Below are 70,862 nucleotides of genomic sequence, written 5' to 3'. Positions count from 1 at the left end.
GTTCATCATGGCTGCTGTTCTAGGAAGTTGTATGAACCTTTAAGCAATTATGTCCAATCCCAGAATCAGGAAGGGATATCTTTGGATAACTTTCTGAACCCTGGAATGCTTTTATAAATGGGTGGTTTTTGGTCCACTTGCAGCAATTACATTCAGCGTTGCTGGTTCTGACTGCTCGGCAACATTTTTGTAACTTTTACAGTTTGTCCCTAGGTCTAGGTAAGCTATTGAATCAGTCAGCATGCTTTCTGTTTCAGGTAACAGAAGCTCAACTTCTATTGAGCCTAAGCCAAAAAGACAATTCATCACATGACCAAAGCCCAAAGATTTTACCTAGTTTTAGTCAAGGCTCAGATTTTTCTCTCTTCCCCTTCCCTCCTTCCCTCTCCTCCTTCCTGTCCTCCTTCCCTTCCCTCCTCTCCTTTCCTCTCCCCACTGTTTTTCTCCTCCCCTCTCATCATTCCCTCCTCTCCTTCTCCCTTCTGCTCCCTCTCCTCATTCTTCCCATCTCCCTTCCTTTCTTCCTTCCTTCCTCTCCTCCTCTCTTCTCTCCTCTCTCCCCTTTTTCTCCCTCTCTCTCCCTTTGAAAACTGGAATAAGATAAGGATGCCCACTCTCACTACTCTTATTCAACATAGTACTGGAAATACTAGCCAGAGGAATCAGCCAACAGAAAGAAATAAAAGCCATTCAAATAGGAAGAGAGGAAGTCAAATATTATTTCATATATAGAAAACCCCATAGTCTCTGCCCAAAAGCTCTCACAGCTTCAAGACAAACAACTTCAAGAAAGTTTCAGAACAAAAACTCAATGTACAAGAATGCAAGCCCATTTATAACAGGCACACACACACAAAATAAAATACTTACGCATTTCTAAATATCTTTCAACAAAATACTTTTCACCTCCCTAACTAAGGAGAGTTTTGTAATTCTCATCCCCCAGAGAGGTGAAATATATCTACAATGAAAATTTAAAAACATTGCTCAAAGAATTTAGAGATGACAAAAACAAATGAAAAACATTTCATGCTCTTATATAGGAAGAATCAATACTGTTAAAATGGCCATACTGCCTAAACCAATTTACAGATTCAATGCTATTCTTCAAACTACCAATGACCTTTTACAAAGAATTAGAAGAAACTATTCTAAAACTCATATGGATCCAATAAAGATCCCAAATAGCCATAGCAATCCTAAGCAAAAAGAACAAAGCTGGAGGCATCCCATTACCTGACTTCAAACCTTTCTACAGGGCTGCAGTAACAAAAACAGCAGGGTATTGGTAGATAAACAGCAACACAGACCAATAGAACAGAATAGAGAGCCCAGAAATGAAACCATCTGATCTTCTACAGAGTCAACAGAAACAAGCAATGGGAAAGGACATCCTAATCAATAAATGGTGCTGGGATAACTGGCTAGCCATATGCAGAAGATTGAAACTGGACCTGTTCCTTTTACCATATACAAAAATCAACCAAGATGAATCGAAACTTATGTAAAACTAAACCTACAAAATCCTAGAAGAAAACCTAGAAAATACCCTTCTGGACATAGGCCCTGGCAAAGATTTTATGACAAAGATGGCAAAAGCCCTTGCAACTAAAACAAAAATTGACAACAGGACCTAATTAAACTAAAAGCCTCTGCACAGCAAAAGGAACTATCAACTCAGTAAACAGACAACCTACAGAATGGGAGAAAATATTTGCAAACTATGCATACAACAGAAGTCTAATATTAAGAATCTGTAAGGAATCTAAACAAATTAACAAGCAAAAACCAAACAACACCATTTAAAAATGGGCAAAGGACATGAACTGACACTTCACAAAAGAAATAATATACATGGCCAACAAGCTTATGAAACAATGCTCAACATTACTAATCATTAGAAAAATGCAAATCAAACCCACAATGAGATACTATCTCACACCAGAAATTACTTTGGGCAGTATGGCCATTTTCATGACATTGATTCTTCCTAATCATGAGCATAGAATGTTTCTCCATCTGTTTGTGTCCTCTCTGATTTCCTTGAGCAGTGGTTTGTAGTTTTCCTTGAAGAGGTCCTTTACATCCTTTGTTAGTTGTATTCCTAGGTATTTTATTCTCTTTGTAGCAATTGTGAATGGGAGTTTACTCATGCTTTGTCTCTCTGTTAGTCTGTTATTGGTGTATAGAAATGCTTGTGATTTCTGCACATTGATTTTGTATCCTGAGACTTTGCTGAAGTTGCTAATCAGTTTAAGGAGATTTGGGGCTGAGATAATAGGGTCTTCTAAATATACAATCATGTCATCTGCAAAGAGAGACAATTTGACTTCCTCCTTTCCTATTTGAATACCCTTTATTTCTTTTTCTTGCCTGATTGCTCTGTCTAGAACCTCCAGTACTATATTGAATAGGAGTGGTGAGAGAGAGCATCCTTGTCTAGTGCCGGATTTCAAAGGGAATGCTTCCAGTTTTTGCCCATTCAGTATGATACTGGCTGTAGGTTTGTCATAAAGAGCTTTTATTGTTTTGAGATATGTTCCTTTGATACCTAGTTTATTAAGAGTTTTTAGCATAAAGTGCTGTTGAATTTTGTCAAAGGCCTTCTTTCCATCTATTGAGATAATCACATGGTTTTTGTCTTTGGTTCTGTTTATGTGGTGGATTATATTTATAGACTTGTGTATGTTGAGCCAGCCTTGCATTCCTGGAATAAAGCCTACTTGATCGTGATGGATAAACTTTTTGATGTGCTGTTGCCGTCGGTTTGCCAGTATTTCATAGAAGATTTCTGCATCTATATTCATCATGGATGTTGGCCTGAAGTTTTCTTTTTTTGTTGAGTCTCTGTGGGTTTTGGTATCAGGAATGATATTGGTCTCATAAAATGATTTGGGAAGGATTCCCCCTTTTTGTATTGTTTGGAATAGTTTCAGAAGGAATGGTACCAGCTCCTCTTTGTACATCTGGTGGAATTCAGCTGTGAACTCATCGGGACCTGGACTTTTTTTGGTTGGTAGGCTATTAATTGCTGCCTCAACTTCAGTCCTTGTTATTGGGGTGTCAGTTTCTTCCTGGTTTAGGCTTGGGAGGGTGCAAGTGTCCAGGAGTTTATCAATTTCTTCCAGGTTTATTGGTTTATGTGCATAAAGTTGTTTGTAGATTGTAGTTTGTATTTCTGTGGAATCAGTGGTGATATCCCCTTTATGGTTTTTTATTGCATCTATTTGATTCTTCTCCCTTTTCTTTTTTATTAATCTGGCTAGCAGTCTGTCTATTTCGTTGATCTTTTCAAAAAAACCAGCTCCTGGATTTATTGATTTTTTGAAGGGTTTTTTTGTATCTCTATCTCCTTCAGTTCTGCTCTGATCTTAGTTATTTCTTGTCTTCTGCTAGCTTTTGAGTTTTTTTGATCTTGCTCCTCTAGCTCTTTTAATTTTGATGAGAGGACATCAATTTTAGATCTTTCCTTGCTTTTCATGTGGGCATTTATTGCTATAAATTTCCCTGTAGACACTGCTTTAAATGTGTACCAGAGATTCTGGTACGTTGTGTCTTAATTCTCATTGGTTTCAAAGAACATCTTTATTTCTGCCTTCATTTCATTGTTTATCCAGTCAACATTCAGGAGCCAGTTGTTCAGTTTCCATGAAGCTGTGCAGTCTGAGTTCGTTTCTTAATTCTGAGTTCTAATTTGATTGCCCTGTAGTTTGAGAGACTGTTTGTGATGATTTCCATTCTTTTGCATTTGCTGAGGAGTAATTTACATCCAATTACATGGTCAAGTTTAGAGTAGGTGTGATGTGGTGCTGAGAAGAATGTATATTCTGTGGATTTGGGGTGGAGATTTCTGTAGATGTCTAGTAGGTCCGCTTGGTCTAGATCTGAGTTCAAGTCCTGGATACGCTTGTTAATTTTCTGTTTCATTGACCTGTCTATTATTGACAGTGGAGTGTTAAAGTCTCCCACTATTATTGCATGGGAATCTAAGTCTCTTTGTAGGTCGTTAAGAATTTGCTTTTTGTACCTGGGTGCTCCTGTGTGGGTGTGTATATATTTAGGATCCTTAGATCTTCTTGATGCATTCATCCTTTTACCATTATATAATGCCCTTCTTTGTCTCTTTTGATCTATGTTGGTTTAAAGTTCATTTTATCAGAGACTATGATTGCAACTCCTGCTTTTTTTGCTCTCCATTTGCTTGACAAATCTTACTCCATCCCTTTTTTTTTTTTTTTTTTTTTTGAGCCTATGTGTGTCCTTGCACATGAGATGGATTTCCTGAATATAGCACACTGATGGGTATTGACTTTTTATCCAATTTGTCAGTCTGTGTCTTTTGATTGGGGCATTTAGCCCATTTACATATAAAGTTAATATTGTTATGTGTGAATTTGATCCTGCCATTTTGATGCTAGCTGGATGTTTTGCCCATTAGTTGATTCACTTTTTTCATTGTGTTGATGGTCTTTACCATTTGGCATGTTTTTGGAGTGGCTGGTACTGCTTGTTCTTTTCCTTGTTTAGTGTTTCTTTCAGGAGCTCTTGTAAGGCAGGCCTGGTGGTGACGAAATCTCTCAGCAATTGCTTCTCCATAAAGGATTTTCTTTCTACTTCGCTCATAAGCTTAGTTTGGGTGGATATGAAATTCTAGATTGAAAGTTATTTTCTTTAAGGATGCTGAATATTGGCCCCCACTCTCTTCTGGCTTATAGGGTTTCTGCAGAGAGATCTGCTGTGAGTCTGATGGGCATCCCTTTGTGGGTAACCCAACCTTTCTCTCTGGCTGCCCTTAGCATTTTTTCCTTCTTTTCAATCTGGTGAATCTGAATATTATGTGCCATGGGGTTGCTCTTCTTGAGGAATACCTTTGTGGTGTTCTCTGCATTCCCTGGACTTGAATGGTGGCCTGGCTTGCTAGGTTGGGGAAGTTCTGCTGGATAATATCCTGGAGAGTGTTTTCCAGCTTGGATTCATTCTCTCTGTCACATTCAGATACACCTATCAAATGTAGATTAGGTCTTTTCACATAGTCCCATATTTCTTGGAGACTTCGTTCATTTCTTTTCACTCTTTTTTCTCTATTCTTGCCTTCTCGTTTTATTAATCATTGAGTTGATCTTCAATCTCTAATATCCTTTCTTCTGCTTGGTTGATTCAACTATTGAAGCTTGTGTATCCTTTACAAAGTTCTCACTGTGTTTTTCAGCTCCATGAAGTCATTAATATTCTCCTCTAAGCTGCTTATTCTAGTTAGCATCTCATCTAGGTTCTTAGTGTCTTTGCTTTGGGTTAGCACATGTTCTTTTAGCTCTGAAAAGTTTGTTATTACCCACCTTCTGAAGCCTGTTTTTGTCAATTCATCAGATTCATTCTCCATCCATCTTTGATCCCTAGCTATGAGGAGTTATGTTCCTTTGGAGGAGGAGAGGTGATCTGGTTTTTTGGTGTTTTCATCCTTTTTGTGCTGGTTTCTTCCCATCTTAGTGGCTTGATCTACCTGTGGTCTTTGTAGTTGGTGACTTTTGGATGGGGTCTCTGAGTGGATGTCCTTTTTGTTGATGATGAAGTTATTTCTTTCTGTTTCTTAGTTTTCCTTCTAACAGTCAGGCCCCTCTGCTGCAGGACTGCTGGAGGTCCACTCCAGACCCTGCTTACCTGGGGATCACCCACACGGGCTGCAGAACAGTAACGGTTGCTGCTGGTTTCCTCTTCTGTTATCTTTGTACCAGAAGGATACCTGCCAGATGTTGGCCTGAGCTCTCCTTTATGAGGTGTCTCTTTGGGTATACAGGGGTCAGGGAGTTGCTTGAGGAGACAGTATGTCTCTTATAGGAGCTCAAGTGCTATGCTGGGAACTCCACTGTTCTGTGCAGAGCTGCTGGGCAGGTACACTTAAGTCTGCTGCAATGGAACTCATAACCACCTCTTTTCCAAGGTGTTCTGTTCTAGGAAGTTCAGCTTTATAAGTTCCTGTCATGCTGCTGCCTTTTTTTCATAGATGCCCTACCCTGCATGGAGTAGTCTAGTCACAGTCTGCCAGCAGAGGTGTTGCTGAGCTGCTGCAGGCTCTGCCCACCTACTGTGTGAACTGCCTCTGTGGTGGCAGACTGCCTCGGTAGTAGTGGTCACCCTGCCCCCCACTGAGCTGGACTGTCCTGGGTCCAGCTGCACTTGCTGCGAAACTCTCAATCCAGAATGTTTCAGATTGCTTGTTTTGTGGGGGTGGTACCCGCCGAGGCAGGTCACCTGGCTCCCTGTCTCTGCCACTGCCTTTCAGTTGAGTGGGTGGCTCTGTCTCCCAGGCATTCCAGGTGCCAGTTGAAACAGCCACCCAGACTTGTGTGAGTTTCTGTGCACCAACCCGGCACTGGCTGAAAACCACCATGCTGAAAACTCATGGCACTTTTCGGCCCGGGAATCTCCTGGTCTGTGAGCAGTGAAAATTTGTTTGGAAATGCAGTGGGCACTCACCCTCTGTGTTGTTCTTGCTGGGAACCACAGCACTCTGGAGCTGTTCCTATTCAGCCATCTTGGATCCTCCACATATGTATATCTTAAGTGAGATAAGCCAGGCACAAAAAGACAAACATCACATGCCTTTTTTTTTTAGACAGAACCTCACTCTGTCACCCAGGCTGGAGTGCAGTGGCACAATATTAGCTCAGTGCAACCTCTGCCTCCTAGATTCAAGCGATTTTTGTGCCTCAGGCACCCAAGTAGCTGGGATTACAGGTGCACGCCACCATGTCCAGCTATTTTTTGTAGTTTTAGTAGAGTTGAGGTTTCACCATGTTGGCCAGGCTGGTCTCGAACTCCTAGCCTCTAGTGATCCACCTGCCTCGCCTCTCAAAGTGCTGGGATAACATGCATGAGCCACCACACCTGGCCCACATGTTCTCACTTTTATGTGGGAGTTCAGAAAGTTTGATCACATGGAAGTAGAGAGTGGAATGATGCATACCAGAGGCTGAAAGCGATGTGGAGGGCAGGAAGGGGAAGAAGGATTGGTCAATGGGTACGAACATACAGTTAGAAAGAACAAGTTCTAATGTTCACTAGCAGAGCAAGGTGACTATAGTTAACAATAATGTATTGTATGTTTCAAAATAGCTAGAAAATAGCTATTGAAATGTTTTCAACAAATAGAAATGATAAATACTCCAGGTGATGGTTACCTCTAACACCCTGATTTGATCATTACACATTCTATGCATTTAATAAAATAAAATATTTTATATTTTATATTAATATTTAATATTCTATGCATTTAATAAAATATTACATGTACTACATAAATATGTACAAATATTATGTATTGATACAAACTTTTTTAATTTACAAAAAAAAAATCCAAGAACTGAATCTTATGGGACAGCCTTGGATCACAAGCCTGTATCTGAACCCATCACTGTGGCCACAGGGAGAGAGCACACCTAGTCCCTCTAGGAGCAAAGAGGATTAAGTTAGAGTCACTTAAAACCCAAGGAGTGAGGAGGGACGAATAATGTTTCCACAGAAAAATTGGGGCCTGTTCCAGGAAGGAACAGAACAGATGCAAAGCTGTGACAACAACCAATATTTACTAATGTCGTTGCAAAACGATGAATAATTTATCTATTGATAATCTTGGTACATACTAGAGCAATGTAATTTGGGAACTTATTTATGCATAATTTAAGTAAAAGATTCCAATTTCTAAGTTATTTTGGGTTTTCTTTACAATTTTTAAATTTTTAGTTTTTTTGCCCCTTCATGCAATAATATGTAGCGTGAGCAAATTTTAAAATGTAAAATCCAAGTCCAAAGTTATTTTCTCTCAAAATTCTGAAGGTATGGCTCCATTCGTTACCCAGCCTCCGCTAGGTCTGAGGCCAATCTGATTCTTACACCTTGGTAAGTGGCTTAGCTGTTGTTACTATAGTTGCTGCTGTTTCAGTTATCCTTGGTGCTGTGGAACTTCGTAAAGGTGAGTCTGAGAGTATTTTTATCCTACTTACTGTGCTTGTATTAGGCAGCCCTTTACACTCTGCAAACCAAAGTCTTCCTTACTCTGCAAACTCCCTTTTCCTGCCTTGCTATTTCTCCTTTCTTCTGTTCTCGCTCAGAGATGCCTGCCAGCGAATGTCCAGTCTCTTAGATTGCCCTCTTGAATTGTTACCTTTTTCCTCATATTTTATGCCTCTTTCTCTTTTTCATCATTTTCTAAGTAAAGCGCTGGGGCGGTAGTTTGGTTTTTGGTTTTTTTTTAGACAGAATCTCACTCTGTTGCCTAGGCTGGAGTGCAGTGGTGCAGTCACAGCTCACTGCATCCTCAAACTCCCCGGGCCCAGGTGATCCTCCCATCTGTGCCTCCCAAGTAGCTGGGTCTACAGGCACAGGCACACCCGGCTCAGCTAATTTTTGCAATATTTTGTATAGGGGTCTCCCTATGTTGCCCAGGCTGTTCTCAAACTCCTGGGCTCAAGTGATCTGCCTGCCTCAGCCTCCCAAAGTGCTGGGATTACAGGTGTGAGCCACTGCACCTGGCCAATAAAGGGATTTTTTAACTTCAGCAATTACATTTTTAATCTCTAAGTGACTCTTGTCTTCTAATTGTCTCTCTATACAGCATGCTCTTACTATTTACTGATGCGCGACACTGCCATACACTACAGTCGTTATCTCGCTGAAGATGCTGTTCGGACTTCTCTTCTGCTGCGCTCAGGGTCTGTTTTCCCACGGGCTCCTGCAGTCATCTACTGTCTGCGTATATGATGAGCTCTGGCTTTCTATTCGTCCTTGCAAATGGAGTAGGCAGTCAGACACGTGCTGCCTTTGCTCCCATGGAAACCCCCCGGTACTCTTCTCCCCTCTGGGGCAGTCTGGTTAAGGACTCTGTCTGTCAGGAAGGGGTTTCAATCCCCATAACGTCCAAAAAAGGGGACTTTTTGTGCAGTGTCACAGCCCAGTTTGAACTTTCTCTCTCCCCAGATAGATTGCCCAGTTCTTCCAGAATGGGCTCTTTGCCTTGTCCTGGCTGTACCCTGGTTTCTCCTGCCTACCAGGTCATTTGGTGGATCCTAGGATGTCGTAACGCTTGTCTCGTTTTAAAGAAGTAAAATGACCAAAACAGATAGGTTTAGTCATAAAGCCAGAATGGTGCTACTTAAAGATGATAAAAAGGATCTAAAGGAAGTCTTCTGTTTTAAAAAAATTTAATGATTTTATTTAAATTATTTTTTTGATTAGGGACTATTCAAAACATACAGGTGGGCCACACCTCAAAAGTACCCCCACACACACACCTCACCTACATGCTTGGTTTCCCTGCTTAGAGGCAGTCAGTGTTGCTACTCGGGGTGTTTCTTTCCGAAACTATCCTACGCATATACAAACAAACGTATATTTACATATTTGTGTGTATTTGCATACATTGCAAAGAATATATACAACGTTATGTTACAGAAGTTTTTGTAACCCAAATTTACTCATAAGGGAGTGATAATTTAGGGGAATGATGGCACTATAATGTTGAGGTAGCATTAGTGCATATGTGATTTTTTTTTCCCCCAGTACTGAATGTTTTACCATGTTTTATCCCAAAAAGCACGAAGCTGATTATTCCGCTCTTACCGGCAGGTGGCGCGCTCTAGCCGTACGTGATGCCCACTCCCCTCTCCTTTCTCCTGGATCAGTCCTCTGTCTTGGAGGTGCTTTTCCATCGCTCATCTGTGCGCATTTTGCGCTTGTGTCCATGACGCAGCTGACTTCACTCTTGCTTACAGCGCTTTCCTCAAGCTAACTTCACCTCATTTCTAAAAGCAAAAAGGTTTATTTTTTCCTTTTTACTACAGTGTTTCTACATTTATAAGAATTTCACTTCTTTCTCATTGTACTCATATTTGTATTGACTGCTTTTTTGCTTTTGTTAGTGCTCTTCACAGCACTGATTTTCAACAATGTGATTCAACCGTAACTCTCTCATAAGTCTGTTGTTTAGAACATGAAATTTTTAAGGAATGCAAGATTTTTCAGCAATATATATATATATATATATATATATATATGTTACAACAGAAATGTCTGCACTGTTCCCCACCACCACTACCCACACTTTCTTTTTTTTTATTGCATTTTAGGTTTTGGGGTACATGTGCAGAACATGCAAGATAGTTGCATAGGTACACACTGTTGTGTTTGCTTTTATTTTTAATGAGATGAGTATATAAATAGCCTCTTCATTCTTCATTCTTTTTTACAGCTGCAGAGTGCAGGTATTGAGAGGTAAATGGGTCCTAGAATCGTGATTTGATTCTGTTCCTCCAGCACTGACATTAAGATAGACTCTCGGGGCTTCAGCATTTACAGGCACTAAGTTATTCCACCTGGCTTTTGTCTACAGAGTGAATTATCTAAGACACATAAACTATACATTTTATGTATATGTATATATACATGTATGTATATATCAATTTACAAAACTTGAGTTTATATGCAGCTTTTTAAGAAACAGCACACTTGCTTAAAGTGAGTTTCCCTAAAGTATCTGGATGCCTGCCACACTCACCTCTTCTCCACTACATGGTATTTCCTCATAGTTCAGATCGGCAAGTACATTGGGGTCACCCCAGACACATACCTTGCTCAGGAGCTTCTGAGTACAGTACCTAAAGATCTGGGCCCTAGAGACGCCTAGAAAACCCACTTGAATGCTAGTTACTGTACCTAGTCTCTCAGCCTATTATAAATTGAGGCTCTTCGAACTTCCTGTGTCTTAAGCAAAAGATTGCTTAATGATCATATACTAAAATGGTCAGTCTGGCTTCAAGCACTGCCGAATTCAGAATTCAAGCAGTAAAGTCAGGTGTGAGTTGTTTTTTATTTTTCACCTCTCAACTCTGACTTCCAGGTTGTCTTCATTCATAAGCTCCTGGGGTGGTCTTTGGCGGCTCGAAATGGACTTTTTATGGGGCAATGACAGCTGCTACAGCTCCAGCTTACATCCATCTAGGTTCAAGTTCAGTGGGAAAAGCAAGAGCCAGTGCTGGTGGCATAACCCAGAAGCCCTAAGATTTGCTCTGATTTACCTATTGAGGCCATGTGCCCACATTTAAAACAATCTCCATGACCTTGGGAAAATGATCTGCAGTTTGGTTTAAGTTTGGGTCATAGACTTTATCCCCGGAAAAGGGGACAGTGCCCCACCAGGAACACTTAGCCTAATAACAAGAAAAAGGTAGATCCAAAGTGGAAATTGGGGGCTGTTATTAGAAGAGAGAATGGATGCAGGGCCATTTCGTGTGAGATTCTTTGCTAACACTAACTTGATGGTTCTCAGAAAAAATATCCCCACCACAGAAATTTCAACCAAAAATGGTGGTATAACTTGGGAAAGCCCCTCAATGATTTCCCAGTATCTCTGGATGAGAATGTTCTCCCACCCACACCATGAACCACGGCCCTACTTGATTATTACCCAAATATGTCCTGTTGATTATGCCGCCAACTGTTCAATGCGAATGGCTTAAACAAACTCCACCTACAGCTGGAAAAAATAATTCATTCCATTTATTGATTCATCCAACAAATATTTAGAAGCTGTCCTCCCAACTCCCTCTAATATCTCTCTTGTATATACAAGGCAGGAGGATTTGTTTGCCATTGCAATTTATTGCTGACTTCCAAGTTTATATATACCAAATGCTCCTAAACTCCAGACTAACATGTCCAAATGCCTTCTCAACATCTCAACCTTATCTCTAAAACTCCTCTCATATTTAACATGCCCAAGTTGGACTCCTGGTTTCTGTCATTTAAAAATGTTGCCTCCGCAGCCTTCCGTGTCTTGGTAATTAACAATACTTTGAGCCAAAAACTTGGAAGCGGTCCTTTGCTCCTCTTCTTTTTCAACAACCCACATTCATCTTATTAGAGAATTCTGTAAGTTCTGCTGCCCAGATATATTGAGAAGGCAATCACTTCCTGCTACTTCCACGGCCACCATCATGGTCCCAAACACATCAGCGCTTGCCCGGATTATCACAAGAGCCTGCTCACGGACCTTTGCCCTTTACCCCTAGCTCAGTATTCAGGATTCATCCTTGTCACCCACCCACAATTCCACACATTCCCAGTTACAAAAGGATCTAGAAGTAACTGTAACAAGAGGCATCTAGTCCTACCTTTGCTGAAGAAGGGTAAGGCCCATCTCCTGGGACACCTGACTCTTGGAGACTCAGCATGGCCACATGTCCCTGCGTCTGACTCCTAGGACCACAACCACAGACATAGAACTGGTGCAGGGTTAGGATGTGGGAGTCCCCTGGACATCTCAAGTAGCCCCACACCAGTGACCATAAAGACCCTTCTCTGACTCGATCACCTACTGAAGCCACTCATGCACCTTCCCATCTTCATCTCCACAACCACCAGCCTATGTGCATGTCATCTTTTCTGAATGCAGTCTCCTAGATTTTGTTAACTACACAAGGACATTTTGGGCTGTGGAAGAGATCAGCAAATGAGTGAAACGAATCATAAGATGCTGCTCCCCGGGATCATGAACCTGATCCAGAGAAGCTTCTCCTGCTCCTGGGCTGGCTTCAGGAACAGGTATGTGCTGGGGGCACAAAAGCCTAGACAGTAAGGTAAAGTTCCAGAAACGCCAGGCTTGGCAGTTATCTGTCCTCACTGAGAAGACGTTTGGTGAAGAAGAGAACAGCTGGCTACCAGAGCAGTAACTTTCAAGAGAGACTTGGGCTTTCACATCTAAAACATGGAGGTCTGGAGGCCTCAATCATCTGAACATAAGGATGTCATTAAATCAGAAATCATAAGAAGAACTAATGTTATGCAAATATTTATTTTCCAGCAGTGCAGTAGCCCAAAAGCCTTAAAAAAAAAAAAAAACTCACTACAAGAAGCAGAAACTTCTGGAATGCAAATAGTTACTTTAAACTTTTTGTAAATTCATTAAGAGTGGCGGTCAATTTCTGTTAGCTTGTTAAAAACTTGAGTTTTCATGGCTACGTAGAGGACAGAAGAAGAACTGAGTACCAACACAGGTGGAAAATAGATTTAGGTGCTTATATGAAACTGGGATATTCAAATTATTGTATTTTCTGGCCGAGCGCAGTGGCTCACACTTGTAATTCCAGCACTTTGGGAGGCCAAGGCGGGCAGATCACTTGAGGTCAGGAGTTCGAGATCAGCCTGGCCAACATGGTGAAACCCCGTCTCTACTAAAAATACAAAAATTAGCCGGGTGTGGTGGTGCACACTTGTAATCCCAGCTGCTGGAGAGGCTGAGGCAGGAGAATCATTTGAACCTGGGAGGCAAAATTGCAATGAGCCAAAAACATGCCATTTTACTTCAGCCTGGGTGACAGAGCAAAACTCTGTCTCGAAAAAATGAAAGTTATATTTTCAAGAGAAAGATAAACCCCAAAAGAATTTTGCCAGTAAGAAACTGTGGCAAGGTCACTACCTTGGTTCTGGATAGAAAGGAAAGACTCTCCTGAGAAGCTGTGGGCACAATAGCTTGCATGTAGATTTGGGGACTGCCTCAGTTTAGATTTCTCCAAAGCAGACTATGACAAGGATGTGGATACAGATAATTTATTTTGGAGATGATCCTGGAGATCACAAGTGAGGGAGTTAAAAGAGTGAGAAAGAATGAGAGAAAAAAATAGCATGTGCACGATGGGCTCAAATCCATCAGAAATCTTTTGGAAAACATGAAGAATTTATAGCCTAAACTTATGATACCAAAAAATCTCAATCTAGGAATTTTTTAAATCCTAAACTCATAATGACCCCAGGTTTCTGGCAGAAACAAACTAAAATCTTCTCTGAAAAAAATACATTCATCAACCAAGGTTCCAAATATATCCCACAGATAAAGTTGCAACAAACATGAGCTCACATTTTTAAAAAATCACAAAACATATAATTAAATTAAATATTTTTATATAAACATCCCACAACTAACATCAATGGTGAAAGACTGAAAGCTTTTTAGCTCATATCTGAAATGAGATAAGGAGGCTCATTCTTACCACTTCAATTCTAGATAGTACTGGAAGTTCTAGCCAGAGCAAGTAGGCAAGAAAAATAAATAAAAGGCATCCAAGCTCGAAAAGAAGCAGCAAAAGTGTCTGTGTTCTCAGACAACATGATTTTATATGTAGAAAACCCTAAAGATTTCAAACTATAAGGACACATGTACACGAATGTTCATTGCAGCACTGTTTACAATAGCAAAGACCTGGAATCAACCCAAATGCCCATTGATAATAGACTGGATTGGAAAAATGTGGCACATATACACCATGGAATATTATGCAGCAATCAGAAATGATGAGTTTGTGTCGTTTGTAGGGACATGGATGAATCTGGAGAACATCATCCTCAGCAAACTGACACAAGAACAGAAAATGAAACACCACATAGTCTCACTCATAGGCGGGTGATGAAAAATGAGAACACATGGACACAGGGAGGGGAGTACTAAACACTGGGGTCTATTGGGGGGAAAAGGGGAGGGCCAGTGGGAGGGGGAGGTGGGGAGGGATAGCCTGGGGAGAAATGCCAAATGTGGGTGAAGAGGAGAAGGAAAGCAAAGCACACTGCCATGTGTGTACCTACGCAACTGTCTTGCATGTTCAGCTCATGTACCCCAAAACCTAAAATCCAATAAAAAATTAAAAAAAAAAAAAAGATTTCAAACTCATACACATATACAAACTGTTTGAACTAATAAGCAAATTCAGCAAAGTTGAAGGATACAAAATCGATATTCAAAAATCAGTTGCAGGGACAGGTATGATAGCTTAGGCCTATAATCCCAGCACTTTGGGAGGTTAAGGTGGAAGGACCACCTCAACCCAGGAATCCAAGGCTCTGATGAGCTATTATTGTACCACTGCACTCCAGCCTGGGCAACAGAGTGAGACTCTGTCTCCTTAAAAAAAAAAAAATCAGTTGCATTTCTATTCTATACACTAACAATGAACAAGCCCAAAAGGAAGTAGAGAAAAATTCCATTTGCAATAGCATTATCAAGAATAAAATACTTAGGAAAAAAATTAACAAAACAGTAAAGACTTGTACACTCAAAACCACAAAACATTGCTGAAAGAAATTTTAAAGACATAAAGTGAAAAAACATCCCACGTTCATGGATTGGGAGGCCTAATATTGTTCAGATGTTCACTACTCAAAGTGATCCTTAGATTCAATGCAATCCCCATCAAAACATCAATGATTTTTGCAGAAATAGAAAAATCTATCCTAAAACTCATATGAAATATCAAAGGATCTCAAATAGCCAAAACAGTCTTGAAAAAAATAAATTTAGAGGGTGTATACTTCCTGCTATGGTTTGAATGTTTGTCCCCTTCAGAATTCATGTGTGAACTTAATCCCCATTGTAATAGTATTAAGAAATGGGGTCTTTAAAAGGTGATTGGGTCATGAAGGCTCTGCCTTTGTGACTAGATGAATACATTTAGGGATTAATGAATGAATGGGTTAATAAATGAATGAGCTATCACCAGAGTGGGTTATTTATCAAGAGAGTGGGTCTGTTATAAAAGCCACACCAGTCTGGCTCTCCGTGCGTCTCTCTCATCATATGATACTATACACTGCCCCAGGACTGTGGAGAAAGTCTCCACTCCTTGACTTGGGACTTCCCAACCATCAAAAATGTAAGAATTTCTTTTTTAAAAGATAATTTACCCAATCTTAGATATTTAGTTATAGCAACAGAAAATGGACTAAAACACTTCTTGATTTCAAAACTTACTACAAAGCTATAGTAATCAAAACATTGTGGTACTGACATAAAGGCAGACATATAGACCCAAGGAAATAAAATAAAAAGCCCAGAATAAACCATCCCAGAATAAACAAATTTCCAATAAGCACATGAAAAATGCGGCCAAATGAGATTTTTGACAAAAGTGCTAAGACCATTCCATAGAGAAAGAACAGTCTTTTTTTTTGTTTTGTTTTGTTTTTGTGAGACAGAGTCTCGCTCTGTCCCCCAGGCTGGAGTGCAGTGGCACATTCTCGGCTCACTGCAACCTCTGCCTCCTGGGTAGAGCGATTTTCTGCCTCAGCCTCCCAACTAGCTGGGACCACAGGCGCATGCCACCACACCCAGCTAATTTTTTTTTGTATTTTTAGTAGAGATGGGGTTTCATCATATTAGCCAGGTTGGTCTCCAACTCCTGACCTTGTGATCCACCTGCCTTGGCCTCCCAAAGTGCTGGAATTACAGGTGTGAGCCACCATGACCGGCCTAGAAAAAACAGTCTTTTCAACAAATGGTGCTCGGAAAAATGAGTACCTAAATCCAAAAGAATGAAGTTAGATGTCTATCTAACATTTTTTTTTTTTTTTTTTTTTTTGAGACGGAGTTTCGCTCTCCTTACCCAGGCTGGAGTGCAATGGCGCCATCTCGGCTCACCGCAACCTCTGCTCCTGGGTTTAGGCAATTCTCCTGCCTCAGCCTCCTGAGTAGCTGGGATTACAGGCACGCGCCACCATGCCCAGCTAATTTTTTGTATTTTTTAGTAGAGACGGGGTTTCACCATGTTGACCAGGATGGTCTCGATCTCTTGACCTCGTGATCCACCCGCCTCAGCCTCCCAAAGTGCTGGGATTACAGGCATGAGCCACTGCGACCAGCCTTCTATCTAACATTATATGCCATATTTAACTCAAAGTGGATCAAAGGCTTAAAGATAGCTAAACAGCTAAAACTATAAACCTCTTTGAAGAAGATACATCAAAAGCTTCACTACACTGGATTTCACTATGATTTGGGGGGGGCTATGATATCAAAAGCACTGGCAACAAAACAACAGTTCAATTGAACTTCATCAAAATTTTTAAGTTTTGTGCATCAAAGGATGGTGTTAACAGTGAAAATCAACCCACAGAATCAGAGAAACTGTTTGCAAATCATGTATCTGATAAGGAGTTGACATCCAAAATACATGAGAACTCCTACAAGTCACCAACAAAAAAACAAGCTAATTAAAACATGGTGAAAAAGCTTGGACAAACATCCAAAGAAGATATACAGATTTCCAATAAGCACATGAAAAATGATCGACATTATTCATCATCAGGGAAATGTAAATTAAAACTATAAGATACCATTTCACACACATTTGATTGATTATTATCAAGAAAACATCAACACAAACAACAACAAAAAGCAATGGCAAGGGTGTGGTGACACTGGAACCCTTGTGCATTTTACGCAGCGGAAATGTAAAACGGTACAGCTGCTATGGAAAGCAGTATGATGGTTCGTCAAAAAATTAAACACAGAATTATTGCTATGTGATCTAACAATGTCATTTTTGAGAATATACCCAAGAGAATAGAAAGCAGGGACTCAAACAGATATTGTTACACCAATATTTATAACAACATTATTCACAATAGACAAAAAGTAGAAACAACCTAAATGTCCATTGGCAGAAGATAAAATTTTATGTGAACATACAATGGAATATTATCTAGACCTCAAAGGAGTGAAATTCTGATATACGCTACTACATGAATAAACATCGAACACATTATACTAACTGAAATAAGCCAATTCCAAAACAATAAACATTCTTTGATCCCACATATATCACGTACCTAGAGTAGTCAAATTCATAGAGACATAAAATAGAATAATAGTTACGCAAGAGCTGGAAGAAGAGAAAAAGAAGGAGTTATTGTTTAATGTTTACAGAGTTTCAATTTGGGATAATGAGGAAGTTCCGAAGATGGATAGTGGTGATGGTGGCACAACAATGCAAATGAACTTAATGCCACTGAACTATACACTTTAAAATGGTTAAAACAGGCCAGGTATGGTGGCTCATGCCTGTAATCCCAGTACTTTGGGAGGCTGAAGCGGGTGAATCACTTGGGAGTTCAAGACCAGCCTGACCAAAGTGGCAAAACCCCGTCTCTACTAAAAATACTAAAAATAGCTGGGCATGGTGGTGCATGCCTTTAATCCCAGCTACTTGGGAGGCTGAGGCAGGAGAATTGCTTGAACCTGGGAGGCAGAGGTTGTAGTATGCTAAGATCGTGCATTGCACTCCAGCCTGGGCAACCAGAGCGAAATTCTGTCTCAAAAAAAAAAAATGATTAAAAGATAAAAAATAGTAATTAATACAACATTATTAATGAGAGTTAGTAGAAAAAACTGCAAAGATTTCAAAGTTTGGTATTATTTCCTACATAAAATAAAATAGAATGTTTAAAGAAATAAAGTAGATTCTCAATGGTTTAACTTCGGAACAAGATAGTTTCAAAACACAACAGAAAGATTTGAAAAAGAAGCAAAAACAATATATAGAAAAATTTTAATATTGTTTAAAGGCTGATTACCCATAACTGAGGGTGAAATCAATGAAGTCCTTTGGAGAGTAATTATGAAAGAATTTAAACAGAATATAACAGAGAGAAATGAAAAGATAAAGAATAATTCGAAAGGGATTGAGAGAGATGGAAGCTGGAGTAAGAAGATCTAACATGTCGAATCAGATGTCAGGTGAGGCGTTAAAGAGTGAAGAAGAAAAAAACTACTCAAAAGGATAATTCAGAGAGTTTTCCAGAATAGAAAAAGAAAAGCGTGAATTCTGAGACTCAATTATTTCTCAGAAAAATAATTCCTCAGAAAAAATTTTCAGGGAAAAAATAAAGCCACATACACCTACACATTTTAAAGTAAATCTTCAAAACATCAAAGACAAGAAGATCTTTAAAACAACCAGAGAAAAGACAGATTTCTTTTTTTTTTTTTTTTTTTTTTTGAGACGGAGTTTCGCTCTTGTTACCCAGGCTGGAGTGCAATGGCGCGATCTCGGCTCACCGCAACCTCCGCCTCCTGGGTTCAGGCAATTCTCCTGCTTCAGCCTCCTGAGTAGCTGGGATTACAGGCACGCGCCACCATGCCCAGCTTATTTTTTGTATTTTTAGTAGAGACGGGGTTTCACCATGTTGACCAGGGTGGTCTCGATTTCTTGACCTCGTGATCCACCCGCCTCGGCCTCCCAAAGTGCTGGGATTACAGGCATGAGCCACCGCGCCTGGCCCAAAAGATAGAATTGTTGCAGAAGAAATCAGAACATACGTAGTTAAGTAATATCCTTCAAGTGTTCACAGAAAATACTGAGAAGCTACAATTGTACATTCAGTGAGACTACCTATCTGGAGCCAGACGTAATAAAGACTTCTGACAAAAACTGAGATTTATCACTAAGAGATTTTTACTTTAAAAAAAAATCGATAAAAACCTTAAGAAAGAAGAAAAACGACATCAGAAAGAAGGCCTGAGCTACCAGAAGGAAAAAAAAAATGTTTTTTCTTAATACAAACATGAGTAAACCTAAACAAACATTGAGTATGTTAAAGTATCTCATCTGTGGGGTTGAAATAAACAAAGATAGAACGCCTCTCCTTTCTGCCATTTCATATTCCCCTTCTCTGGAAAAACTTTTCCAGGAGGTTTTCCTGGTTGACCCAGGCAGCTAAGTAAGGTAGCGAAGGGCAGGGAAATTCCCAAGTGCCTCCCACATTGAGCAACAAAATTAGACACCACCCACCGCCCACATCACATGAGCAAAGGCTATGAACGAAGCCCAAACACAACCCCCCCTGCAGCTTTCCTGCAGCCAGTGGCTCCTGCAAACCGTACCCTGCATCCCTCTGCTTTGTCCCAGCTGGAGTGGGGTGAGAAGACCAGTGGGAAAGCAGCGGGGAAGAGGAGTCAGCCCAGACCACACGTTCCTCCCCAGCTCCTCCCTGTCCAAGCAACCTGGGTCTCCTCTGGAAGAGAGGCAAGCCAGGCTCTGGTAGCTGCAGCTTTTACCAACGAAAAGATTGGACCTAGAACACGAAATGTGAGCCCACTGTAATGACTGAGTTGTGAAATCTAGAATCTGGTCCTGATGTTAAAGAACCCAAGATCTAATGGGATTAGTGAGTTGACAAGATACAGTTAAAAGCAGTGACTAGAAAAAAAAAAAAAAAAAAAGAATCATTTCCTGTTTATACTCTGAATGGTTTTAAATCCTTCAATAAATATGCTGCACAATAGCCTCGAGATTATCTGCATGGCCTCGTGCCAGGGCCATGCAATCATGGCCATCTGTGTCTGTGCAGTTTCACCACCAAGAATGAGCTGAGCACAGAGACAAATAGCTGTCAGCGTTTCCAACTAAACAGAAGCAGGAGGGAGGAGCGCCACATCTGAATTTCTGCAGAGCACCAAGATTCAGACTTCTAAGGCTATTCACAGGAGGAGGGAGGGGAGAGGAAGGGCACGGGAGTCAGGAATAGAGGAAGTGGGGCGGGGAGAAAGGTCAGACAGAGGGGAGGCCATCTTCCCTCAGAGGCTTGGAAACTCCAGGGGAAAAACACCGAAGTTGCCAGGCAGAAAGAGGCCATTTTGTGCAACAACAACCTGGGAGTGGGGGGAAGAAAAAGAAAACCACCAAGCTGACATTTGCCTACCAGAATTTTAAAAAGGGAAAAGAATTACTACTGAATCTGGCCATAGAAGGACTAACTTAGAGGCCCTGAGGTACAAGATTAATACAATCTTCGGATAAGGGGAGTAAGTAAATACGCCACTTTTTACTTTTAATTTCAGTGTTTCTTACCACTAGAATTCTTTTTTTTTTTTTTCTTTTGAGATAGAGTCTCACTCTGTCACCCAGGCTGGAGTGCAGTGGCACGATCTCAGCTCACTGCAACCTCCACCTCCCAGGTTCAAGGGATTCTCCTGCCTCAGCCTCCTGAGTAGCTGGGACTACAGGTGTGCACCACCATGCCCTGCTAATTTTTGTATTTTTAGTAGAGATGGGGTTTCATCATGTTGGCCAGGATGGTCTCTATCTCTTGACCTCGTGATCTGCCCACCTAGGCCTCCCAAAGTGCTGGGATTACAGGCATGAGCCACTGCGACTGGCCACCACTAGAATTCTTTCGTAAAATTCCAAGGTTAACAAGTTCATGAAAAGAATGAAAACAAAGAGATTAAATTCTGTATCTGAATTCTCTCCTGCAAACCACCTTGCTGTAATATTCGTACCGGCGCCACTCAAAATGTACAAAGTACACAGAGTGCTAGGATCTTGTGAAAATGCAGGTTCTGACTCTGGTCTGGGGTGAGGAGACTTTGCATCCCCAGCCTGTTCCCAGGGCTACTGAGGCAGGCCAGTGGATCACACCTTGGGCAGCAAGAATTGAGACCACCCACTGTCTGCCAAAATTTTTCTTTTATAGAATATAGCAGTGACAAAAAATCAACTTTTACCCTAGTCTCTAAAAAAAATCGTTGCTTATTGAATGAATATTTATTAATAACTCCTAGGAGGCTGAATACAAGAAAAACATGGCCCCTGCCTCCCCCAGTCCATGGAGAAGCTCAGGATGATGAGCCCATAAACTGTCCCTCCCCTCCAGTCTGGACCACGCGTGTCCCATGCCACCTGCTCTGCTAGTGCCAACAGGTCAGCACTGTGCTATCCGTGGGGGGTGTGACCTGCGCAGAGAATCCCGTGCCCTGCCCCCCCAATAGAGAGAGCAAGATAGAGTTTCTACTACTCCTTCATTCTCCCTGGCCGGTCTCTCCCTCCTTCACCCCATCTGTTCTTGTGACACATCCCAAGGAACAGACATGCCCAGTTTGAGATAGGGCCGCTCCTGTAAAGCCTCACTCCATGGTAGCAGAGTCATCTGCCCTAGGTGGAAACAGGAAGAAAAGATCTCAGAACAGAGTGGCAGGGTCTTGCTCCAGGGGAGAGAGGACACTTGGTAGGAGCTGTGAATGTCATCAGGACGAGATAACGAACAGACTTAAGTGGCTCCTGATTTCCAAGTATTTCTACTTCCTCTTTTAGACCATGTAGCTGGGCCCTTGATGGAAAGACATTTCAGAAGCCTCTCTCTGCCTCTGACAATTTTGGCCAAAATCCAAAGCAGAAAGCAGAAGCTCCTCTTTCTGGCTTGTTAGCATATGAGCTCCCGGAAGAGATTATACCAGAAAAGCCTGGGAGATTTACTGGAAATTATACTACAAAAGACTGTGCTAGAATTGCCTGATTATAGAGATTACACTAGAAGAGACGTATTTTGTGAGGACAAAGCGGGTGGGCTGCCCCTTTAGGCAGCACTTAGGGAGTGAGGAGATGTCCTGTAGACCCTGAGGAGTCAGATGTGGAGGGAGCGGAGAGGCTGGCAGGATCGGGGAACACAGGGCAATGGTGGCCTGAGGATGTGATGAGACCTCAGGGTGATGTGCCAGAAACACCAACCCCTGGGAGCTGCAGCTCTCAGCCGTGCAAAGGCAGGTGTGGTCCCACACCATGAGAGACACCCCTTTGTGGGGAATCCAGGGGCTACACAAAGGGCTCCTCAACAGTAAACAGGGAGGGGATTTTGAGAATGCAGTGCTGGGGCACACCTGATCCCCTCCCAGGCTGTCCCAAGCTGTCCCCATCTCCCAGTGTCTGAGTTTGCTAGGGCCCCTGTAACAAAACACCAAGTGAGGGGCTTAAACAGCAGAAATTTCTTTATTATTATTATTATTTTTTAAGAGATGGGGTCTCGCTATGTTGCCCAGGCTGGGGTGCAGTGGCTATTCACAGGGGCAATCCCACTACTGATCAACACGGGAGTTTTGACCTGCTCCATTTCTGACCTGGGCCGGTTCACCCCTCCTTAGGCAAACTGGTGGTCCCCCACTCTCAGGAGGTCACCATATTGATGCCAAACTTAGTGCAGACACCTGATCAACATAGCACATGACAGCCCAGAACTCCTGGGCTCAGGCGATCCTCCTACCTCAGCCTCCCAATTAGCTGGGACTACAGTCATGCACCATCGTGCCCAGCAACAGCAGAAATTTCTTCCCTCACAGTTCTGGAAGACCGAAGCCCAAGATGAAGGTGCCAGCACAGTTCCTCCGGGGCTTCTCCTTGGCTTCTCCCTGTGTCCTCCTGTGGCCTTCCCTCTGGGCTTGTCGGTATTCTAATTGCCTGTCTTCATAAAGACATCAGACATATTGGATGAGGGTCCACCCCAATGACCTCATTTTCATTTAATTACCTCTTTCAAGACCCCATCTCAAATACAGTCACAGTCTGAGCTACTAGGGGTTAGGGCTTCTGCATGTGAATTTGGAAGGGACACAAATTCAGCCCCTCACGTCCACCACCTCCCACCCTTCTCCAGAAGCACAGAATGAATGGTCTTCCTCCTGCCTCAAGGGCTCTGGTACTCTCCAGGCCAGAGGGCCAGCCTTCTGTCCATTCTACAGTGTAGATTAAGATCTTTGTAGATGGGGCCGGGCACGATGGCTCAAGCCGGTAATCCCAGCACTCTGGGAGGCCGAGGCAGGTGGATCACGAGGTCAAGAGATCAAGACCATCCTGGTCAACATGGTGAAACCCCATCTCTACTAAAAATACAAAAAAAAAATTAGCTGGGCATGGTGGCACGTGCCTGTAATCCCAGCCACTCAGGAGGCTGAGGCAGGAGAATTGCCTGAACCCAGGAGGCGGAGGTTGCAGTGAGCCGAGATCACGCTATTGCACTCCAGCCCGGGTAACAAGAGCGAAACTCTGTCTCAAAAAAATAGATAAATAAATTTTAAAAATATCTTTGTAGATGGAGTGCTGAATGTCAATATTTGGGGCAACGAAGAGACACCCCTCTGCCCGACTTTGACCACTGTTCTTTGGAGTCAGGGTGGTGGGTGGGCAAGTGACTCAGTCCTGTCAAACGAGCCCATGGACACTGAGGTGTGAGCAGCCCTGCTCACTTTGCATTCTCATGGCTGTCCATGACATGAACAATGGCAAGCTCAGGGTACTCTGCCCCTGAGTGTCTGCTGCTTTGCATTCTCCTTTCTCATGTTCCTCGTCTTCCTACAGTTCTTCAGCTAGCATAAGCACACCACCTTCCTGCCTGATGCATCACTAACTTGGCAGTCAAGTACCATTCATTCTTCGTAGTAAAGGGTTTATGCCTCACCTCTTTTTTTTTTTCTTTTTTCAGACAGAGTTTCACTCTTGTCACCCAGGCTGGGGTGCAATGGCGCGATCCCGGCTCACCGCAACCTCACCTCCTGGGTTCAGGCAATTCTCCTGCCTCAGTCTCCTGAGTAGCTGGGATTACAGGCACGCACCACCATGCCCAGCTAATTTTTTGTATTTTTTAGTAGAGATGGGGTTTCACCATGTTGACCAGGATGGTCTCGATCTCTTGACCTCGTGATCCACCCGCCTCAGCCTCCCAAAGTGCTGGGATTACAGGCGTGAGCCACCATGCCCGGCCTGTGCCTCGCCTCTTAAGCAGGCTGTAAACTTGTTGGTGTCAGAAGCTGTCTCAAGTCTGTATGTATCATAACCCTGCACACAGCAGGGCACAGTAGTCAGGAACAGTGAAGGCTCTGAGGTCTAACTATACGTGCAGGTCAGCAAGTCAATCTACCACAGTTTCATGGATTCTGGTAGAAACCACAAAACCCCAAGTTGTAACAAAGAACAATTTATTACACACGGCAAGAGCAGTGGCCACAGTAGCAGCATTTTTGCATGAGTTCCATAACCCCAGTTCCCACAGGCAAAGCAAAGAGGCATTGTGGTGACACCAGCACACCCAGTGGGCTGGGTTCTAGAAGAGGAACCCTGAGCTTAAGGAACCTGATTCTTTTATAACAGGCAATCATGCCTGAACACTATTGGTCCAGGAGACACGATTTTCCAAGGCTGCCCACTGGGAGGTGTGCACATCTTTGAAAAGCCAGTCAGTGCCACTGCTCATGAGATGTGTGGAAACATGAGACCTGGGGAAAGGCAGACATCCACGTTTTTTGAAGGGTTGAGCATTTCCTGGAGCCTGGCTACGTGGGGCCCCATAGGCTCTTGCCCTTCTACTACGTCTCTTTCCACATTATCCACTTCAACCCAGCTTGGCTTCTGGGCTCAGCTACTTTACATTTGCCTGTTTAGCAGAGAGTTGGGGGCTTCCATGACACCATTGCTGGGAGTAAAATAAATGCCGAGGTTCAGGAGGTTCTAAATTCCTCTGAGATTCTAATGTCTTCTTTATTGGGGACTGAAGGGGGGATTGGAACTGCAGGGGTTCTCAGCCCAAGTTTTTCCTCGTGATGATTTATGGGCTCTGGACCCTGAAAAATTAGGAAAACAGCTTCACACCTGCAGCTGGCTTCACACCTGCTGCTGGCTTCACACCTGCTGCTGGCTTCACACCTGCAGCTGGCTTCACACCTGCAGCTGGCTTCACACCTGCTGCTGGCTTCACACCTGCTGCTCGTCCAAGGGTGCTCCTCTGGGGAGGGATTCTTGAGCATTCCACCCCCTCAATCACTAAACAGAATGACCACTCCCTCCACTGCAAGCTCCTACATCAGGACCAGCAAGCTTTGTGGGTAAAAAGCCTAATAGTAAATATCTTATGCTTTGTGGGCCATTCATTCTCTATTAAGACTCCTCAGCTGCCTTTGTAGCACAAAAACAGCTACAATGTGTGAACAAATGGGCATGGTTGTGTTTTGATAAAATTATCTTTACAGAATTAGTTGGCAGGCTGGATTTGCCCCTCAGGCTGTAACCGGCTGACCCTGTCCATATTCTGAAGACAATTCTGTCTTGAAGGCTTCTTAACAAACCTCTACGTAAAGCACAGACTGTTGAGGGTCCCAGGGAGAGCGGCACTGCAGCACTGACCTTGGCACAGGCCTCCACTCCAAGTCCTGTTCAGGAGCGGGACTCACCCAGCACAGCAGCTCTGCGCCTCTGTGGCACCGCTCTGCCAGGGGGAAGGGGCAGGTGCCGTCTATCAGCTTGGATCTGAAGACCAGCCCTCTGGGGCTGCTCAGCGATGAAACTGACCTCATGGAGATTTCACAAAGCCCCTGCCAGCTTTCCTGACCTTTAGAAATGCTTACATCTATATATTTGTTATATCTTCATATATAAAGAAAATGGAAAAAGTCAAAATCAATTCGTTATCATTTGCAATGAAAGAAAAGAAGACAAAGAATGTGTTTATGTGTGTGTGTGGAGAGAGGAAAAGAGACGGAATCAACACTAATTACTGCAAAACGAAAAAAGAGAAGGGAAGGAAGACAGGGAGGGAGGGGCCAAAGTCCCACTCCATGCTCCACACAGTTCTCTAAAGTCTGCAGGCCAAGGCTGCAGGCTGCTGGACAGTCTTGGCAGGTAAGGAGATTCCAGGCCCAACAGACTTCCTTCCACTTTACCCTGAATTGAAGAAAACCACAAAGAGGAGTTTTGCCACCTGGGATGTGGAGCGGAATATAATTAGATTTAGTCTTCTCGGGACCGTGTTTCCATGGGATACATCAGCTCCCACTTAACTTCACACGTAGCGACACAAAGAAAGGTCTTTCACAGCACACAAGGTGTGTAGACAAAGGGAAACCACATCTTTCTGGGCAGAATTGCTTTTCTGGATTGTTTATGTTTAATCAGCGTTGGGTAAAATGCGACAATATCTGTTAATGGACTTGAGAACCCCAGAGTGGGAACAGCAGGTGCCAATGCTGTGGGGAGAAGAAAGCGGGGGCTGGACAGTGGCCACAGAGGAGGCAATGTGAGGAACCAGGCAGCGTGGCCCTGGGCTGGCCCAGACAGGGACATGCAGGCACCCAGTGGGGTCTTTGGTGGCTCACAGGACCACGGCAGGGGGCAGCTGCTCCCTAGAGGGAGAGGGGGGCACTGAATTCTCCCCCAATAGCTTCTTCTCTGATCCTCCCTCATCCTGGAAAAAAAAAGAAAAAAGAAATCCTTAGGGGAAAGGAATGCAGGCAGAGTTAGAGTCACAGAACTCGGAAAGCAGAAAGAGGAAAGGAGGAGGGAAAGGAAGAGGTGACAGGAAATGCAGATCAGGCAAAAAACAAGGTGGCAGAGGAAGGGGAGTCAGATAACACCTGGGACAGGGCCGAGGGGAGAGCAGGGGAGATCAAGGCAGGGGAGGGTGCAGAGAGGCACAGGGCAGCAAGAGTTGACCCCGGACCCTGGTGACTGTCACATTCCCCAGACAGCAAAGGGGAGAGCTGCATATGGAAAGAAGCTGAGGGGGACCAGGCCCAGGCTCGGGTTCGGGTGCCCCTGGCCCCGCACTCCTACCTGCTCCACACACTCACCACCCAGACCCGCACTGCCTAGCAGCTTCTCCCCAACAACTCACCAGGGGTGGGGAGCTCCTCCAACCACACAAGTTTCGAAGACCCACTCCCAGGGAAGCCAAGGACACAATGACCTCCAAGATACAGACGGCCAGGAACAGGGCACAGATTGCTGTGAACAACCTCTGGAGATAAGGGAAGAAAAAAGGGTCAGCTGTCAGCTGCTCCAGTGCTGCGCACATCCCCACCCTCTCCACCCACCCAGGCGCTGACTCTCTCCCACCAGAGCTGACTGTTTCCAGCCACAGCTTCCATCCCGCTGGCTTGTCTGCAGAGTGACCTTACCACTCCCTGTCAAGAAGTGGAGTCTATTCCTTCAATCCCTAGAATCTGGAAGGGCCTAGGACAACTTTGGCCACAGTGAAAGTGACACTATACAGTGAAAGGGGTAATAGCCCTTAGCTGGCCTGGCAGCTTCCACTTTCTGCTTCCTGAAATGCTCACTACTGGGGTGCTCCCCACTGGAGCCCAATCTCCGTGTTATGAGAAGCCCAAGCCACGTGGAGAAGCCATCAAAGGCTCTCACTGACACCCCTGCTGAGCTCTGGGTCATTCAACTGCATCGTCTCAGACCCCCAGCCTCCTCTAGTGCTTGGATAACTTCACCCCCATCTGACTGCAACTGCAGGAGAAAACACGCGAGTGATGACTGCCCATCTGAATCCAGCCAACCCACAGTACTGTGAGAAAGAATAAGTTGTCATTTTAAGCCACTACATTTTGGGGTGGTTTTTAATTCAGTAATGAAAACCTGGGACACCCACACACCAGGAAAACCAGAAGGGTGGCCCGCTAGCTCCTCTATGAAATGCCTCCTCTTTGTTCCTCATCCTCTTTGATGCAGAGAATCTTCATGTCTTGAGGTCTAACAGATGTCTGCAGCTTACATTAACACCTCGTGAACAAGACCCAGCATGAGGTCCAACCTCAAAGTGCCTACATCTCTGTCCTCCAGCGCCCCCAGCTCCCTGGGAGCAAAGAGCTGTGATAGGTCCCTGAAGACTGGACTCTTCCTGCTCACCCTCAGCAACCGCATGTGATCTCGACAATCTGTCTGCTGCCAACTGATATTCTGTCTTGCTTGCCGCATCCATCCGTACTTAGTGGTAGGGATGGCAGGGTCCGGGGAATCACACACAGTGTCAATGTAGGAAAGGTCATCAGTTTGCCAGAAGAAGCTGTTCACGCAGAGAACAACAGCAGCCACCGCTGTAGCAAAGCCTGCCAGAGTGAGCAGGCTGGATACGTAGCCCTGGAAGAGAGGGAGGCGCTCTCAGTCGGTGGAAAAGTCATGATGTTCCTGCTTCAAACCCATCTCTTCCCCAAACCCTATCCAGGAAACCCTCTCCTCCCCTCCAAGAAAGATCCCGAGATATTGGCAACCAAAGGGCATAAGACGTAACGGAGCAGGACTCAGGAGGGAGTCTGTGAACAGGTGGAGGAGAGAGGGTGTCCAAGACTCACAGCAAGTCTGCCCCGGCGCTTCTCATGGACAATGGCCCCAGCTCCTGCTGCAATCGCCTGAAAAGAGAATACACCAGAAAAAGGCCTCCAGTTTACTCTTCTAAATTGGTCTATTACCACCTTCCCACCAGCGTTCCCAGACAGTCAATGTGAAGCAGGATCCCAGGGACAAAGAACTCTGACACACAGCAGGACTCCACCTACACCTGCCCTACCCTCCCGCCTGTCTTCAAGAGAAAAATGGAAGTGACATGATTTTATCCACACCCCAGGGAAGCTTCCTCATGGCCAAGGGCCATTTGGCCCCAGGTTGGTCATGTCCCCAAATTCCCAACCTAGATCCATAAGCACCTTCTTGCCCATCACCACTTGCCTCCCATAGGGCTCACAGCCTGTTCCTTACTCACCGCAGACCCCGCCCAGAAGGCACAGCCTGAGGCACGAAGCACAGTCCAGGGCCCCAAGCAGAAGCACACTCCAAGGACACAGCTCACCAGCCCCAGCAATATCTGAGTTACCTGCAAGACAGGATGAGAAACCAGGCTCCTCCCATGAGCCCCCGTGCTCCAGCTGCCCCAGGAGCAACTGCCTGGCTCCTACCTAGGTGGCTTTCCTCTCCTTTTCCTTTGCCTTGACCTCTCTGTAGCTCTGATTCTAGAAGGTTCTGTCCCCTTAAAATCCATGAAGCAGCACTGGCCTGGATCTCCCCTCACCCTTCTCAGGAAGGTTCTGTCCCCTTAAAATCCATGAAGCAGCACTGGCCTGGACCTCCCCTCACCCTTCTCATAGGCTTGGCTATTTATCCTTCATCACTTTTTCCCAACTTCAATACTTTCTCATCCCACCTGAAGATTCCCACTTTTTCTCCCCATTCTCCCTCAGAGGTCCCATTGTCCCATCCAAACCCCCAGCCTGACCTTAGCTTCTGCCCTATCTTTCCTCTTCAGATCCAGACACATCCTCTGGAGGGCTCTGTGGCAGACACAAAGATGTGCTGCTTAGACCCGCTTCGAGAAAGGGCTTGTGCGATTGATTGCTGAGCAAGTACAGTTCTCAGCTCCTTCCAGGCCACCCTAATCTTCCAAGCTGAGGACACATGCTGGGGAGGGTCCCCCAGCCAATGATTAAGCAAGACAGAGGCTCAAGGGCCATGTCCACCTAGTGTGGAGCTTCTGCAATGGGCAGCCTTTGCCTGGGAGCTCCATGCTGGGCTGGCAGAGTCTGTAATGCAGCCTGACGGTTCCTCCTCGCCAATCCTGCTCCCTCTCTTCTCATTTCGTAGGTGTCAGACCTCAATAAGCCATTCGCATGCACAACTCCGACTCAGAAGAGAACTCCTTCCTGGAGAACCCAACTATCACCACCTGCACATCCTACTGGTATCTTAGATTTGTCACATCCAAATCCCACACCCCTTCACCACACACACACACACACACACCCGCGTCTCTCGAATTCTGCTCCTCCTGACTTTCAGGGCTCCGATCTCCTGGTCACCCACACTCAAACCTCTGAGTGTTGTGGATGCCTCTCTTCCCTTATGCCCCAAACCCCTTCACTCCCATGCCGTGGAGAGCCACAAAGGACAGGGACTCCTTTGTCTCCTCACCATTCCTGTATGATTATGGGAGTGCAGACCCTCGATCCTTCTCGTCTGGATGCCTCCTGACTCTGAGCAGGTTCCAGCTTAGAATCCATCCACAACCTTCTCACTGTCGAAGCTGATTCAGGACACACTCCTCACCTGGCCTTTCAAGGTTCTCAGCAATATGGCCTCAAATCGCCCATTCATGAAGCCCATTCTCTCTACTCAACCATTATAGATCTTGCCCTACGCCTTCTGGCCTCTTTGCCTTTGCTCCTGCCATTCATTAACCTGGAATTCTTTTTTGTCCATCTTCCACCTCTGTCTATACCTATTCCTTCTCCACTCAGGTTTCTTCTGCCTCAAGGATGTCAGATGTGCTTCTCCCTCGCCTGATACACTTTAGTTCCAGTCATTGGTATAGCTGCTGTTCCTTCTGAAGGACACTGAGCACTTTTAGGTACAGCCCAGGGATTCTCTCTGCAGTTTGGCCTGAGTGCTAAACACATTGCCTTGCACCCGTGGGCTCTCAGTCCATGTGGAAATGAAACTGACTTAACAGCCTTTAGGCTCTTGTTCCTGTTGCCCCACCTTTGGCTCAGACCGACTCCTCTGTGTCAAAGAAGAGGTTCCTTTCCTTCCAAATTTCTGTGGGGAAATTACAACTTTTTCTTACACAAGATGAGATATACATAGTGATTTCTCATGTCTCTCTCATGGGAATTCAACCCACTTTCCTTTTTGTGCATCCATTCGAAGAAGGAGAGTTTCCATTATGAGAGCTGAGCCTGCACATGGGATCACTCTTGTCACACTCAACTAAAACAGAGTTGAGAGACCAGGGGCAAAAAGCACTCAGGACACAAAATGTAATTCTCTGCAAGCCAGGCTGCTGCAGCTGCTATAACCTGAAGCCAGCTTTACCTACAGCTTCTGAGATACCTTGCTACAACTCTAGGACTAGTTTTACCCACACCATTGCTCACCCATCAGAGCTTGCCAGCTCCCCAAAGCCAGTGATCTTTCTTGGAGGGCAATATGTAACATTTCTCCTTTTTATAAACCTCTGACCTTCTCTTTGTTTTAAAAACATACTGGAGACCACTTGGTCTGTATGTATGTCCCAAATTGCAATTCTCTCCTTAAAATAAAATGTTTTCATTTCAAAGATTTAGATCTATATTTTAATTGGCCTCGTTAATTAACATCACCTCGTTAATGTGCCCCCGCAACCCCGCACCAGCCCACTCTTACCCCTAGAGCCAGCTGCTTGTAACTTATCCCAGCTCTGGAAGGTGCAGTGTTGCCAGGACGAAAAAGAAACTGCTTCAGAGAACCTCCCGCTTTCAGCAGTTGTGTCAAAGCTGATTCCTGGTGGATGTGGATATTGACGTAGGTGGGCTGGTATGGTGTAGAGGACACAGCAACACCATTCACCGTCACCATGTTTTGGGCCATCCTGCCTGCCAGGGAAAAGACATACAGAAGTGAGGTCTGGGAACCAGGTGTGAGGGAAAAATACACAGCATGAGTGAGAGGAGAGAAACTGTGTCTTTGTCAAAATCCCAGTTGGGCACGGTGGCTCACGCCTGTAATCCCAGCGCTTTGGGAGTCAAAGCGGGTAGATTACTTGAGGTCAGGAGTTCAAGACCAGCCTGGCTAATGTGCCGAAACCCCCTCTCTACTACAAATCCAAAACTTCTCCGGGCATGGTGGTGCATACCTGTAGTCCCAGCTACTCAGGAGGCTAAGGCAGGAGAATCACTTGAACCCAGGAGGCTGAGGTTGCAGCAAGCCAAGACCATGCCACTGCACTCTAGCCTGGGTGACAGAGTGAGATTCCGTCTCAAAAATCAAACAAACAGTGTCTTTGTCAAGCTCCAAAGGGTCTTTCTTTTGGAAGTACAGCAATCACAGTGACCTCAGCAATTTAGTATATATGTGAATGTATCTTCACACATAATACTTTACACGTACACATTTGAGAGATACAACAGGGTGTATATACCTTTAAAACCTTCTGTCTCATTTTTCCCTCAAACACTATTTGCCTTGCAGATGGAAAGTACTATTATCAGTTTCATATAAATCCTACAATGACATTTTTGCATATGAAAGTGTGAAAAACTATTTCTCCCCACTTTCCCCACAAATACCAGCATGCCACAGACACTGATTTGCAGGATGCTGTGCTCACATCATCATATGCTTTTAGAATAATCCTACGTGAGTCCGTAAAAAGTGTCAACCTAAACAACAGAGGGAGGCTCTCCAAATGAAAATGAGATTTATTCAGGAATAGGGCATCGCAATGGGGATATGCTTGCCATAGTAAATCACGTGCACATTCAGGGAGGTAAAGGAAGACAAAAGTGTGTAAAGAAAAGAGACTTACATAATTGCTTTGAGATGATTATCCCTGGCCCTAAGGACCAATAACAAGGGTGAGACAGTCCCGTCCAGGGTGAGACAGGCAATCGCTGGTGAACGTCCTTGCAGAAGCATTTTTTTGTGTCAGGTTGTGATGGCCTTTGTGTAAAGTCATCATTTTACAGAGTTCTTTGTGATGATTTTGTTACCAGGTATTTATACAGGAGAATCCTGCCTTGTGGGCCTTCCCAGGCTCTAATTTTCAGATTTTTTTTTTTTAACACAAGTGGCTCTATTCTGATTCTGACAACTTTCACAAAAGCTTCTTCACTGATTTGTGTCACTGCTTCCATTTCCAGAGTATGAATTCCTCATAATTTATTTAAGTGGTTCCCTATTGGCAGACATTTAGGTTATTTCTGATCCATTTCCATTGCAGACAATGTGGAATTGGCAGGGCAACAGGAAGGTGCATTTGCAATTTTAGTAGATATTGTCAGTTACCCTCCTCGGAGGTGGTAGCAATTCACATACAGGAGGCAAACTCTTTTTATCTTTTTCATTTATATGGGGAAAATGGCATTCTACTGTAGATTTTCATCAATTCTGTGATAAGATGTCCCATTTTAAATGTATATCTTAATGGGTTTTGACAGATTTATACATTTGTGCAATTACAGCTGCAATCAAGATATAGGACATTTCTACAATGCAACATGCTCCCTAAAGCCCCTCCCCAGTAAATACCCTCAACACTGGCCACAGGCAACCAACAGCCTGCTTTCTGTAACTATTTCCACATATTTTTTTTTAGTCTTTATTTCCACATATTTTTAACCCATCGTTCTCTGTTATTTTTTTGAGAGAGAGATGGGGGTCTTGCTTTGTTGCTGAAACTGGCCTCAAACTCCAGGACTCAGGCAGTCCTCCCACCTCAGCCTCCCAAAGTGCTGCGATTACAACCACGCCTGGCCCGTTGTTCTCTTACTATGAGTGAGGTTCATCGTCTTTTCATACATTAAGGGCCATTTTAATTTTTTATTTTGTGAGCTCCCCGTTCACACCCTATGTTTTTGTTTGTTTCTTATGGAAGATCTTTATTCAAAAAAAAGTACCATCTGTGATATGAGTTTCAAATGTTTCTTTACAATCTGTGGTTTATTTTTTGAACTTGCTTGTATTATACAATTCAAGTTTCATTCTATTTATGGTGTCTAGCTCTTACACTTTTAAAGGACTTCCCCGTTTCAAGATTATAAAATAATTCTTCCATATTTTCTTCTAAGTGGCTTTACGCTTTCAGCTTTCACTTTTAAATGCTGACCCACCTGGAATTTGGGAGTTGGAAGCCCAACCTTGGCCGTTGGGAGACACGGATCCCAGCTCTGTTGCTTTCATTCAGATGTTTGACTTCTGAAGGATCCGTTGCATTTGTAGAAAATACATCCTCTTTTCCTCACTGATTTAAAATTCTCTCCTGAGCAAATAGCCCCTAGGAATGCAGGCCTATTCTAGACTTCATATTCTGCCCGTTGGCATAGCTCATGGGTTATGCATCATTACCACAATTTCAATATGGAACTTAAAGCTAATGGGGCTGTTTCATGATCCCCTCATGGGCTTTTTCTTTCAGAATTGTCAAGGCCATTTTTGCTAGGTGACTTCTTCACCTGCACTTTAGAATCAGCTTGCCTGGCTCTAAAATACTGACTGCATAAGCAATTCTAATGGACATCCTCGCTAAGCATCACAGTTTAAACAGTTTAAATCCAATATTATTAACAATTCGAATAACACCTCCCATTCGTACTCCACTTACTTTTCAGAGCAGTTTCACTCTTTCACCTACCTGGCCTCCTTGGGGTTACAAAGGACAGGAGTTGGACAAATCCGCAGACGCACAAAGGAGCGTTAGACTGATTCCCACAAAGGAAGCCCAGCCCCGGATTCCAGCCAGACCTTCCCTTGAAGGCCCGGGCCCTGCCCTGAGCGTATCTCAGGTTCCAGCTACCTCCGGGTCCCCAGGACCACCGCTTCCCCCACCCCACGTCAACCCCTAGATCTGCCTCGCCCCCTCCAGGGAAAGTGTCCGGCAGCCCCGCCACACCCTGGCCCCGTCCCAGGAGCCACCCAACCGAAGGGCTCCAGCCAGGGGCCAAGCATGCGGGGCGGAGGAAGGTGGAGGAGACGCGCCAGGCCCAGGCCTCTCCTCCCACTCTCCAGCAGCTTTTCTGGGGTCACCTCCTGCACCCTCCCATGCGAGTCCTCGGGGAAACCAGGATGGAGGAAAAAAGGCGTCCTGTGGACAGAACGGGTCGGGGGCATGGCCCTGGGGACTCCTCCGGACAGAGGGTCCTGTGGCAAGAGGGTCTCCCGGCCCCACCCCTGCCTCACCTGCGTCCTCGGGGAGCCAGCGGCCTAGCAGAGCCCGCAGGAGCTGACCCAGGGCAGGGGAGCGGCGGGAGGGCGGGGACGGCGGAGACAGGGGTGGGGGCTGCGGCCCCGCCCAGGCTGCGAGGTTTCCCGAAACCAGCTTCAGCCCCGGGGCCCCGCAGGGGGGTTCCGCCAGGAGGAGCGGACCCGGCGGGGGGAGGCCGAGGCCCCCGCGCGCGCCCTGCGTTCCCACTCGCGCACACTTGCACGCCAGCCCTGGCCGGGTGGGGCTGTGGGCGAGGATGACCCCCACGGGCTTTCCCAGGGCCGGCCGCCCGCACACCCTCCCAGCTCCCCAGAGCCCAGTGACCCACGCGCAGCGGGAGAGCCCCAGACGGACCCCAGGACCAGCCGCCTGCCAGGAACCCGAGGGTCTGAAGTTCAGCCCCACCCCCGCCTCCGCCTACCCCTCCAACTCCGGACACACTTCCCCTCCCGCCGCCGTCCCAGCCGGCGCCCCAGCCCTCCCGCCTCCCGCACGAAGGTCCCGAGGAGCGCAGGTGAGGTGGCGCCCCACGCCCGATGGCCCCCGGGCCTCTTTCAGCACGCACCGAGCTGCCTCTGCACAGCTGGCGGGGGGTAGGAGGGACCCCCACCCGGGGATGAGACTGCAGGAAGGGGGCTGCGGAGTAGGCCAGGTGCGGCCCCGGCCTCTGACCTCCCTCTGCACCGCAGCGCGGTCCTTCCCAGGGCATGGGCAGCGTGAACCCGTCGGGCCTAAGCAGCCATCCCTGGAGCGGGAGGTTGGTGGGGTGGGGGTGGAGGACCCGGGGCCCAGCTTGGGCGAGGCTGCTCCACAGGAGCTCCACTGGCAGCCAAGGGGAGGCTGTGGAGGGGAGGCCACAGGAAGAGCCCGGGTGGAGGGGGTGAGGGGTGGGGGCGTCGGGCGCTGCTAGACCCGGGCGCTGCTAGACCCAAACGCCAGAGCTCTTCGAGGAGGATGCGGGAGACAGGGCAGATCTGGGACGAAAGGGGAGGTTCCCGCAGGCTCAGCAGTCGCCACAGCCCCCTCATGGTCATCAGCCCCCTCTGCTACACACACTTCCCTTGAGAGGGGGCCAAGGTGTGGCTCTGTGACCAGGGCAGCCATTCATTCGGTTACCCTGAGCCCCACTGGCCCCTGACCTCCCTAACTCCAATGAAATATACAAAAGTCTTCTGACAGCCCTTCCTCCCTGGTGCTTCCTTCCTCACAGAGGGTATTCCTGACCATGGGGACAGCCGACAGTGATGAGATGGCCCCGGAGACCCCACAGCCCACCCACGTCGATGTGCACATCCACCAGGAATCTGCCCTGGCCAAGCTCCTGCTGACCTGCTGCTCTGCGCTGCGGCCCCTGGCCACCCAGGCCAGGGGCAGCAGCCGGCTGCTGGTGACCTCGTGGGTGAGTGTGGCAGCCTGCCTTGTGGGGCTGTGGAAGGGACTCCCTAGTCCCCTCACAGCAGACCAACATAAGGGCCCCCCTCCTGCCACAGCAGCACCCTCTGCCAGCCTCCCTCTGAAAAGTACACTTTTGTGTCTTCTCACTTAGGGATGTGCTTCTCACTTAGGGATGTGCTTCTCTGGCCTTCTCAGTAAGAGCCTGGGGAGGGGAGGCTCTGGGCTGAATGGGGTGTGGAGGAGCCACTGACCATGCAGAGTTCCAGGCGGTGGAGCCCTGAATCCATCCTTTCCTCTGGGCCAAACTCAGGATGAGCCACTCTCCTCTCTCCTTCCTCTCCCTTCTCTTTTCTTCTCCACCTTCCTTTTTCTTCTCCTCCTCCCTCTTCCTTCTCCTCCTCCTCCTCTTCCTTCCTTCTCTTCTCTCTCTCTCTCTCTCCCCCACCTCTTTTTGGGGTTTTAGCCGTTAATCCCCACAGGGGCAAGTCCTCCTAGGAGCCAGGATCTTGGGTCCTTTATCATTCAGGTGATGCAGATCGTGCTGGGGATCTTGAGTGGGGTCCTCGGAGGATTTCTGTACATGCGCGGGTTCACCCTCCTGGTCTCCTCGGGAGCTGCCATCTGGACAGGGGCCGTGGTGAGTAGAGCAGGACGGTGCTCAACAGCCTGTGGGGGGTGTGGGGACATTACTCTCCTGATTGCCTTCCTCCAACATGGCACCACAGAATGCTGGCAGTCAGAAAGATCTGATTATCTAGGCCCATTCCCTGCCTGTAAAGATGAGCAAACAGCGGAGGGCAGTGGCGGCATGTCCTAGTCACACTGTCTGCTCTCCCAACACCTGCCCAGTGCTGCTCCCATCAGGCTGGCTGCCTGTCCCGGCCTCAGCAGTAAATGTCACCTAAGGATCTAAGGACCTGCCCATCTCCGGATACTTGTGTTGAGATGGGGGAGGCAGAACGTGCAGATAGTATGCGATCGCCCAGGAAGCGTCACCCCTTGGTTAGTCCCACTGTCCTCCACAGGCCCTGCACACAGTAGGAATCCATGAAGTATTGTCAATAGATGGGTGTGTACAATTTGCACAGGGGCTGGGTGGACTGGTCCTGGTACCTACACCCTCAGAATAGCAGTATAACACACATATTTACTGATAATCACCTTCACCCAACCTACGGCAAAATACCCGAATTAGTTACAGAATTAGCCAAACAGGATTCAGGTCCACCTGTCCACTGGGATATACTAGATTTCCTGTTCTTGAAGCCCAGTTGAATGGTTCACTGGGCACTGTTAGGACAGGCTTCTAGACCTAACCGTGCCCACCCTGTATAGATTCACCCTTTATTGAGACTTTCTTCAGCACCCTATGACTTTATCCACAAGATCCCACCATCCCTAGAACTTTGATAAAGCACTTGCTGTTGTTTAAAAAGGAAGGTTTAGAGAAGGAAGAGGGGCTCACACCTGGCTTGACCACAGGCTCTTGGGCGTCACTAAAGCAGGGCCTTCTGCGGCCTCGGGAGTTGGATCCCAGCTCCACCCTCTCAGCAGTTAACCTTACCGTGGATAAAAAGGCTTAGCATGAAACCTCCGGCCCAAGCAGAGTGTGCTGGGGAAGGGCCTGCTGCACGGAGTCTCTCTCATGGGAGGGGACTCGAATTCCCTGTGCTAAGCATCCTACTGGCTCAATCTCTCCCCAGGCTGTGCTGGCTGGAGTTGCTGCCTTCATTTATGAGACACGGCGTGGTACCTACTGGGTGAGTTCAGAGAAGGGCATGGGAGGGGACCAGCCTCAGGCTGGAGGCCACCCCAATCTCCTGCCCTATCACAGGCTTCTCTGGGCCTTGCCCTCTTTTCCCCAGACTGGACTCTGGGAGAGACTGAATCACGAAGATTTCTCTCTGCCTCCTCCCTCCCCAGTCTCTGCTGAGAAGTGTGCTAGATTTGGCAGCTTTCTGCACAGCCGTTGCTGCCCTCAAGCTTTGGAACGCAGATTTGGGATACAACAACTATTACAGCAGCATGTGCAATATCTCCACCTCGAGCTACTGGTACAACACCCCAGCCCCCACTAAGAGTCCAGAAGAAGTCAGAAGGCTCCAACTGTGTATCTCCCTCCTGGACATGCTGGAGGCAGGTGGCCAAGGGGGAGGGCAGCAGCAGGTGGGGCAGGGATGGCCAGGCCAGGCTGGGGGCAAGAGTTAGGTTCTTCACCAGAAATAGGTGTTACACCAAGCTTGATTATTGTCACCAAAGACAAAGTATCAGACAAAACAGAAGTGGCTCCTGCAGTTGTGGGTATTACAGACTAGTGGGAAATACAAGCATCAAAATAATAAATGAACCGATCCTGTAAGTGTAAAGTGCTGCAGAGATGTTCAATGCATGTTTTCCCTTGGTCCTTTCCAGTCTTAGAGGTTATAGGGAATCAAATCATAGCCCAAACCTGTCACTGTACAAATGAGGACACAGGCCCAGTGTGAAGGGTTTCCGGTCGCATTCTGCACACTGGATGCATTGACTTCCCCTCTTGAAGCCATAAACTTGGAGATAAAGGGGTAGAGGTTGCCCCAGATCAGCAAGGAGCATGGGGACAGAGCGGAAAGGCAGCCGTCATCCTGGGCTTACGGCGTTGGTCCTCTGTCCCCAGGCCCTGTTCATTACCCTTCAGGCCATGCTCTTGGCTGTCTGGATTCTGTTGCTTCTGGCATCCCTGGCCCCTCTGGGGCTGTACTGCTGGAGGATATTCTCAGACAAAAAGGTGAGTTCCTCAAGTGTGTGCCTGTGTGTTGGGGGCAGTGGAGCTGCTCAAAGGAGACAGGAATGGACAGTGGACAGTTTGGGGAGGAGAAAGGGGCCCATGACACAAATCCCAAGTACTATCATGCCTGTCTTTCTACCCCAGTGGTGGCCCAGTCCAGAAAGCCCCTGTCCCCAACAAAGTGGCCCCCAAGCCAAAGAGCCCAGGAATTTGGGGAAGTCCATATCCGTGCTATGCCTTTGCATCAGGTACCACCAGCTGATTCTGGTAGCTCACAGCTAAGCTGCCCTGGAGGAGAGACTCCACCCTTTCTCTCCCACTGACTGTTGTCTTGCCCTTCCTCCTCCCTTAGAAAAAAGACAAGAAGGAGATGTTAGAAGTGAGTGGAATCTAGCTGTGGCTCTCCCGATAATAACACCTGGTGCTCCTGCACTGGGAGTCCCTGCATCTGACTGCTGGAAGAAGAACCAGACTGGGAAAAAGAGACTCTTCAACAGCCCCAGTTATCCTGCCCCTAGGACCACAGCCACAGCCCTGCTCTAGCATCACTTGCCCATTCCTTGCACCCCTTCCCCATCCTGCTCCGATTCATGTTGCCTCCTAAGCAGTCATGTGATAATAAACTCTCATGTTATTGTGGCCAGGTTCTTGCTTAGTTATTCTTCCCAGGAATTTCTCTTGGCTGGGGGAGGAAGTGGAGAAGGAGTCGACAGCAAACCTCAGACACTCTTAGCTCCCCAACCTCCTGCCTCAGGGTTGCTGGCCTTGGAGCTAGACCCTCTTTGAGGCCGGTCCTGTGGCTATAGCTTCAAAGGCCTAGAAATAAAGGATGAAGGGGGCTGAGACTCTGAGATGCTGACATTTAAGAAGGTGAATGCTTGGCAATTTAAGAATTAGAATTTTTTGTAAAATTTTGACTGTCTGAAAAGTTAAGTAGACAACTGATAGGACATCCAGCAATACGGCAAGATAGAACCCCTTACAAATTGTCCCATAAAAATTCCTAAAACTGCTGGATAACATATGAATCATGTATTTTTTTAATAAAAAAATGGTTTTTACTTAGAAGCATTCAGAATATCAACAAAACAGCTGCAACTTTTTTTTTGCAATTACAGAGTCGTATTCAGTTAACAGAACAATTATTTCATATAAGCTGCATCAGAGACAACTGAAGATGAAAAAACTACCATCCCCATATATAACTAACTTGTGCTGTGCACCAACAAGAGCCTGCTTTAAACTTCCATGCCAATTTACAACCCCCAGACTGTACCACGCGAGGTTAGTGGCTATTGAAAATACCAGGAGGACAGGGCTATCTAAACACACATTCGGTAGTGTGTTAACTATACAAAAGAAGACTGTACCGTTTAAAAACAAATCTTACACAGCCTTACATTTCCAATTTTTTCTTTAAAAGGAGTGAGTTGTGTACAGGGGGGTTCAATGCTTTATAGACAAGAAAACAAAACTGCGCTAGAACCAACTTCCTCATCATCTTCCTCTTCCTCCTCATCCTCTTCATCTTCCTCATCTTCCTCCTCTTCCTTCTTTTTCTTGCCTTTTTCAGCCTTGACAACTCCCTTTTTGGCTGCCTCAGGCCTTCCTTTAGCTCGATATGCAGCAGTATCCTTTCAGTGTTTTTCCTTCAGCATCGCGGCTTCTTTTCATAAGGCTGCTTGTCATCGGCAGCAGAGTTACTCCACGTCTCTCCAGCTTCTTCGCAACATCACCAATGGACAGACCAGGATGTTCTCCTTTGATTTTTGGGCGATACTCAGAGCAGAACAGGAAAAAGGCCGAAGGAGGCCTCTTGGGTGCATTGGGATCCTTGAACTTCTTTTTTGTCTCCCCTTTAGGAGGATATAGGTTTTCATTTCCTTCTAATAACGGGCCTTATCCGCCTTTGCCATATCTTCAAATTTTCCTTTCTCTTTAGCAGACATGGTCTTCTACCTCTCTGAGCACTTCTTAGAAAACTCTGAGAAGTTGACTGAAGCATCTGGGTGCTTCTCCTTATGCTCCTCCCGACAAGTTTGCATAAAAAATGCATATGGTGACATTTTGCCTCTCGGCTTCTTAGGATCTCCTTTGCCCATGTTTAGTTATTTTTCCTCAGCGAGGCACAGAGTCGCCCAGTGCCCGTCCGGCTCTCACTTGCCCCGGCGCTGTCTCTATAGAGCTCAATGTACTCGAATCATGTATTTTTAAAATTCATGACTATACTATCAATAAAAAGATGGAAGCCATCAAAGCCCACAGTAGATGTTGGAGCCAGAATTCAGAGAGTGGAGGCCAGTATCTGCCTGCATCAGTCCCACAACCACCCACATACTCAGTCTTCCACTTGAAGGGCACGCAGGGCTCAGCATGTAGTTGTATTCATGGCTAAGTTATATTATAGTAAAAGGAGACACAAGGTGGGGGGGGGCGGGGGACACATTAGTGGACTCTGGAAGAAAAATCCAGGCACAGGCTTTCTATTTCATCCCACAGTGAGAGGCCACACAGTAACACAGCAGTGTTTCCACCCAGGGAAGCCCACCTAGGACTCCAAGACCAGGGTTTTGATTGAGAGCTGGCCACACAGGCAGTCTCTCTGCCTGCACAGCTACTGCAATTTCAGACTCCCAGAAGAAAAGCCAGTGTCCATCTGAAATCACATTGTACGGTCCTGGCGAGCTGATAGAGTGGAATTTAGTACACAGGCACACAAACCACCTTATCAGCACAGGAACATTCCAGAAGCCCAATTCCTAGAAGACAGCAAAGGGTAGCAAAACCTTGTAAAGGGCAGCCCCCTCTGTTAACTCTTTCCTGCTCACTGCCCTAAGGGCATCTGCCAACCTCTTGCAACCCAAAACTGCACTTAATAACTATGTGAAAGACAGTAAATACCACCTAAACTGGAGAGTCACAGTGAAGGATCCAGTATAAATCTTCAATTTCAGAGAACAATTGGAAGGAAAAATCCACTCCATCAAGGGAGGTGACAAGTTAACTCTTGGTGAAAGGGGTCAGATGAAGACTCATGAATACATGCACTTAATGGATGGAATTCCCACTCCTTGGACAAACCCCCAAACCATGAGAAAATAATTTAAAGGTCCTCAAGATGACAATGACTCCTGACACCTGTCAGAAACAAATGCAAATTCTGCCTGGAGAAATTTACCTTCAACTAAGTCCTTAAAAGATCTGCATGACTATATTTTTTAAAGTGAGACAAGAAAGCAAAAAAAAAAAAAAAAAAAGGATGATGATTATAAATTAAGTTTATGAGTAACTGCAATAAATACAAATGGATAAAATGGTCCATTTGAAATGCAATACAGACTGTATTTTTATCAAACTCATCCATATGCTATTTAAATGAAACACGACGAAAGCAAAGATACAGAAAAATAGTAAAAAGATGGGGAAAAAGATATAACAACCAAATTAGTATGGCTCTATTAACGTCAGCCTTTAAGGTTACGAGCGTTCCTGGAGACAGAGGCCACTCGTGGTCAGTCTCACAGTTGTTCCCTCCTTCCTTACTAACAGAATTCCAGTTTTGTTCTGTTTTCCAGTCGCTACTCCCAGCCTTCCTTGCAACTGAGGATTGTGATATCCCACACTCCCAGCCAGTGAGGAGTCGAGATAATTCACTGGGAACAGAAAGAATTGGCTGGTTTCCCTACTTTCTGCCCTCTGCTTTCTCCCCTTCTCCCAGGAATCAGGACCCCTTACCTGACACTGGAGGAGCCATCCTGTGGCCAAGTGAGTAATAGCCACAGGCAGGAAATGATAGAAAAGACCGAGGAGCCTGGACCCTCAACCACATAATTGAATATGCCCAACCAATCCTGAATACTTACCTTTTTTTAAATTATACTTTAAGTTCTGGGGTACATGTGCAGATCTTGCAGGACTGTTGCATAGGTACACACATGCCATGGTGGTTTGCTGCCTCCATCCCCCTCTCACCTGCATCAGTCATTTCTCCCAATGTTACCCCTCCCCAACCTCCCTATCCCCTGCTGTCCCTTCCCTAGCCCCCCACTCCCCAACAGACCCCAGTGTGTGATGTTCCCCTCCCTGTGCCCATGCGTTCTCATTGTTTAACACCCATCTATGAACAGCTCTATATGAGAAAAAATAAATGCCTTGCTGGCTTTTTTAAAGGAATTTTTAAAATTTACAAATAGCAACAAAACTATAAAGAACTTAAATATAAATCTGGATACTCAAGACATTGGTAAAGAAAATTATAAAACTTTATTGACAAAGATCAGTGAATACCTAAATAAATAAGAAGATATATACCATGTTCATAGATGGGAGGACTCCATTTTGTAAAGATGGCATATCCTGCAAATTCAATGCAATCAAAACCAGCGTCTCACCAGAGTTTTCTTATTATTTGATTTGGCCAATTCTCAGGTTGATGCAGAAGATCAAAATATCAAGAATGTCAAAGAAAACTTCCATGTCCCCTGAAATCCAAATAAATAGATAGACAATGCAAGGAGTCAAACCAGACTATGACCCCTGTTGGCAGAGCTGTCCCAAGCAACAGGGGAATAAAGCTGACATGGTGCTCTGGAAGAGTTCTGAACTTGCAGTCAGAGACATAAGCACAAATCTCAGCACTCCCACTTCCTAGCTCCTTGACCTTGGGTCAGCTACAAAAACTTCCTGAGCAACAATCTTTGTATTTGTAAAATGTGGATAATTATATCTTAAAAAAGAAAACAAGGCTAATGTAAGGATCAAATGATACATAATTCTAGAAGTATCTAAAAACTGGATCCCTACAATATGAATTCATCAAATAAATGTGGATTACTATCAAAAAATTGGGGAGAACAGAAAGGACTCACCTTCTAGAATGGGCATGAGGAAAACCAGAGCTATATACATCATCAGTGGGACTGACCACACAGAAACCATAGAAGGTGTGGTTCTCAGTGCACAGGAGCAGCGTGAAGTTGCCTTTGGCAGAGACTGGTGTTGTTCCCCAATTTTCATTCTTGCTTCCTTTATTTCTTGTAATAGATCCCCTGGATAAAAATTGGACACATAGCTTCTTGGAATGGAGACTAGATTTCCCAGCCTCCTTTGGTGACTGAATTCTAGGTAATGACATCCTTTAAGACAGAGGTGCCCTTTGCCCCCATGTTCTTTTTTTGATGCTTGGAGTGCAGGTGTAATAGCAGCACTATAATAAATGCTTATAGTTTTATTTGTCTCAGCATTAATTTTGAATATTAACTGGACTTTCCTATACCAGTAGCAGGGCTCAGTTGCCCTCAATACAGTTTCCAGTTCTATACTTCATACCCATTCCTCTGCGTGGCCAACCCAGATAGCTGCCTTATACAACTGCCTCCTGGTGACCAGCTCACTATGGAACAACTGGATACAGCCTGCTCCACTGGCCCTGCTGACCCCCACAGCCTGCACGGACTGTGCAGACATGCAGCAGTGACCATCTCTGCATTCTCCTGGAACTCATACCTGCTTGCTCTAAATCCACCAACCAAAACTCCCTGTGGGAAACCAATTTAGATCACGCCCTGGACCCAGTAAAGGGGTCCCATTCTCTCTCTCCCTGCCTGTGCTCCCTAACCTCCAGGCATGCTACGTGGACCCCAGAGTCTGAAAACACTAAAATCTCTTAACTTTCACATTGTGGTTGTGTCACTGAAGCCATGTCAGAATTCTGACCCCTATGGCAAGGCTTCCCCAAAGGGACCCATGCAGGTGGATGTCCTGCTGGTGCTCTTTTGTCCAGGCCTCTGTTAGCTGCTGTGGACAGTAGCTACCAGCCAAGCTGATGGAAAAAAACTGTTTTGAATAAAGAGTTTCATTTAAAACATGGACTGGCTGGGTATAGTGGCTCACACCTATAATCCCAGTATTTTGGGAGGCCAAGGTGGGCAGATCACCTGAGGTCTGGAGTTCCAGACCAGCCTGGCCAACCTGGAGAAACCCCAGCTCTACTAAAAACACAAAAATTAGCTGTGCATGGTGGCGCATGCCTGTAATCCCAGCTACTCAGGAGGCTGAGGCAGGAGAATCACTTGAACCCAGGAGGCGGAGGTTGTAGTGAGCCAAGATTGAGCCATTGCACTCTAGCCAGGTCAACAAGAGTGAAATCCCATCCAGAAAAAAAAAAAAAAAAAATGGACCTAGAGCAAGTTACCTTGGGCCATGTGGTGATTTGGGAATAATATCCATTTACTGAAGAGCAATGGGACAGAGAGTGTGCCCCATGCACAACATACTAATCCTGCGGTGCCTGCCTAGGTGTGGATGTGTAAAAAAAGCTCGTGTTTGTTTACATATTCTGTCCCTCACAGCCAGAAATAATTCTAGTTAATAAATTTTCACCTCAAAAAGAATCATCCAAAATGTGCATGCACTTAACAACAGAGCTTCCAAGTACATGGAACAACTGTGGACAGAACTGAAAGAAGTTGTCAAATCCACAGTTACAGCTGGAGACACAACATTCCTTTCTCAGTAATAGGTAGCATGAGCAGACAGAAATTAGCAAGGATATAGAAGAGGTGAACCACACCTTCAACAACTGGATCTCATTACATTTATAATACAATCCACAATAACATTAGAATACACATTCTTTTCAAGTGTTCATGGAACATTCACCGAGACAGACCATATCCTTGGTTATGAAACAAATCTCAACAAATTTAAAAGAATTAAAATCATATAAGGTATATTCTCTAAACCATAATGAACTGTAAACCAACAAATGAAAAGTAATGGGAAAATCTCAAAAAACTTGAAAATGAAACAACGTATTTCTAAATAATTCATTGATCAAAGAAGTCTCAAGGGAATTAGAAAATATTTTGAACAGAATAAAAATGAAAATTCTTCTTAATGAAATTTGTAAATACAGCTAAAGCAGTGCTTAGAGGGAAATTCATAGTATTAAGTATTTGTATGAGAAAAGAATAAGAAAGTTCTTAGATCAATAATTTAAATTTTATCTTAAGAAACTAAAAAAAGAAGAGCAAATAAATGCAAAATTACCTCAAAGCAAAATAGAAGAAAGAAAATTTTAAAGAAAAAAATTGATTAAATAGAAAAAATTAGGGAAATCGATGCAACTAAATGCAGGTTTGTTGAACAGATTGAAAAACCTCTAGCAAGAGTGACAAAAAATTATAATAATAAGAGAAACTGGCCAGGCGTAGTGACTCATGCCTATAATCTGAGGACTTTGGGAGGCCAAGATGAGTGGATTGCTTGAGCCCAGGAGTTTGAGACCAGCCTGAGCAATGTGGCAAAACCCCATCTCTACAAAAAAATACAAAAATTATCCAGGCATGATGGTACACATCTGTGGTCCCCATTACTCTGGAGGCTGAGGTGGGAGGATCACCTGAGCCCAGGAGGTTGAAGCTGCAGTGAGTCCCATGATCGCACCACTGCACTCCAGCCTGGGCAACAGAGTGAGACTGTCCAAAAAAACGAAAAAGGGAAATTACACAAATTACTAATATTCAGAATGAAATGGGGGCTATCACTACAAGCCCCATGTAAACTAAAAGGATAATAAGGGAATGTTATGAACAATTCTATATACTTCAAAATTCAACCACTTAGATGAAATAAACTAATTCCTCAAAAATCGTGAACTACCAACTTATCCAATGTGAATTAAATGACATGAATGGTGCTCCATCTGTTAAAGAAATTGAATTTATAGTGAAAAACCTTCCAAAAAGAAATCTCCTGGCCTGGATGCTTTTACTAGATAATTCTACCGAATAGTTAAAGAAGAAATAACACGAATTCTACACAATCTCTTCCAGAAAATAGAAGAGGGAAGCTTCCGAACTTATTTTATGGGCTCTCAGGGTATTTTGGTCACCCTGAGACCAAAATCAGACAGTACAAAAAAGAAAAACTATAGACCATCCTCCAACAAGAGTCTAAAGAAGAAAGACCACATGATCTTATCAACTGATGCAGAAAAATCATTTGACAAAATTCAACTTCAAAATATGCTTTTTAAAAAAAATTCTCAGTAAACTAGACATAGAGAGAAACTTCCTCAAATTGAGAAAGAGCAGAAACCTGCAGTTGTCACTATACTTAATGATGAAAGACGGAATGCTTTGTCCCTAAGATAGAGAAAAAGAGAAAAAATGAGTCCTCCCACCACTTCCCATCAATATCATACTGGAGGTCCTGGCCAGTACAGTAAGGCAAGAAATTAAAAAGGCATATAGATTAAACAAGAAAAAGAAAAACTGAACCTATTTGAGATGACAATAATTGCCTACACAGAAAATCCCAGCTACTCGGCTGAGGTGAAGAATCGCTTGAACCCAGGAGGCGGAGGTTGCAGTGAGCCGAGATTGCGCCACTGCACTCCAGCCTGGAGACAGAGTGAGACTCCGTCTCAAAAAAAAAAAAAACTATATGAGAGGAAAAAAATTTTGCAAACCATATGTCTGGTAAAGAACTTGTATCCAGAATATATAAAGAACCCTCAAAACTCAACAGAAAGAAAGCTAAACCCAAGTTTCTAAACTCATTTTTAAACCCAAGTTTTATAAATGAGCAGTAGACTTAGACACTTCACCAAAGAAAACATACAGATCACAAATAAGTACAGGAAAAGATGATCAAGGCCGGGAGCGGAGGCTCACACCTGTAATCCCAGCACTTTAGGAGGCCGAGGCGGGCAGATCACGAGGTCAGAAGCTCCAGACCAGCCTGACCAACATAGTGAAACCCTGTCTCTACCAAAAATACAAAAATTAGCCAGGCATGGTGGAGCAGGCCTGTAGTCCCAGCTACTCTGGAGGCTGAGGCAGGAGAATCGCTTGAACCCAGGAGGGGGCAGTTGTGGTGAGCCAAGATGGCGCCACTGCACTCCAGCCTGAGCAACAGATCAAGACTCTGTCTCAGAGTAAAATAAAATAAATTTTAAAAAAATAAATAAAAGGGACGGGGGCGGTGACTCACGCCTATAATCCCAGCACTTTGGGAGGCCGAGGCAGGTGGATCACGAGGTCAAGAGATCGAGACCATCCTGGTCAACATGGTGAAACCCCGTCTCTGCTAAAAATACAAAAATTAGCTGGGCATGGTGATGTGCGCCTGTAGTCCCAGCTACTCGGGAGGCTGAGGCAAGAGAATTGCTTGAACCCAGGAGGTGGAGGTTGCGGTGAGCTGAGATCACGCCATTGCACTCCAGCGTGGGTAACAAGAGGGAAACTCCATCTCAAAAAAAAATAAAAATAAAAATAAATAAAAGAAAAGATGATCAACACCACCAGACATTAGGTAAATACAAATTAAAACCATGATCAGATGCTACTACACAGAAATTAGAGTGAGTAAAATCGAAAACCCAGGCAATACCAGATGTTGACCAGAATGCAGAACGGTACCGCCACCTAGAAAACACTTTGGCAGCTTCTTCTAAATTTAAGCCTACGTGATATGACTCAGTGATCACACTCCAGGATAGTTACCCTAGAAAATTAAAGCTCATGTTTATGCAAAAGTCTGTATGGAATGTTTATAGCAGCTCCATTCATAATCACCAAAAACTAGAAGTAACACAAATGTCCCCGCATGGGTGAATGGATAAAATGTAGGAACATTCACACATACTAGAATACTAGCAATAAATGGGACAAACTATTGATACACACAATCACATGAATGAATCTTAATGTCATTACGCTGAGGGAAAGAGGCCAGTCCCCAAAGGTTATATACTGCATGATTCCACTGATATGATACTCTCAAAAAGTAGAAACTATAGTGATGGAGAACAGCTCAATGGCCCTGTGGTTAGGGCTGGGAAGAGGGTATGACTGAGAAAGGGACAGCCCAAGGAAGATTTGGGGGGTGACAATACTGTTCTTTATCCTGATCATGGTGTTGGTTACATGAATCCGACATGTGTTAAAATTCACAGAACTGTACGCAGAAAAGGTCGGCTCTGCTATAGTGATAATTAATAATAAGAATCCAAAATAATAATGAGTTTGAGATGATTTTTCCTGTCTCTATCGACATCCCAAAGTTATGTCCAGATGTGCATATTCATGTCCCCATCAAGATAGGAACTTCAAGCCCATGGCTTTAGATGTGTTTTCCAATACACAAATTGCTTTTGAATTTTTATTTTGGATGAAAGGTTGCAGTGGCATGACATCTGATTTCCTACAGAAGAGAAAATCAGAGACACAGGACTTTCCAAGGCAGCTGGGGAGGGGGCAGGGTGGCTGTGGGAAGAGAAGCAGGGAAAGGGAGGGAGAGCCTGAGGAGCGACGCGGAGGGGAGCTGCTTTCCCAGACTCTGATCCTCCAGACACAAGACACAAAGGAGGTTGCCAGCTTCTGAGAGTAAAAGACCCTTTTTGAGCAGAAGGAAAAACTGCGTGGACATTCATTTATGTGAGTGAAGAATGGTAAGAATTTACATCCAACCTAACCATTAAAGGACTGATTTAGAAGCACTTAGAAGAAAAATTCATACCATCTTTAGCCTGAGAAAGTAATTTACCAGGTCTTTATTTCGGTTTTACTCTGCCAATGTTTCTTAGGACAATGTTTTCTCACCTTAATGATTAAAATGCAAAACAGAATTAAAACAAGGTTAATTTTAAGTGCAAACGCCTGGTTCCATATCTGAATTCTCTTACAAGCCAGCTAGATGTGATTAACTCTGCCACCTAGGGGCTACAAAAAGTTTTCCCCAGGAAAAAAATAGAAAAGAAAACATGAACTCTTACATGCATTTCTTTGAAAAGTATTCATTCATTCATTCATTCATTGAACTAACACTTCTCATGTGGCAGGCACTGTCAGCAATGGAAAGGGAACTGTGAACAGATTGGACAGTCCCCTGCCTCCCCCAACCCACAGTGATGTTGAGGAGTGCAGGCCAAGAAGTCATGACCTGTTCCCCTCCTCTGTCTGGTGCGCCCCAGGCCACCTGCTCTACTCCAGCCAACTGGTCAGAATCACACCATGCAGGCTTTTTCCTACTGCTCCACTGTCTCCAGCCAGTTTCTCCTAGTCCCACCTCATCGGCTCTAGGACACACAATTCAGGAATTGGACACAGAACTGGACACACAGTTAGGTTTTCCAGTTCTGAGCTGGAGTCCACCCCAGTCACAGCCCACCCTACCTGATCATCCACAGTGATGCTGGCCTGGTCCTGCCCCAACCCTGGCCCAGTGAGATGCAGGGCTGCCGATTCACTGGGAAGACCCTCTCCACTAAAAAGAATGGTGTGGAAACAACCTGCAGGAAAGGATCTACTTGGAAACATGAGTGCCACCCCACAAAGAGCCCAGGAGTGGCCTCTCCTCCCTCCCCACCCACCCAAGTCTAGGGGCACAGAGAAATCTGCCCCCTCCCCAGCAGAAGCAATGTGACTCAGGACCCAAAGTAGAATGCCCTGAGGACGCAGCCCCAGTCCCCCAGCACAATGTGTCACCTTTAGCCCCAAAGACAAGGATTTCTTAAACAAAACATAAAAAGCACAAGCCATAAAGAAAAGGACTGATAAGTCCAAATCCACTAATATTAAAACTTTCTGATTCTCAAAAAATGAAGGAAGCAAATGAAGATAAGCCACATAACGTGATAAAATATTAGTTAAAACATAATTAACAAAGGACCAATATCTGAAAGGTATTAAGTTGAACCATATGAAACTGCCATTCTTCATAGGTCAAAAATGTTCAAATGCCAGCAATTTCATATGAAGAATTCTTATAAATCAGTAAGGCAGACAACACAACAGAAAAAATTGCCAAAGATCTGACACTGTATTGGCCCAAATGGCTAATAAATATCAGAAATGTGTTCAACATCATCAATAACCAGGTAGTCAAATTAAAACCTCAATAAGATAACATGAACTAAATCCACAGAAGGTAAAGTCTGGCACTGCCAGGTGCTGGTAAGGATGTGGAGCCATGTTTGTACATGGCTGGCAGAAATGTAAACTGGTACAACCATTTTGAAAAACAGGCATGAACTAGCAAACTTTAAAGATATGACTTAGGATTCCACCATTGCATTTCAAGGTATATACCCAGATATACAAATTCCCAAGGCCATATGTGCAAAAAGGATTATAAATACATTGTTTATAATATCCCCAAACTAGAAACAATACCAATATCCATCATCAGTAGAATGGATATATCCATTGTTGCAAATTCCCAGAGGAGAAAATTACACAGTAATCAATAACCTACCACTACATAAAACTGAGAAAAATACGCAAGACAAAAAATTATCTTCAGTAAGACTCTGTTTATAGAAAGTTCAAAATAGACAAAACCGACTTATATCCTTTAGGAATGCCCACAAAAAAGGAAACAAATCTAGAGAAAAGCAAAAAAGTAATTTGCACAAGAGTCATTATATGGCTCATTTCTGCAGGGAGGGAGAGAGGGAGGGACTGTTATTAGGGGATTGGGGATGCTTCTGGGGTAATGAGCTATTCCTTGATTTGGTGATACATTATGTTTGTTCATAATTAGTCATATAACTATATGTGCTTAATGTTCATTTGTATATATATTTTATATAAAAAGAAAACGAAAGAACTCAAAGTTCTGTCAAAGTCAAATATCTTTAGACAAATCTTAAGGATAAAGGAAATGAAAATTCCATCAAGGTGGTGCAGTGACCTAGGTAGGAGTTTACAGATTATAATCTGGCTTGAAAATCAGAAATTATATGAACCAAATCTAAGAGAGACAGCTAAATGACCACCTCCTTTAGGTAACAAAGTCACTCTTTTAGACTCTAAATAGGATTCAGGGGGTCCCATTAGTGTCACATAGTGTAGACACATCCCAACTGTATTCTCTAGTTAAGAAGTTCAGCAAGATGGAAACTCATTTCCCAAAATCAAGAACCACAAGTTAAAAAGAGAAATTGTATGCTGAGCAGCCCTTTTGAGGCAGGAGATGGTAGAGGGAACCAGAGACTGGACCCAGGGCAGAATGAGTGAGAGCAGAAGCAAGGTGAAGGGGCGAGTGAGCAAGAAGTGAGGTAAGAAGCAGGGTTGAGCAGCCAAAACAAAACTTAGATTTTTAAAAAGTGCGTAAGGAGCCCTCATGGCCTGCTAGATCTGGAGCAAACTGTCAGGAGCAGTGCCTCAGAGATGGGCATGCACATTAGACAGAAGAAGTATCCTTAAAAATGTTCCTGTATGGTAATCAGCTATTTAAGGTTCATGCATATGGACTGCATATCATGCATGTACTTAAAATTATGGGATGAAGATGACTCGCAAGCACACGAAGGCCAAAGTATTAAATAACCAAGCAATCTACCTGCCTATCAAAAGGCAGACACTGGCTAGAGGTTGGGCAGTCTTGGGCAGAGAAGAGAAAAAACATAAAAAGAAATCAAAGTACACCAAAGTGACACTGATCTCATTTCACAGAGGTCAGTCCACTCTCCCATCTCGGAGACTGTAATACTGTGCTTCACACACTGTTGCTCCTTTGCTATCTGTGTGTATCTTGACCAATTCCTTGTTCAGGAAACAAGAGGCTGGAACTGCATGGCATCGTCCAGTAACACTTGCAAGGAGAACAAAATAAACATCAGGGATAATAAACATAAACACCCCAACATCAGGGATGCCACCAGTTCCAGAAACGTTTGCTAAAGTTGATCAAATGAATCGGGTTATTTTTGTCATACCCACAAAGTCAGAAGGCACTCAGGACACATAGCATTGCTCCAAGAATGCAATTCTCCACGTCTGACTGCTGAAACCAACTATTGTTAAGCTGAGACCAGCTTTATCTACCACTGCTGAGATAACGCGCTGCTCTAGGACTAATTTTGCCCAGTGCCATTGCCCACCAGCTGGAACTTGCCAGCTCCCCAGAGCCTTACTAGTGTCAATGAACTTTCTCAAAAAGCAATGGGTAACATTCCATAAAACCTCCAGCCTTCTCTTTGTTCTTCCAGTGTGCATGTGTGTCCCAAATGGCAATCCTTTCTTCCCAAATAAATAATTTAATTTAGAGCCCAGTCTCTATATTTTTATTTTGACTTCAACAACTTGAAGCCAGAAAGAGTGGGAAATGCAGTCAAGGAAGCTGAGGCTGGACTTAAGCACTGAATGAAATGAAGAAATGCAATAATAGAAAGGCCTTGTGAGCATGAACTCCCATGCCACAGCTGAATTAATAAAGGACCACCAGGGCCGAGCATGGTGGCTCACGCCTATAATCCCAGCACTTTGGGAGGCCGAGGCGGTCGGATCACAAGGTCCGGAGGGTCGAGACCATCCTGGCTAACACAGTGAAACCCCGTCTCTGCTAAAAATACAAAAATCAGCCCGGTGTGGTGGCACGTGCCTGTAGTCCCAGCTACTCGCGAGGCTGAGGCAGAAGAACAGCTTGAACCCGGGAGGTGGAGGTTGCCGTGAGCCAAGATCGCGCCATTACACCCCAGCCTGGGCGACAGAGCAAGATTCCATCTCAAAAAAAAAAAGACCACCGGGTTTGGAGGCCCGGCAACAGATGAGAATAACCTAGGCGATGTTATACCCAGTGAGCTTGAGGAACACATGTCTGTCCCTGCCATGTAGAGGAAGACAGCACCTGGCATTTTATTTGCGCACAGCACACGCGCATTAAATATTTGCTGAGTGAATCCCAAATCAGGAGCGTTTCCAAACTCCCTGAAGCTTCGCTACCGGGACACGAGGTGGCGCTGTTCGCATTCATGGGCCGGGGAGGCGGGGCTTAGCAAAAGTCTCCCTCATCATTGGCTGTTAGAGAGTGAGCGGCAAGCAGGTTGTCCATTGGATACCAGGATATGGCGGCTCCCTCGCTGGGAGGACTACACACTTTGGTTCTTTAACTTGACCTGGGGATAACACGGCCCGCCAGCAGGGTGGCTGAGGGGAAGGCCTCGGCCCTGGGCCGCAAACAGGAATTGAGGGTCGGGAGCCGAAGCGGAACTGGAGCCGGCGCCACAAGACGCGGCCCCGAGGGGCGCCTCCACCCAGTGGCCCTCCCCCACCCCACTCCCGGGGCCCTCCTGCCCCGGCGTCACCCGGCTGCGCTAGGACCTCCAAAGGTGGCCTCTGGGAGCCCTCTGCCTCACCTCCTCTCCAGGGTCAGGCTGTAGAAAGGACAAGCTCCTCTGCCGTCCGTGGTGGGCATGGAAGGAGGGCAAGTGATGGCAGCCGAGGTAATGGGGTAGCTAAGCTTCTGTGCGATCACTCCGACCCCATCTCGATGGACAAGGATTGTCCCATCTGTTTCTACACCTGTTTCCCAAATAGGCAGTGCTGTCCTCTCTAAGGAAGCACCCACCTGGCCCGAACATGCCACGCTTTCTTTGCGGCTGCCTTGCCTCCTCAACCAATTGTAACCCCTTGGAATCAGGACTGTTTCCTGTGTTGGCCTCTCCCTGCAGCCTCGCCTGCAAAGGCCTCTGTCCCTTGCCTGAGATGCCCTAGCAAATGGGTCTTTTCGAACATTACCCACCTCAACCTAAGTCCTCAAGCTAAGTCCGGTTCTCTGCCTATTCAGAACAGGATGCGGCTTTACTGTCATGCCATTGCCTACCTGGGAAGGGGAATTGCCGGGTGGCAGGTGGCAGAGAATTCCTTTGGAACTCCAAATTCTTTCTTCAGCTTAGTCTTCCCTATGATTCTGACATTTTCTGCCTAAAGGGAGAGCACATGGGTTGAGCTTGGGTTCTCAGAATAGAGGGGTGGAAAGAAAAGTGGGTATGCCTGAGAGGATTCATTTTTGAGCCTTCTTCCCAACAGCAGTATGTGGCCAGCCCTGAAGACAAAAACAAGAGAAAGGAATGAGATGAAAGTGTCTGTCCCCTGGCTTCCTCTGTGCCGGATCACAGTCTGGCTTGTCACTGTTCTGCCAAAGCCACCGATTTGTTGGGGTGGCTGTGTCCTGCAAGTCTTCCCCTATCTATTAGCCATGCCCTCTCCTTGCTTCTTCTCACTTAGCTAAAAGTGAAAATGGCTTCCAACTGCACCGAGCCTCAGGGCACTTCACCTCCCCTGGTGATGTCCTTGCCCCTGCCTCATCTTGGTAAAGAGTCCCTTCTTTAGACCCGTCACTCCTTCTCAGCATGCGGTTTTCTAGCAGGACCCTAACTGACTTTTCTGACTTTTCTTTTTCTTCATCTTTACTCCGCTTTGATCCTGGAATCAACTCCATTTACAATAGAATATCTACAACTGCCGGCTGCTGCGCTAAGCGTTGGCCATGCAGAGATAAGAGGCAAAGGTTACAGTCCATGGATATCTTGGGAGACCAAGGCTATGATGGAGGTCAGCACCAGATGGGGGCACAGCAGGGAGAGGAAGATGATCAAGGGAGACATCAGAGAGTCAGCAGCAGCCAGGCAAATGTTGGAAGGGGCAGAGTGTTCCAGGGAAGGGCTGTGTGCAGAGATAGGAGCTTAGGTGGGCTGGTATCGCTGGGACTGATGAGAGGTCAGACCCTAGAGGTACACACACAAGCCAACATATCCCAGTGGGCAGCCTCTGGAGAACTGGGGCAGGGTAGAAAATGGTCAGATTCCCACTGTGGAAGGTCATTCTCGCAGAGGCAGACTATATTTGGAGGAGGCAAGTTTGGGAGCAGGAAGGCCAGTAGGGGGTTACTGTAGGAATTCAGGTAAAGCACAATCCAAAACAGTGCAGGAGGGAATGGAGTGCAGGAGATAGAGGAAGCAATTCTCAGGAAATAGAACTTGCTGGGGTACTGGGTGTGACCGGGAGGAGAAGAAATATGAGTCTGGCAGGACTCTCAGATGCCTGGCTAGAGCATTTGGGGGTTGATGGTAGCATTCCCCATGAAAATGGAGGCACAGAAACCTGTGGGGGTATGATAAGGGAGGCACAGAAACCAGAGGTTTAATACGTTCTGCTTGGACTTTGTTGGGTATGAGGTACCTGTGGACTAGGCAAAGAAAAATGCCCATGAGGAAAATGGGAATATGGGTCTGAAGCTCAGAATTTTCTGGACTAAAGGCAGGCATTTGAGTATCATTTTCATGACAGTGGAGTAATGGTACAAGCCAGGAGCACGCTAAGCTTCTGCTTCCATGCTTTTTGAGAAGTAGGTCAGTGAACAATAATGAAAATGCTGAACATTTCTTGAGTGCTTGCTACATGCTAGGCACTATACCAGGTACTTCATGTGAATGCTTTGATCTCCCTGACTAGCGTCGTCCCCATTTTTTAACTAGGAAACTAAGGCTCAGAGAAGTTCAGAATTTGCCCAAGTGCACACAGCTAGAAAATGTCATAACTGAGGTTTGAATCCAGATGCTCTGACTCCTGATTCTGGGCTTTTTCTTCATTTCACTGAATAAACACCTCAGTTACTTGTTCTGTACAAAGGTTTTATATTTTTTCCTTCATGTAGTTTACCCCCAAGAACAGTTAAGCCTTAAAGATGAGACTAGAATTAACTGCCATTTTCCTACAAATTGTCAGCTTTCAGATCTACACTTGTTGCTGAGGTTCTCTCAGCAACAAGTATAGGTTTGTTCCTCACTACCAATGATGAGGCAGAGAGAGGAATTCCTTTGACCAATGCTAAATTAACCTCTAACTTCTCTTACAATGACCTGCGTTTCAAATCAAGTAAGCAGCTGTTCAAAGAATTCAGTTGGGGATGTGACTTGTGCAGTGCGAGTTGAAAACGCAAATCCTGTTCTGTACCTTCCTGCTTAAAGCATTTCACTGGCTCCCGTTGCCTTCAGGATAAAGTCCAAATTCCCTCCACATCTTCCCTGTTCCTCCGGTATTCTGATTGACAGAGCCAACTACTCTTACCCCAGCACAGACAACCCAGCTGTGCAGAGCTACTCACAATTCCCAAACACCACAGAGGGTCAAGCCTCTGCCTTTTTCCCCTCAACATTTTACTATGAACATGTTCGAAAATAAACTTTAACAAATTTACCAGCGAATACCTGTCTAGACACTACAATACAGTCCTATATTTGCTTTATCCTGTATCAATTCATGTGTCATCCCAATTTTATGCATTTCAAAGTAAGTTGTATACATCTGCACACTTACCCCTAAATGCTTCAGCATGCATATTATTAACTAGAGTTCCAGGTGTTACTAGTTCTTTTTTCTCTTTGTATGTAAAATTAACACACAATGAAATTTTTCCCATTGTATATAAAATTAACATACAATGAAATGCACAAATATTATGGGCCACGTATTAGTATTCTTGATATGGTAAGAAGTCACCACATACATAGTGTCTTTAAATGACATAAATGTATTCTCTTGGAAATCCAAAGTCAGCCTGGCTAGGCCAGAGTCAAGGTGTAATCAGGGCTGGTTCCTTCTGGTATCTCTGAAGGGACAATCTGTTTCTTTGTCTTTTTCACCTTCCAGAGCATTCCTTGGCTCATGACCCCTTCTTCACAGCACCAACTTCTTGCTTTCTTAGTTACATCTCCTACTCACTCTGATCCCTGCCTTCTTCTTATACAGCCCTTGTGATTACATCAGTTCCACATGGATAATGCAGGACAATCTCCCATCTCAAGATCCTCAGTTTAATCGCCTCTGCAGAGTCCTTTTTGACATCTGAAGCAGCACATTCACATCTTCCAGGAATCAGCATGTGGCCCTCTTGGAGAGCCATTGTTCAGCATGTATATTATTAACTAGAGTTCCAGGTGTTAACCTGCACATGCACATTTAATGGGTTTTTACACATGGATACATTTGTGTGACCCAAACTCCCAGCAAGATAGCGTTACCATCACGCTCAGAACATGCTCATATCCCTTTTCAGTCTGTCCCCACTCTCACCCTCACCTCCTAGAGGCAGCCACTGGTTTTTTGCCCCTTCAGAACTTCCTATAGCTGGAGTAATCCTGGAAAGTAACAAGCTTGTGGTTGCCTTGCAGTAAGTGCTCAGGAAAGGACCTGGTATAGTGCCTGACATGTAGTAAGTGCTCAGGAATGGATATGGTATAGTGCCTGACGTGTAGTAAGTGCTCAGGAAAGGACCTGGTGTAGTGCCTGGCACGTAGTAAGTGATCAGGAAAGGACCTGGTGTAGTGCCTGGCATGTAGTAAGTGCTCAGGAATGGACCTGGTGTAGTGCCTGACACGTACTAAGTGCTCAGGAAAGGACCTGGTGTAGTGCCTGACACGTAGTAAGTGCTCAGAAATGGACCTGGTGTAGTGCCTGACACGTAGTAAGTGCTCAGGAATGGACCTGGTGTAGTGCCTGACACGTAGTAAGTGCTCAGGAATGGACCTGGTGTAGTGCCTGACACGTAGTAAGTGCTCAGGAATGGACCTGGTGTAGTGCCTGGCGTGTAGCAAGTGCTCAGGAATGGACCTGTTGTCGTGCCTGGCGTGTAGTAAGTGCTCAGGAATGAACCTGGTGTAGTGCCTGTCGTTTAGTAAGTGCTCAGGAATGGAGCTGGTGTATTGCCTGGCACGTAGTAAGTGCTCAGGAATGGACCTGATGTAGTTCCTGCCACGTAGTAAGTGCTCAGGAATGGACCTGGTGTAGTGCCTGGCACGTAGTAAGCTCTCAGGAATTGACCTGGTGTAGTGCCTGGCATGTAGTAAGCGCTCAGGAATGGACCTGGTGTAGTACCTGGCTTGTAGTAAGCGCTCAGGAATGGACCTTCTGTAGTGCCTGGCATGTAGTAAGTGCTCAGGGATGGACCCGGTGTAATGCCTGGCACATAGTCAGTGCTCGGGGATGGACCCGGTGTAGTGCCTGGCACGTCGTAAGTGCTCAGGGATGGACTTGGTTTAGTGCCTGGCACGTAGTAAGTGCTCAGGAATGGACCTGCTGTAGTGCCTGGCACGTAGTAAGTGCTCAGAAATGGACCCGGTGTAGTGCCTGGCACGTAGAAAGTGCTCAGGAATGGACCCGGTGTAGTGCCTGGCACGTACTAAGTGCTCTGGAATGGACCCGGTGTAGTGCCTGGCACGTAGTAAGTGCTCAGGAATGGACCTGGTGTAGTGCCTGGCACGTACTAAGTGCTCGGGAATGGACCTGGTGTAGTGCCTGGCACGTATTCAGTTCTCAGGGATGGACCCGGTGTAGTGCCTGACACGTAGTAAGTGCTCAGGAATGTACCCGGTGTAGTGCCTGGCGTGTAGTAAGTGCTCAGGAATGGACCTGGTGTAGTGCCTGGCACGTAGTAAGTGCTCAGGAATGGACCTGCTGTAGTGCCTGGCGAGTAGTAAGTGCTCAGGAATGGACCTGGTGTAGTGCCTGGCACGTAGTAGGTGCTCAGGAATGGACCTGGTGTAGTACCTGGCGTGTAGTACCTGCTCAGGAATGGACCTGGTGTAGCGTCTGGCGAGTAGTAAGTGCTGAGGAATGGACCTGGTGTAGTGCCTGTGCTCAGGAATGGACCTGGTGTAGTGCCTGGCACATAGTAAGTGCTCAGGAATGGACCTGGTGTAGTGCCTGGCACGTAGTAAGTGCTCAGGAATGGACCTGGTGTAGTGCCTGGCACGTAGTAAGTGCTCAGGACTGGACCTGGTGTAGTGCCTGGCGTGTAGTAAGTGCTCAGGAATGGACCTGGTGTAGTGCCTGGCGTGTAGTAAGTGCTCAGGACTGGACCTGGTGTAGTGCCTGGCACGTAGTAAGTGCTCAGGACTGGACCTGGTGTAGTGCCTGGCGTGTAATAAGTGCTCAGGAATGGACCTGGTGTAGTGCCTGGCGTGTAGTAAGTGCTCAGGAATGGACCTGGTGTAGTGCCTGGCACGTAGTACGTGCTCAGGAATGGACCTGGTGTAGTGCCTGCCACGTAGTAAGTGCTCAGGAATGGACCTGGTGTAGTGCCTGGCAGTCGTAAGTGCTCAGAAATGGACCTGGTGTAGTGCCTGGCATGTAGTAAGTTCTCAGTAATAGACCTAGTGTAGTGCCTGGTGTGTAGAAAGTGCTCAGGAATGGACGTGGTGTAGAGCCTGGTGTGTAGTAAGTGCTCAGGAATGGACCCGGTGTAGTGCCTGGCACGTAGAAAGTGCTCACGAATGGATCTGGTGTAGTGCCTGGCACGTAGTAAGTGCTCAGGAATGGACCACTTGTAGTGCCTGGCACGTAGTAACTGCTCAGGAATGGACCCGGTATAGTGCCTGGCATGAAGTAAGTGCTCAGGAATGGACCTGGTGTAGTGCCTGGCACGTAGTAACTGCTCGGGAATGGACCTGGTGTAGTGCCTGGCACGTAGTAAGTGCTCGGGAATGGACCTGGTGTAGTGCCTGGCGTGTAGTAAGTGCTCGGGAATGGACCTGGTGTAGTGCCTGGCACGTAGTAAGTTCTCAGGAATGGACCTGGTGTAGTGCCTTGTGTATCATAAGTGCTCAGGAATGGACCTGGTGTAGTGCCTGGCGTGTAGTAAGTGCTCAGGAATGGACCTGGTGTACTGCCTGGCGTGTAGTAAGTGCTCGGGAATGGACCTGGTGTAGTGCCTGGCACGTAGTAAGTGCTCGGGAATGGACCTGGTGTAGTGCCTGGCACGTAGTAAGTTCTCAGGAATGGACCTGGTGTAGTGCCTTGTGTATCGTAAGTGCTCAGGAATGGACCTGGTGTAGTGCCTGGCGTGTAGTAAGTGCTCAGCAATGGACCTTCTGTAGTTCCTGGCGTGTAGTAAGTGCTCAGGAATGGACCCGGTGTAGCGCCTGGCACGTAGTAAGTGCTCAGTAATGGACCCTATGTAGCGCCTGGCACGTAGTAAGTGCTCAGGAATGGACCTGGTGTAGTTCATGGCATGTAGTAAGTGCTCAGGAATGGACCTGGTGTAGTGTCTGGCATGTACTAAGTGCTCAGGAATGGAACTGGTGTAGTGCCTGTGCTCAGGAATGGACCTGGTGTAGTGCCTGGCATGTAGTAAGTTCTCAGTAATAGACCTAGTGTAGTGCCTGGTGTGTAGAAAGTGCTCAGGAATGGACGTGGTGTAGTGCCTGGTGTGTAGTAAGTGCTCAGGAATGGACCCGGTGTAGTGCCTGGCACGTAGAAAGTGCTCACGAATGGATCTGGTGTAGTGCCTGGCACGTAGTAAGTGCTCAGGAATGGACCACTTGTAGTGCCTGGCACGTAGTAAATGCTCAGGAATGGACCCGGTATAGTGCCTGGCATGAAGTAAGTGCTCAGGAATGGACCTGGTGTAGTGCCTGGCACATAGTAACTGCTCGGGAATGGACCTGGTGTAGTGTCTGGCACGTAGTAAGTGCTCGGGAATGGACCTGGTGTAGTGCCTGGCGTGTAGTAAGTGCTCGGGAATGGACCTGGTGTAGTGCCTGGCATGTAGTAAGTTCTCAGGAATGGACCTGGTGTAGTGCCTTGTGTATCATAAGTGCTCAGGAATGGACCTGGTGTAGTGCCTGGCGTGTAGTAAGTGCTCAGGAATGGACCTGGTGTACTGCCTGGCGTGTAGTAAGTGCTCAGGAATGGACCTGGTGTAGTGCCTGGCACGTAGTAAGTTCTCAGGAATGGACCTGGTGTAGTGCCTTGTGTATCGTAAGTGCTCAGGAATGGACCTGGTGTAGTGCCTGGCGTGTAGTAAGTGCTCAGCAATGGACCTTCTGTAGTTCCTGGCGTGTAGTAAGTGCTCAGGAGTGGACCCGGTGTAGCGCCTGGCACGTAGTAAGTGCTCAGTAATGGACCCTATGTAGCGCCTGGCACGTAGTAAGTGCTCAGGAATGGACCTGGTGTAGTTCATGGCATGTAGTAAGTGCTCAGGAATGGACCTGGTGTAGTGTCTGGCATGTACTAAGTGCTCAGGAATGGAACTGGTGTAGTGCCTGTGCTCAGGAATGGACCTGGTGTAGTGCCTGGCACGTAGTAAGTGCTCAGGAATGGACCTGGTGTAGTGCCTGGCACGTAGTAAGTGCTAAGGAATGGACCTGGTGTAGTGCCTGGAACGTAGAAAGTGCTCAGGAATGGACCTGGTGTAGTGCCTGTGCTCAGGAATGGACCTTCTGTAGTGCCTGGCATGTAGTAAGTGCTAAGGAATGGACCTGCTGTAGTGCGTGGCGTGTAGTCAGTGCTCAGGAATAGACCCGGTGTAGTGCCTGGCACGTAGTCAGTGCTCAGGGATGGACCCGGTGTAGTGCCTGGCACGTAGTAAGGGCTCAGGGATGGACCTGCTGTACTGCCTGGCGTGTAGTAAGTGCTCAGGAATGGACCTGCTGTACTGCCTGGCGTGTAGTAAGCGCTCAGGAATGGACCTGGTGTAGTGCCTGGCGCGTAGTAAGCGCTCAGGAATGGAGCCGGTGTAGTGCCTGGCGTGTAGTAAGCGCTCAGGAATGGACCCGGTGTAGTGCCTGGCGTGTAGTAAGCGCTCAGGAATGGACCCGGTGTAGTGCCTGGCGTGTAGTAAGCGCTCAGGAATGGACCCGGTGTAGTGCCTGGCGTGTAGTAAGCGCTCAGGAATGGACCCGGTGTAGTGCCTGGCGTGTAGTAAGCGCTCAGGAATGGACCCGGTGTAGTGCCTGGCGCGTAGTCAGTTCTCAGGGATGGACCCGGTGTAGTGCCTGGCGCGTAGTAAGTGCTCAGGAATGGACATGGTGTAGTGCCTGGCACGTAGTAAGTGCTCAGGAATGGACCTGCTGTAGTGCCTGGCACGTAGTAAGTGCTCAGGAATGGACCTGGTGTAGTGCGGACCTGGTGTAGTGCCTGGCACGTCGTAAGTGCCCAGAAATGGACCTGGTGTAGTGCCTGGCACGTCGTAAGTGCTCAGGAATGGACCTGGTGTAGTGCATGGCACGTAGTAAGTGCTCAGGAATGGACCTGGTGTAGTTCCTGCCACGTAGTAAGTGCTCAGGAATGGACCCGGTGTAGTTCCTGCCACGTAGTAAGTGCTCAGGAATGGACCCGGTGTAGTGCCTGGCACGTAGTAAGTGCTCAGGAATGTACCTGCTGTAGTGCCTGTCACTTAGTAAGGTCTCAGGAATGGACCCGATGTAGTGCCTGGCAGTCGTAAGTGCTCAGAAATGGACCCGGTGTAGTGCCTGGCACGTAGAAAGTGCTCAGGAATGGACCTGCTGTAGTGCCTGGCACGTAGTAAGTGCTCAGGAATGGACCTGGTGTAGTGCGGACCTGGTGTAGTGCCTGGCACGTCGTAGGTGCTCAGGAATGGACCTGGTGTAGTGCATGGCACGTAGTAAGTGCTCAGGAATGGACCTGGTGTAGTTCCTGCCACGTAGTAAGTGCTCAGGAATGGACCTGGTGTAGTGCCTGGCACGTAGTAAGTGCTCAGGAATGGACCTGGTGTAGTGCCTGGCACATCGTAAGTGCTCAGGAATGGACCTGGTTTAGTGCCTGGCACGTAGTAAGTGCTCAGGAATGTACCTGCTGTAGTGCCTGGCACGTAGTAAGTGCTCAGAAATGGACCCGGTGTAGTGCCTGGCACGTAGAAAGTGCTCCGGAATGGACCCGGTGTAGTGCCTGGCACGTAGTAAGTGCTCAGGAATGGACCCGGTGTAGTGCCTGGCACGTAGTAAGTGCTCGGGAGTGGACCTGCTTTAGTGCCTGGCAGGTAGTAAGTGCTCAGGAAATGACCTGGTGTAGTGCCTGGCACGTAGTAAGTGCTCAGGAATGGACCTGGTGTAGTGCCTGGCACGTATTCAGTTCTCAGGGATGGACCCGGTGTAGTGCCTGACACGTAGTAAGTGCTCAGGAATGTACCTGGTGTAGTGCCTGGCGTGTAGTAAGTGCTCAGGAATGGACCTGGTGTAGTGCCTGTGCTCAGGAATGGACGTGGTGTAGTGCCTGGCGTGTAGTAAGTGCTCAGGAATGGACCCGGTGTAGTGCCTGGCACGTAGAAAGTGCTCACGAATGGATCTGGTGTAGTGCCTGGCACGTAGTAACTGCTCGGGAATGGACCCGGTATAGTGCCTGGCATGAAGTAAGTGCTCAGGAATGGACCTGGTGTAGTGCCTGGCACGTAGTAACTGCTCGGGAATGGTCCTGTTGTAGTGCCTGGCACGTAGTAACTGCTCGGGAATGGACCCGGTGTAGTGCCTGGCACGTAGTAAGTGCTCGGAAATGGACCCGGTGTAGTGCCTGGCACGTAGTAAGTGCTCGGGAATGGACCCCGTGTAATGCCTGGCACGTAGTAAGTGCTCGGGAATGGACCTGGTGTAGTGCCTGGCACGTAGTAACTGGTCGGGAATGGACCTGCTGTAGTGCCTGGCACGTAGTAAGTGCTCAGGAATGGACCAGCTGTACTGCCTGGCACGTAGCAAGTGCTCAGGAATGGACCTGGTGTAGTGCCTGGCACGTAGTAAGTTCTCAGGAATGGACCTGGTGTAGTGCCTTGTGTATCGTAAGTGCTCAGGAATGGACCTGGTGTAGTGCCTGGCGTGTAGTAAGTGCTCAGGAATGGACCTGGTGTAGTGCCTGGCACGTAGTAAGTGCTCAGGAATGGACCTGGTGTAGTGCCTGGCGTGTAGTAAGTGCTCAGGAATGGACCTGCTGTAGTGCCTGGCGTGTAGTAAGTGCTCAGGAATGGACCTGGTGTAGTGCCTGGCACGTAGTAAGTGCTCAGGAATGGACCTGGTGTAGTTCCTGCCACGTAGTAAGTGCTCAGGAATGGACCTGGTGTAGTGCCTGGCACGTCGTAAGTGCTCAGGAATGGACCTGGTGTAGTCCCTGTGCTCAGGAATGGACCTGGTGTAGTGTCTGTGCTCAGGAATGGACCTGGTGTAGTGCCTGTGCTCAGGAATGGACCTGGTGTAGTGCCTGGCGAGTAGTAAGTGCTCAGGAATGGACCTGGTGTAGTGCCTGGCACGTAGTAGGTGCTCAGGAATGGACCTGGTATAGTACCTGGCGTGTAGTACGTGCTCAGGAATGGACCTGGTGTAGTGCCTGGCGAGTAGTAAGTGCTGAGGAATGGACCTGGTGTAGTGCCTGTGCTCAGGAATGGACCTGCTGTAGTGCCTGGCACATAGTAAGTGCTCAGGAATGGACCTGGTGTAGTGCCTGGCACGTAGTAAGTGCTCAGGAATGGACCTGTTGTAGTGCCTGGCACGTAGTAAGTGCTCAGGACTGGACCTGGTGTAGTGCCTGGCGTGTAGTAAGTGCTCAGGAATGGACCTGGTGTAGTGCCTGTGCTCAGGAATGGACCTGGTGTAGTGCCTGGCACGTAGTAGGTGCTCAGGAATGGACCTGGTGTAGGACCTGGCGTGTAGTACGTGCTCAAGAATGGACCTAGTGTAGTGCCTGGTGAGTAGTAAGTGCTGAGGAATGGACCTGGTGTAGTGCCTGTGCTCAGGAATGGACCTGGTGTAGTGCCTGGCACATAGTAAGTGCTCAGGAATTGACCTGGTGTAGTGCCTGGCACGTAGTAAGTGCTCAGGAATGGACCTGTTGTAGTGCCTGGCACGTAGTAAGTGCTCAGGACTGTACCTGGTGTAGTGCCTGGCGTGTCGTAAGTGCTGAGGAATGGACCTGGTGTAGTGCCTGTGCTCAGGAATGGACCTGGTGTAGTGCCTGGCACGTAGTACGTGCTCAGGAATGGACCTGGTGTAGTGCCTGGCACGTAGTAAGTGCTCAGGAATGGACCTGGTGTAGTGCCTGGCACGTAGTAAGTGCTCAGGAATGGACCTGGTGTAGTGCCTGGCACGTAGTAAGTGCTCAGGAATGGACCTGGTATAGTGCCTGGCACGTAGTAAGTGCTCAGGAATGGACCTGGTGTAGTGCCTGGCACGTAGTAAGTGCTCAGGAATGGACCTGGTGTAGTGCCTGGCATGTAGTAAGTGCTCAGGAATGGACCTGGTGTAGTGCCTGGCACGTAGTAAGCTCTCAGGAATTGACCTGGTGTAGTGCCTGGCGTGTAGTAAGCGCTCAAGAATGGACCTTCTGTAGCGCCTGGCGTGTAGTAAGTGCTCAGGAATGGACCTGCTGTAGTGTGTGGCGTGTAGTCAGTGCTCAGGAATAGACCCGGTGTAGTGCCTGGCACGTAGTCAGTGCTCAGGGATGGACCCGGTGTAGTGCCTGGCACGTAGTAAGGGCTCAGTAATGGACCTGGTGTAGTGCCTGGCGTGTAGTAAGTGCTCAGGAATGGACCTGGTGTAGTGCCTGGCGTGTAGTAAGTGCTCAGGAATGGACCTGGTGTAGTGCCTGGTGCGTAGTAAGTGCTCAGGAATGGACCTGTTGTCGTGCCTGGCGTGTAGTAAGTGCTCAGGAATGGACCTGGTGTAGTGCCTGGCACGTAGTAAGTGCTCAGGACTGGACCTGGTGTAGTGCCTGGCGTGTCGTAAGTGCTGAGGAATGGACCTGGTGTAGTGCCTGGCGTGTCGTAAGTGCTGAGGAATGGACCTGGTGTAGTGCCTGTGCTCAGGAATGGACCTGGTGTAGTGCCTGGCACGTAGTACGTGCTCAGGAATGGACCTGGTGTAGTGCCTGGCACGTAGTAAGTGCTCAGGAATGGACCTGGTGTAGTGCCTGGCACGTAGTACGTGCTCAGGAATGGACCTGGTGTAGTGCCTGGCATGTAGTAAGTTCTCAGGAATAGACCTAGTGTAGTGCCTGGCGTGTAGAAAGTGCTCAGGAATGGACGTGGTGTAGTGTCTGGTGTGTAGTAAGCACTCAGGAATGGACGTGGTGTAGTGCCTGGTGTGTAGTAAGCGCTCAGGAATGGACCGGATGTAGTGCCTGGCGTGTACTAACTGCTCGGGAATGGACCCGGTGTAGTGCCTGGCACGTAGAAAGTGCTCACGAATGGATCTGGTGTAGTGTCTGGCACGTAGTAACTGCTCGGGAATGGACCTGGTGTAGTGCCTGGCACGTAGTAAGTGCTCAGGAATGGAGCCGGTGTAGTGCCTGGCACATAGAAAGTGCTCAGGAATGGACCTGGTGTAGTGCCTGGCACGTAGTAACTGCTCGGGAATGGACCTGGTGTAGTGCCTGGCACGTAGTAAGTGCTCGGGAATGGACCTGGTGTAGTGCCTGGCACGTAGTAAGTGCTCAGGAATGGACCTCTTGTAGTGCCTGGCACGTAGTAACTGCTTGGGAATGGACCCGGTGTAGTGCCTGGCACGTAGTAAGTGCTCGGGAATGGACGTGGTGTAGTGCCTGGCATGTAGTAAGTTCTCAGGAATAGACCTAGTGTAGTGCCTGGCGTGTAGAAAGTGCTCAGGAATGCACGTGGTGTAGTGCCTGGTGTGTAGTAAGCGCTCAGGAATGGACCGGATGTAGTGCCTGGTGTGTACTAAGTGCTCAGGAATGGACGTGGTGTAGTGCCTGGCACGTAGTAAGTGCTCAGGAATGGACCTGCTGTAGTGCCTGGCACGTAGTAAGTGCTCAGGAATGGACCTGGTGTAGTGCCTGGCACGTAGTAAGTGCTCAGGAATGGACCTGGTGTAGTGCCTGGCACGTAGTAAGTGCTCAGGAATGGACCTGGTGTAGTGCCTGGCACGTAGTAAGTGCTCAGGAATGGACCTGGTGTAGTGCCTGTCACGTAGTAAGTGTTCAGGAATGGACCTGCTGTAGTGCCTGGCACGTAGTAAGTGCTCAGGAATGGACCTGGTGTAGTGCCTGGCGTGTAGTAAGTGCTCAGGAATGGACCTGCTGTAGTGCCTGGCGTGTAGTAAGTGCTCAGGAATGGACCTGGTGTAGTGCCTGGTGTGTAGTAAGTGCTCAGGAATGGACCTGCTGTAGTGCCTGGTGTGTAGTAAGTGCTCAGGAATGGACCTGGTGTAGTGCCTGGCACGTAGTAAGTGCTCAGGAATTGACCCGGTGTAGTGCCTGGCGTGTAGTAAGTGCTCAGGAATGGACTTTATCTTTTGAATTTGGCTTCTCTTACTTGACACAATGTCATCAAGACTCATCCATGCTGCATGTGTCAGTATCAGTTTGTTCCTTTTTTTTTTGAGACAATCTTGCTCTGTGACCAGCCTGGAGTGCTGTGGCCCAATCTCATCTCACTGCAACTTCAACCTCCTGGGTTCAAGCGATTCTTCCGCTTCAGCCTCTTGAGTAGCTGGGACCAGAGGCACGTGCCACCACTCCCTGCTAATTTTTGTATTTTTAGTAGAGACGGGGTTTCACCATGTTGGTCAGGAAGGTCTCTATCTCTTGACCTCACAATCCGCCCACCTTGGCCTCCCAAAGTGCTGGGATTACAGGTGTGAGCAGAGTAATATTTCATCCAATAAATAGATCACAATCAGATCGTTCCCTTATTCATCCATTCTTCTCTTGGCAGACACCAGGCTGCTTCCAGTTTTTGTGCTTTTTTGTTTTTGTACTAATCTATGGGGTAAACCTGAAAAAACTTGTTACTTATGTATAATGTATTACGATCAAGTCAGGGTATTCCGGCTGTCCATTACCCAAGTACAATACATTTTACACTTGTACATTTATACTCAAGGATAGTCACCCTACTCTGCAATCAAAAATGGAATTTATTCCTTCTATCTAACTGTCTATTTTTATGCTTTAACCCACTTCTCTTTGCTGATGTTGCTGCGAACCCTCATTTCTTGTCTTCTTAGTTTAAGAGAATTTAAACAAGAGACACACAGCAGCACAGAGCAATTGCCAAGGAGGAAGAACCCTAGCTGCAGAACAGGTAGAACACCCTGACAGAGGAGTCAGGGTGGGCTTCCATGAGGATGAGACAGCAAAGGCCCGCTTGGGGGAGACTCCCCTTATGGAAGCTTTACCTGATTATTCATGAGGGTGTGGGAAAGGGTGTTGCTAGGAAGCACGTTCTGGCTGGTTCTCTGGGTGCACATATGCAGTGGTTGTGCATGCCTGTTCACACTCTCCATGTCTCATTAGCATCTTAAATCTCCAGCCAGGGGTGTCTTTTATTATTGTAATGAGCAAAGGGTCAGTCTGAGGACAGATAAAATCAAGATGTGCATGCCCTCTGGAGGGGAAATTTCCTACTGGAGACAGTTCTGCTTGAATGAGTTTTACTGCAGTGTGAATGCTGGGGCTGACTGTGTTGACCGGGATGGTTACTTCCTTGACCACCTAGCCTCCCTTATCTTCATCCTCCCCGTTTCCCCTGAACCACACTTCCCAGTCTCTGTTCTCCATCTTTCCACTCTCTGCCTCCATATGATCAAAATTTTTAGCTCCCACGTATAAGTGAGAATGTGTGATATTTGCCTGACTTATTTCACTTAAGATAATGGCCTCCAGTTCCATCCATGTTGCTGCAAATGACATGATTTCATTCATACAGGCTTGTCATATATGGTCTTTATTATTATTATTATTATTTAGACAGAGTCTTGCTCTGTTGCCCGGGCTGGAGTGCAGTGGTGCGATCTCTGCTCACTGCAATCTCCGCCTCCCAGGTTCAAGGGATTCTTTTGCCTCAGCCTCCCGAATAGCTGGGACTACAGGTGCCCACCACCACACCCAGATAATTCTTGTATTTTTAGTAGACACAGGGTTTACCATATTGGCCAGGCTGGTCTCAAACTCCTGACCTCATGATCTGCCCTCCTCAGCCTCTCGAAGTGCTGCGATTACAGGCATGATCCACCGTGCCTGGCTGGTCTTTAGTATTTTAAGTTCCTTCTATACCTAGTTTGTTGAGAGTTTTTTATCCTAAAAAAAATGTTGAATTCTATCAAATACTGTTTCTGCATCTGTTGAGATGATCATATGGTTTTGTCCTTCATTCTGTTGATGTGATATACCACATTTATTGATTCGTGTTGCACACCTGGCATAAAGCTCACTTGATCATGGTGTGTTATATTTTTGATGTGCTGCTGGGTTTGGTTTCCTAGTATTTTGTTGAGAATTTCTGTGTCTATGTTCGTCAAGGAAACTGTCCTATCATTTTCTTTTTGTTGTTGTTGTGTCTTTGGTTTTGGTGTCAGAGTGATGCTGGCCTCATAGAATGAGTTCCAGAGAAGTCCCTTCTCTTCAATTTTTTGGAATAGTTTCAGGACAGTTGACATTAGTTCTTTGCTCATTTGGTAAAACCAGCTGTGAATCCATTCAGTCCTGGATCTTCCTTTATTAGGAGACCTTTTATTAACAAATCAGTCTTGCTACTTATTGGTCTGTTCAGGTTTTCTGTTTCTCCGGCTCAGTAGCCTGTACGTTTCCAGTGATTTATCCATTTCCTCTAGGTTTTCCCATTTATAAGACTATGGTTGTTCGTAATAGTCTCTGATAATCTTTTGTATTTCTGTGATATCTGCTTTAATATGTCATTTTTCATTTCTGATCTTGTTTATTTGGGTCGTCTCTCTTGGTTAATCTAGCTAGCAGTTTTTCAATTTTGTTTATCTTTCCAAAGAAACAAGCTTTTGTTTCATTAATGCTTGTATTGTTTTTAAATGTCTATTTCATTTAGTTCTGCTGTGATCTTTATTATTTATTTTCTTCTACTACTTTTGGGTTGGTTTGTTCTTGCTCTTCTAGTGCCTGGAGGTGCATTGTTAGATTGTTAATTTTAATGTTTCTACCTTTTGATGGAAGCATTTATTTCTCTAAATTTCCGTCTTAGCATAGCTCTTACTGTGTCTCACGGGTTTGGCATGCTATGTTTCCATTTTCATTTCTTTCATGGAATTTTTCAAATTTCCATTTTAATTTCTTATTGACCCAGTGGT

General features: G+C 46.2%; 2 protein-coding genes across 10 annotated transcripts; one reads left to right on the top strand and one right to left on the bottom strand.

The window, feature by feature from the left end:
• Nucleotides 1-26,497: 26,497 nt before the first annotated feature.
• TMEM176B (transmembrane protein 176B) lies at nt 26,498-54,674 on the bottom strand. 8 transcript variants are annotated; one of them, XM_078343466.1, is made up of 9 exons: nt 33,992-35,123; nt 32,689-32,785; nt 32,017-32,114; nt 31,548-31,756; nt 29,116-29,226; nt 28,709-28,765; nt 28,266-28,496; nt 27,247-27,369; nt 26,498-26,817 (listed from the first exon to the last, which is right to left on the bottom strand). In XM_078343466.1, exons 4-9 carry the CDS (start codon nt 31,749-31,751, stop codon nt 26,725-26,727), a joined length of 819 nt encoding a protein of 272 aa, XP_078199592.1. In that variant the 5' UTR covers nt 31,752-31,756; nt 32,017-32,114; nt 32,689-32,785; nt 33,992-35,123; the 3' UTR covers nt 26,498-26,724. The 8 variants fall into 8 exon arrangements, with proteins under 8 accessions (XP_078199592.1, XP_078199593.1, XP_035110279.2 ...); XM_078343467.1 differs by lacking the exon at nt 32,017-32,114; XM_035254388.3 differs by lacking the exon at nt 32,689-32,785 and having other exon boundaries at nt 35,058-35,123.
• On the top strand, nt 35,520-39,880 carry TMEM176A (transmembrane protein 176A). Of its 2 annotated transcripts, none has more exons than XM_002751843.7 (7): nt 35,520-35,596; nt 36,293-36,481; nt 37,004-37,114; nt 38,181-38,237; nt 38,401-38,613; nt 39,131-39,241; nt 39,594-39,880. In XM_002751843.7, the coding sequence occupies exons 2-7, from the start codon at nt 36,308-36,310 to the stop codon at nt 39,633-39,635; spliced, it is 708 nt and encodes a 235-aa protein (XP_002751889.4). In that variant the 5' UTR covers nt 35,520-35,596; nt 36,293-36,307; the 3' UTR covers nt 39,636-39,880. The 2 variants fall into 2 exon arrangements, with proteins under 2 accessions (XP_002751889.4, XP_078199591.1); XM_078343465.1 differs by having other exon boundaries at nt 38,401-38,617.
• Nucleotides 54,675-70,862: the final 16,188 nt, after the last annotated feature.

The sequence above is a fragment of the Callithrix jacchus genome, chromosome 11, assembly GCF_049354715.1.
Source record: "Callithrix jacchus isolate 240 chromosome 11, calJac240_pri, whole genome shotgun sequence".
Lineage (NCBI taxonomy): Eukaryota > Metazoa > Chordata > Mammalia > Primates > Cebidae > Callithrix > Callithrix jacchus.
The sequence above is the reverse complement of the archived record's forward strand: the minus strand, read 5'-3'. Positions and strand labels throughout refer to the sequence as shown.

Bases quoted from the DNA above. Each gene is read 5' to 3' on its own strand.
- TMEM176B (XM_054237547.2), bottom strand. From the start codon at position 34,061: ATGAAAGCAACAGAGCTGGGATCCGTGTCTCCCAACGGCCAAGGTTGG. The intron at 29,227-31,547 runs GTAAGAGTGGGC...CCTGTCTTGCAG, and splicing joins ACAAGCAGCTGGCTCTAGGG to GTAACTCAGATATTGCTGGG. The intron at 27,370-28,265 runs GTGAGCAGGAAG...CCTTATCTCCAG, and splicing joins ATCACATGCGGTTGCTGAGG to AGGTTGTTCACAGCAATCTG.
- TMEM176A (XM_078343465.1), top strand. From the start codon at position 36,308: ATGGGGACAGCCGACAGTGATGAGATGGCCCCGGAGACCCCACAGCCC. The intron at 38,238-38,400 runs GTGAGTTCAGAG...CTCCCTCCCCAG, and splicing joins CACGGCGTGGTACCTACTGG to TCTCTGCTGAGAAGTGTGCT. The intron at 39,242-39,593 runs GTGAGTTCCTCA...CTCCTCCCTTAG, and splicing joins GGATATTCTCAGACAAAAAG to AAAAAAGACAAGAAGGAGAT.